Genomic DNA, 72,089 nt, shown 5'->3' with positions numbered 1-72,089 from the left:
AGAGCTAGCTACAGCGGACTAGGCTGGCACACAATGGAAAGACTGATGTGAATTTTATAAGACGTGAGTATGCTGCTTCCCTGCAGACACCCTATCCACATCCCTCCAGAACCTCAACAACTTTTCCCCCATTTGCTTCACCTGGTCCTACTGAACCCAACAAGCCACCTTCGTCAATGTTGACCTCTATCTCAAAGATGGCTACTTCAGTACCTCAGTCCATATCAAACCTACTAATCACCAGTAATACCTCCACTTCAAAAGCTGCCACCCGTTCCATACTAAGAAGTCCATTCCATACAGCCTAGCCACCAGTTGCTGTCGCATCTGCAATGACGAGCAGTCCCTCTCGATATCTACCGAGGGTCTCACTGAGGCCTTCACTGACCATAATTCTCCTCCCAACCTTGTGCAAAATCAGATCTCCCGTCTTTCCAGTCTCCCACCACCTCCCAAAGTCCCACCGTCCAGCCAGAGAGAAGCATTTCCCTTGTAACTCAAAGTCACACTGGGACTGGAGCAGTTGAATTACATTCTCTGCCAGGGTTTCAGTTACCTCTTGTAATGCACTGAAATGAGAAATGTCCTGCCCACTATCTTTCCCACCCCTCCCACAGTGGTATTCCGCTGTTCACTGAACCTACACATTCTTCCATGACCCCTGCTCCCAATCCCTTATCTCACGGCTCATGCCCCTGTAATAGACCTAGATGCAAGACCTGTCCCATACATCCTCCCACCAGTACCTACTCCAGTCCGCTCACTAACATCGCCTATCCCATCAAAGGCAGGGCTACCTGTGAAAGAAGTCACGTGGTCTACAAGCTAAGCTCCAACCACTGTGCTGCACTCTATGTGGGCATGAGAACTAACAAGCTGTCTGTCCACATGAATGGCCACCAAAAATTGTGGCCAAGAAACAAGTATACCACTTTGTTGCTGAACACACTGCGAAACATGATATCCTTCATTTCAACGATTACTTTACAGCCTATGCTATATGGATGCTTCCCATTGACACCAGCTTTTCAGAATTGGGCAGGTGGGAAATTCCCTTCAATACATCCTACATTTCCATAACCCTCCTGGCCTCAACTTTCATTAGTCACTGTCCACACCCATCCAGCCTGTTCCCTGTTCCCTTCCAGCACTCACTACACAGCCGTCATTCAACCACCACACCCAGTCTTTTTATTTCTCTCCTTTTTCGCTTATTCTTGCCCCCTCCCCCTCCGTCCCTACCTCTCCCCTATCCCCTGTCTAACATGCAGCACTTCACTGTCCACCACCCCCACCACACTATACCTCCCCCTTGCGACCCCAGCCTCCTCCTTACCCCCACCCAGTCACCACTCCCATCAGGCACTGGTGCTGCTGCTCGCAGTGTGGTTTCAGTTGCCTGAGACTGCAGTCTTGTGTGTGAGTTGCATTTGCGTGAGTGTGTGTCTGTGTACATATGTGTGTCTATTGTTGATGAAGGCCTTAATGGCCAAAAGCTATAACTGTGAGAATCTTTTTGTTGTGCCTGTTTGCGACTCAGCATCTCTGCTACATGGTGAGTAGCAACTTTCCTTGTCATAATATTGTTACATTCCATCTTGGAATATCCATTGTTTGATTGTTCTCAAATTCCAGTAGAAAGAGTTGATGAAGAGCACTGACGCTGGCTGATTCCCATTTGGTTATTTTGAATTTTTTTTCTTCAAAATATGGGTTATGAGATGACTATCCAGATATTGAAATAGCTTTGAGGATATTTATAATAATTTCAGTACAGTTTCAGCAAAGTAAAGATGATAAAGAAGTACTTAAGGTCACAAATTCAGCTATCTTGTTGTCAGAAAACAACACAGTGGCTAAATTTGGCTTCACTCAACGCAAGGAAATGGAAAATGAAATTATAATAAGAACACAATTTTTGGGAAGGAATGTGTTCTTAACACTCAATTAGAGCCCTATTTCTTTTATTTTCTCAGTAATGACGCACACTGTTAATAATTTAACACAAGCAAATGAAATCTGTCCTTTATCATATATCATGATTAAATTAATGTACAGTAATTGGAACAAATAATAAGACATTTAGTTCTTTTAGTAAATTTGGGGCAAATAATAAGACATTTAGTTCTTTTAGTAAATTTGTACAATTAGTGATTTGTTTACAATAATGATACAGATAATTATTTGTGATAAAGATACATGTAATTTTTTGTGTGCAAATATTTTTCACATATATAAACCATTAAATAATTTCTTTTCAATAACATTTGATTTATATTTAACCTAACTTTCAAACTGCAAAATTTCCATTGTAGAAAGGCAGTTTTTCTGGGGGGAGAGCAGCTTCGGCAATTCTGCCAGGGGCACAGAATCAACTCAATATGGCTCTGGCTATGGGTCCAAGCCAGTGGGCCCCAAACATTGTGTAGACAAGTGTAGACAAGTGGACAGGAGGGCAAGGAAGGGAGACATCAGGGTTTGATGGGGTGTAGAGAAAGGGGGATATGCATGAGCTAGTCCATCCAGTGGGCCTGCCAGAGCTGGCCCTAAGCTATGCTGTGTTGAGGGGCAAGGTGGAGACAGTGAAACAGCTTGGTCATGTCACTTTGTCTGCAGTTTTAGGAGCCAGCGGTGCGGAGAGAGTACGGGCCATCTGACGCTGAACCCTCAGCGTTGGGTGATGAAAGGATGTTGATAACTGTGGAAGCAAATGCTGAGAGGAGGGATGAAAGATTGGTCATAGCAGGGCCTGTCCACCTTCTGGCAGCTCAGAGTAACATTGTGTCTCTGCAACGGAATAGTGGTAACTGGGTATGATTATTACCTATGTTCTCTGTCACTCGTACTACACCAAAATCATGTCATACACGAATTGTTTGATGCAATACTGAAAAAATACATGGAATAAAATTATATCACAAAATATATGGTGAGGCTTGGCCCCTAAGAATGAGCCACCCCTGATTCAGTTTATTCTTGTACCAGTGGTGAGCAGAACCTTGAACTCCATATTGTTCAAGTTTTTTTAAAAACAATGTTTGGTTTGCCATACTGAATACTTCTGATTGATCCACAAATATGACTCCTACTGGCTGCTTGTAATCTACTAGACTTGATTATTTGTCAAAAAACTCATAGTTTTTTGACAGTGGATTTGTTTTTACAAAATCCGGATCGAGAAGATGAGGAAGTTCTACAGTCTACCTACAGCAGCATATTCAAATACCTTGAAGAATGCACATAAAATTGTAATTGTAATTTTCTGAATCTACTTTCTAACTTAATTTTAACAATGGTACAATGTTTCCTATCTTTAAAAAGTTAGCATATGCCTCTTATTCAGATGATGCATTTTTATAACTGAGTGAGACTTACTGATACAAACAATGTGAATACTTTTGTAGGAAAAAAAACAGAGTTATGTCTTGTCCGGCAGACATAACTTTTTTTCTTACAATATTTTCTATAGATGCTGTTTATCTGTCATGGTAGCTTTGAATTTTCTTAATTACATTGATGTTTTTCAAATAAAGTGGTTATCTACATCCGTAGATTCAGAGTTATATTTACAGTATATTACAAATTACCATACAGCTTTACAATGAACATTGCACATTGCTACTTGCCATGTTGCTAATAATTTGTAAAGGAGGGCTAATGAGTCTTTTTGTTTTTTATTCCCCATTTCTTGCTTTATGTTAGATGGGAGTTTGCTGAATATTTTCTTACAAGAGTAGGTGTATGGTATATTGGTATATGGGATGCAAATTGTTTCTGTACAAGAACAACATAGACAGCAGTTCAGCTGTGATTATTTCAGTATTATCTTCCTTGTGCCAGTTTTAAATGCAACACAGTAAATCAGTCATCAGTTTCATACCATATAATTTTGGTCTGTCTAACTCCTGGTCCTTGTATGTTTCTTGGAGGCAGGCCATGATACAACTACTGCTCTAGCAGAGCTCTGATAAGAGACACAGCTTTGTTTTTATTATACTTTGCATATTAATTACAGTCAGTACCAGCAACCTTCCAATATTGTTAAAACTGATTCTACGAACCACCATCATGATTTCTGATTCTGTTAGTGATTAAAGAAAAAACCATTAGTTACCAGTACTTAGATAATAAAAGCTCTTGCTGGACAGCTGTTACCTCTCTTTTGTTGCTACAGCAAACTCAAAAGCTTCTTTCTTGTATCCAGTTTGAAATCCATGTTGATTACTAACAAGGGAAACTTCCCATCACATCTCCCTCAAATTTAGTGATAAGGTGGCTCAGTTGACAGCCCATCAAAAACTGAACACAAATCAAGCATGGAAACAAGAAGAAGATGTACTGAATTGGTGCAAAACGAAAAAAAAAGCAAAATAGAAACAATGAACTGTCGAAGAACAAGAAGTGCTATATGGAGCAGCCTGAAACAGCAGTGTCATCACGGCCAAGTGGTCACAATATTAGACTGCTGTGTAGGTGACTCTGATTCAATCCTCCCTCATGCTGTTTATTATTATTGTTAATTTTTCGCTGTTCGTTGTATTCAAATTTGTGTCTGTGTAGTGGTGTAATGTCCGTTTGCAACAGCAAGGTGTGAGGAAAGGACCTTTAATGATAGTTGATTCTGCTCAACTACTCTATCATCAGCTGAAAGGAAGTGGTTTAACCGCAAACGTTTGATGGCAAAGTGACAAGTCAACCAAACCCCCCATTGCAAAAAAAACGTCTGGTTTGTCATACACAGCATTAGTGACAGTATATGTGTCATATGGTAGGTATCTCTTACTGACTCACCTGTTTTTGTATGTCTAGTAAGTGAGTGGGATATGCCACTTTGTCTGATTTAGGTGTTCATACGAATAAGAATGTGTTTAAATGTGATTTGAGACTTTCTCGGCGTATTCCATTCGTGAAATCTTCTCGGGTGATCAGCCGAGTAAAGGCGTCGTCTTCTCGCAACGTTTCGAAGGGTTTCGTACCCATCATCTTCGCTTGAAGATGATGGGTACGAAACCCTTCGAAACGTTGCGAGAAGACGACGCCTTTACTCGGCTGATCACCCGAGAAGGTTTCACGAAAAGAATGTGTTTGCTTCCAACGAAATGTTGGAAATGTTGAAAACATAATAGATGCATCAAAAAGTTTTGCATCACCGCAATTCCAAGAGTTCTGGAACCTGTACATAAAACTGGAATAGAGATCAACATAAACATCATTCCCTCCCTTTTTATTGCTCATGTAAACCACACACTGCATGTTGTACCACCATACCACCATAGATCAAGATCTTCAGAGGTGGTTGTCTAGGTTACTGTACATACAGGTACCTCTAATACCCAGTAGCACATCCTCTTGCATTGATGCACACCTGTATTCGTCATGGCATAAATCCACAAGTTCATCAAGGCACTGTTGGTCCAGATTGTCCCACTCCTCAATGGCACTTCAGCATAGATCCCTCAGAGTGGTTTGTGGGTCACATCGTCCATAAACAGCCTTTTACAATCCATCCCAGGCATGTTCGATAGGGTTCGTGTCTGGAAAACATGCTGACCACTCTAGTTGAGTGATGTCATTATCCTGAAGGAAGTCATTCACAAGATGTGCACGATGGGGGCACGAAATGTCATCCATGAAGAGGAATGCCTCACCAATATGCTGCCGATATGGTTGCACTATCGGTCAGAGGGTGGAATTCACGTTTTGTACAGCCGTTACGGCACCTTCCATGACCATCAGCGGCAGGGTCTGAATCAGAGGCTGAGATGGTTCTGCGACCGTGTGGGCTGCAGATTCCTCGACTTGCGCCATAGGGTGGTGGGGTTTCGGGTTCCGCTGGATAGATCAGGAGTCCACTACACGCAACAAGCGGCTACACGGATAGCAGGGGTTGTGTGGCGTCGGCTGGGCGGTTTTTTAGGTTAGATGGCCTTGGGCAAGTACAGAAAGGGCAACAGCCTCAACGGGTGCGGGGCAAAGTCAGGACATGCGGGGACCAAGCAGCAATCGGTATTGTAATTGTAAACTGTCGAAGCTGCGTTGGTAAAGTACCGGAACTTCAAGCACTGATAGAAAGCACCGAAGCCGAAATCGTTATAGGTACAGAAAGCTGGTTGAAGCCAGAGATAAATTTTGCCGAAATTTTTACAAAGGTACAGACGGTGTTTAGAAAGGATAGATTGCATGCAACCGGTGGTGGAGTGTTCGTCGCTGTTAGTAGTAGTTTATCCTGTAGTGAAATAGAAGTGGATAGTTCCTGTGAATTATTATGGGTGGAGGTTACACTCAACAACTGAGCTAGGTTAATAATTAGCTCCTTTTACCGACCTCCCGACTCAGCAGCATTAGTGGCAGAACAACTGAGAGAAAATTTGGAATACATTTCACATAAATTTTCTCAGCATGTTATAGTCTTAGGTGGAGATTTCAATTTACCAGATATAGACTGGGACACTCAGATGTTTAGGACGGGTGGTAGGGACAGACCATCGAGTGACATTATACTGAGTGCACTATCCGAAAATTACCTCGAGCAATTAAACAGAGAACCGACTCGTGGAGATAACATCTTGGACCTACTGATAACAAACAGACCCGAACTTTTCGACTCTGTATGTACAGAACAGGGAATCAGTGATCATAAGGCCGTTGCAGCATCCCTGAATATGGAAGTTAGTAGGAATATAAAAAAAGGGAGGAAGGTTTCTCTGTTTAGCAAGAGTAATAGAAGGCAGATTTCAGACTACCTAACAGATCAAAACGAAAATTTCTGTTCCGACACTGACAATATTGAGTGTTTATGGAAAAAGTTCAAGGCAATCGTAAAATGCGTTTTAGACAGGTACGTGCCGAGTAAAACTGTGAGGGACGGGAAAACCCACCGTGTTACAACAACAAAGTTAGGAAACTACTGCGAAAGCAAGGAGAGCTTCACTCTAAGTTTAAACGCAGCCAAAACCTCTCAGACAAACAGAAGCTAAACGATGTCAAAGTTAGCGTAAGGAGGGCTATGCGTGAAGCGTTCAGTGAATTCGAAAGTAAAATTCTATGTACCGACTTGACAGAAAATCCTAGGAAGTTCTGGTCTTACGTTAAATCAGTAAGTGGCTCGAAACAGCATATCCAGACACTCCGGGATGATGATGGCATTGAAACAGAGGATGACACGTGTAAAGCTGAAATACTAAACACCTTTTTCCAAAGCTGTTTCACAGAGGAAGACCGCACTGCAGTTCCTTCTCTAAATCCTCGCACAAACGAAAAAATGGCTGACATCGAATTAAGTGTCCAAGGAATAGAAAAGCAACTGGAATCACTCAACAGAGGAAAGTCCACTGGACCTGACGGGATACCAATTCGATTCTACACAGAGTACGCGAAAGAACTTGCCCCCCTTCTAACAGCCGTTTACCGCAAGTCTCTAGAGGAACGGAAGGTTCCAAATGATTGGAAAAAAGCACAGGTAGTCCCAGTCTTCAAGAAGGGTCGTCGAGCAGATGCGCAAAACTATAGACCTATATCTCTGACGTCGATCTGTTGTAGAATTTTAGAACATGTTTTTTGCTCGAGTATCATGTCGTTTTTGGAAACCCAGAATCTACTATGTAGGAATCAACATGGATTCCGGAAACAGCGATCGTGTGAGACCCAACTCGCTTTATTTGTTGATGAGACCCAGAAAATATTAGATACAGGCTCCCAGGTAGATGCTATTTTTCTTGACTTCTGGAAGGCTTTCGATACAGTTCCGCACTGTCGCCTGATAAACAAAGTAAGAGCCTATGGAATATCAGACCAGCTGTGTGGCTGGATTGAAGAGCTTTTAGCAAACAGAACACAGCATGTTGTTATCAATGGAGAGACGTCTACAGACGTTAAAGCAACCTCTGGCGTGCCACAGGGGAGTGTTATGGGACCATTGCTTTTCACAATATATGTAAATGACCTAGTAGATAGTGTCGGAAGTCCCATGCGGCTTTTCGCGGATGATGCTGCAGTATACAGAGAAGTTGCAGCATTAGAAAATTGTAACGAAATGCAGGAAGATCTGCAGCGGATAGGCACTTGGTGCAGGGAGTGGCAACTGACCCTTAACATAGACAAATGTAATGTATTGCGAATACATAGAAAGAAGGATCCTTTATTGTATGATTATATGATAGCGGAACAATTACTGGTAGTAGTTACTTCTGAAAAATATCTGGGAGTATGCGTACAGATCGATTTGAAGTGGAATGATCACATAAAATTAATTCATGGTAAGGTGGGTGCCAGGTTGAGGTTCGTTGGGAGAGTCCTTAGAAAATGTAGTCTATCAACAAAGGAGGTGGCTTACAAAACACTCGTTCAAAACACTCGTTCGACCTATACTTGAGTATTGCTCATCAGTGTGGGATCTGCACCAGATCGGGTTGACGGAGGAGCTAGAGAAGATCCAAAGAAGAGCGGCGCGTTTCGTCACAGGGTTATTTGGTAACCGTGATAGCGTTACGGAGATGTTTAACAAACTCAAGTGGCAGACTCTGCAAGAGAGGCGCTCTGCATCGCGGTGTAGCTTGCTCGCCAGGTTTCGAGAGGGTGCGTTTCTGGATGAGGTATCGAATATATTACTTCCCCCTACTTATACCTCCCGAGGAGATCACGAACGTAAAATTAGAGAGATTAGAGCGCGCACGGAGGTTTTCAGACAGTCGTTCTTCCTGCGAACCATACGCGACTGGAACAGGAAAGGGAGGTAAGGACAGTGGCACGTAAAGTGCCCTCCGCCACACACCGTTGGGTGGCTTGCGGAGTATAAATGTAGATGTAGATGTAGACATATGTCAGCCCCACATAATGCCACCCCAATACAGCACGGAACCTCCACCTTGCTGCACTTGCCGACGATTGTCTGGTTGAAGGCATTTGCAACACTCATTAGTGAAGGGAACATGATGGCAATCCCGAACAGTCCATTCGGTATGTTGTTGGGCCCATCTATACCGTGCTGCAGGGCGTTGTGGACGTCAGCCGTGAAGCTGTGCAGCGTGCAGCCTACTGTGCACAGTTTGAGTTACAGCATGACGTCCTGTGGCTGGACAAAAAGCATTATTCAATATGGTGGTGTTGCTGTCAGTTTTTCTCCGAGGCATAATCTGTACATAGCGTTCATCCACTGCAGTAGTAGCCCTTGGGTGGCCTGAGCGAGGCATGTCATCGAAGTTCCTGTCTCTCTGTATCTCCTCAATGTCTGAACAACATTGCTTTCGTTCACTCCGAGACACCTGGACACTTCCCTTGTGGAGACCCCTTCCGGGCACCAAGTAACAATGCGGATCTGATCAACCTGTGGTGTTGACTGTGTAGGCATGGTTGAACTACAGACAACATAAGCTGTGTACTTCCTTCCTGGTGGAATGACTGAAACTGATGGGCTGTCAGACCCCCTCCATCTAATAGGCGCTGCTCCTGCATGGTTGTTTACATCTTCGGACGGTTTTAGTGACATCACTCAATAGCCAAAGGGACTGTGTCTGTGATACAATATCCACAGTCAACGTCTACCTTCAGGAGTTCTAAGAACTGGGGTGATGCAAAACTTTTTTTTTATGTGTGTAGTTTGTCACATAAGCTGAAACAAATGAACATAGCAGTTTCACAACCACACAGTTTCTCTGTGCTCTGTCAAAACATATGTTTTTGAAGTTTTGTTCCATTTTGGAAGTTCTGACTCTTGAATTCCTTTGTTGTAACATACTTTATACCCATCAATTTTTTTGTTTTCATTTCTGTGAGATGTCTATGTGGTGTTTCACCTGTTCTCACTATTCCTCAAACTTACTTGTGACAGCAACATATTCTAACCACATGACTTATCTATAACCAGTGTATAGGATGACAACTACCAAGACCACAGAAAGTGAACAAACATTTCAAATAACCAGATGAACTGTTCATAATGTTGTGGAAAAAAAAGTAAAGGGCCATGAGGGAATTTTGAACATGGCTCGCCTGTTTGGCAGTTGTTTCCAACACCATGACCACTTGCCTGTGACATCATTGCTACTTGACGCTGTTCTTTATTGCACTTCTTGTTCTTGGGCTATTCACTGTCTATATTTTAATTTTTTTTTCTTAGTTCAGTACACCTTCTTCCCATCTCCATATTTAATCTGTGTTCAGTTTTTGATGGGTTATTCACTAAGCCATCTTACCGCAAAATCTTGTTGGGGGGGGGGGGGGGGGGGGGAAGAAGGCACAGGGGGAGTTTCCCTTGTAAGCAGTGGTTTGTGGTCATTTTATTTGACAACTTGCTGTTTCATTGACTTCTCAAGTACTTTACAAGAAGGCTGAGAGGAGTGATGAGGGTCGGGAGTTTTCAACTACATCCCTATCACTGCTTTTAAATAATGATCTCATCTTATGAATTTTTAAGCTGGATTTTGGATTTTGCTAATTTTGGCACTCTATCTATTTTTTAAAATTTTTTGTCCATGTAAGTTTCTTTTTCAGTGGTTTTTAGGAATCTCTGTCCACTAAAACTGATCGGTACTCAACTCCTTGCAGGCTGAATTGTAATGCGAAAGAAACAAACTATATACAATTTGAGAAGACAAATAAAAACGAAGATCTCCATCTGGTACTGGGCAGAAATGAGTTAGAAAGGGTACAATGTACAAAACTTGTAGGATGCACATTGACCAAGGCTTAAACTGGAAAACCACATAACTTATCTCTTCAAGAGACTCAGTTCTGCAAGTTTTGCTCTGATAATTATTTCTAAAGGTTGCCCCTCAGATGCTGCTAGAATGACTTATTTTGATTACTTCCAGTGCCCTGTAGCTTTCTGGGGTGAAATTAAGACAGGGAAATGAAATTTTTACGGTACAGGAAAGATCTATTTGAATCTTGTCATGCAACTTAGCTAGGGCCTACTACAAGCCCCTATTTAAATAGTTGTGTTTGCTTACTCTTTTAGATTAGATTAGATTTACTTTCATTCCAATTGATCCGTAGTGAGGAGGTCCTCCAGGATGTGGAACATGTCAGAAAAACAACAATACATGACAAATATTTAAACTAAAACAAATAAGCTAATGTACCATTCCACAGGTCCCAAGTGGAATGATCGTCATTTTTTAATGAACGCTAAGAGTCATTTTACAAATACTATTGCACTGAATTTAAAATAAAAAAGTTTTATATTTATTTATAAGGTAAGAAACATGTAATACAACTACTGTAATACTTATTTACAATGAACACATTACTGCACTGAAATGGTGCAGAAGTTAGATTATACTTACACACACACACACACACACACACACACACACACACACACACACACACACAAATTTTCAGTGAACACATTACTGCACTGAAATTGTGCAGAAGTTATGTTGTACTTATATACAAATCAGTTGGTTTTCCTCAGAAATTCATCAATGGAGTAGAAGGAGTTGGCCACCAATAAATCCTTTAGGCTTCTCTTAAACTGAATTTCATTGATTGTTAAGCTTTTTATGGCTGCTGGCAAGTTATTGAAAATGTGTGTTCCTGAATAATGCACACCTTTTTGTACAAGACTAAGTGACTTTAAATCCTTGTGAAGATTATTCTTATTTCTAGTATTGATTCCATGAATTGAGCTGTTGGTTTGAAAAAGTGATATATTTTTAATGACAAATTTCATTAAGGAATAAATATATTGGGAAGCTGTAGTTAGTATCCCTAGTTCCCTAAACAGGCTTCTGCAGGATGTTCTTGAGTTCACACCACATATAATTCTTACTGCACGTTTTTGTGCCCGGAAAACTTTAGCTTGGCTTGATGAATTACCCCAGAAAATAATCCCATATGACATTATGGAATGAAAGTAAGCATAGTATGCCAGCTTTTTCATTTTTATATCCCCTATGTCTGACAAAATTCGCATTGCAAACAGAGATTTGTTAAGACGCTTCAGCAGTTCTGTGGTGTGCTCCTCCCAGTTGAATTTATTATCAAGCTGTAATCCCAAGAATTTAACACCGTCCACTTCTTCTATCTTCTTGTCATCATATGTTAGACATATACTCTTGGGACACCCCTTACAAGTTCTGAACTGCATGTAGTGTGTTTTTTCAAAGTTTAGTGACAAAGAATTGGCTAGGAACCAGTGATTAATGTCTACAAATATTTTATTGGCTGATCTTTCTAAGACTACACTTGATTTGCTATTTATTGCAATGTTTGTATCATCAGCAAACAAAACAAACTTGGCATCTGGTAATGTTACTGATGAAAGGTCATTGATATACACAAGAAAAAGTAAGGGCCCCAAAATGGAACCTTGTGGGACCCCACATGTAATTAGTTCCCAGTTGGATGATGCCTGATAGCTTGATACATGTCTCTTTCCTAATAACACCCTTTGTTTCCTGCCAGAGATATAAGATTTGAACCATTTTGCAGTATTTCCTGTTACACTATAATATTCTAGTTTACTTAAAAGGATATTGTGATTTACACAGTCAAATGCCTTTGACAGATCACAAAATATACCAGTTGCCTGCAATTTTTTGTCTAATGAATTAAGTACATTTTCACTGTAATTGTAGATAGCCTTCTCAATATCAGAACCTTTTAGAAATCCAAACTGTGACTTTGACAGTATGTTATTTGAGATAAGATGGTTATAAAGACGACTGTACATTACTTTTTCGAAAATTTTTGAGAATGCTGGCAACAGTGAAATTGGACGGAAATTTGATGCTATTTCTTTATCTCCCTTCTTAAACAGTGGCTTAACTTCAGCATATTTCAGCCATTCGGGAAATATTCCACTGATAAACGACTGGTTACACAGATAGCTTAATATGTTACTTAGCTCAGAATCACATTCTTTAATTAACTTTGTTGATATTTCATCATACCCACTAGATGTTTTTGATTTTAAAGATTTTATGATGGACATTATTTCTGTTGGGGTAGTGAGGGTCAAATTCATATTATGGAAGTTACTTGAAATGTCTGGTCTAAGGTAATCCATAGCAGCATCTACCGAACCTGACAACCCCATCTTTTCAGTAACAGTTATAAAATGTTTGTTAAAAAGTTCTGCAACACTATACAAATCTGTCACCAATGCATCATTTACTCTTAATGCTATTTGTTCCTCTTCATGTCTGGTTCTACCGGTCTCCTCCTTCACTATATCCCATATTGTCTTTATTTTGTTATCTGATATGACTATCTTTTCCTTGTAATATATTTGCTTTGACATCCGTATTACAGTCTTTAATATTTTGCAGCCTCCTTGTACATGTACAACCTTGTGTTGATGACAAGAGCTAGACTTGGTGACCTGCAAACCTACTCCGATTATCACAGTTATAACATTCACAACTGTGAGTCCATTCATACAGAACAAGTTAGAACAACTCGTATTCAAAGACATCTGAGCCACTTTGATGTCATTCTTTATAAAGAGATTGGAGATGGTAACACTTTTTAGAACAGAGTTAAAATCATTTCTTGTTGAGAAATGTTTCTACAGTTTGAATGAATATATTAAGTTATGGGATTATTAGGCCCTCTTTTTTTGGTGTGTTCTTTTGATTCTGAATCGTCAACAGTTTATGTTCCACAGGGACTGCAGCATAGAATAAATCAGCAAGTAGCATATTTATATGGAGTGTCCAGTCTCTCCGCTGTATTATATTAATTTTTATTTCCTCCATTTCACTACACATCTGTTTTGGCTAAATAGCCATTATTGAGTTACATATATATTGTCCAGATGGATTGATATATGTGTAACACAGTTGTCAACTGTATTTTAACTGTTTTTCTATATTTGCTGAATTAAGGCAGTAAGTAATTTGTTATGGCAGCAATTTGACAGTTCTGCAGCTACAGTGTCATATGTTTATGAAATACCAGTACCGTTATACAGATGATATATCTGACCTATAGATAACAGTGCTTAAACTACAAAAAGATATGACTCGTAGCTGCATAACTGTCAAATAACTGTCAAAACAAATTAATTACACCCTTAATTCAACTAACATATAATGACAGTTAGAATACAGTTGCCAGTGAGGTTATGTGTACATAGACAATATTCAATATTAAGTATTGAATATTGGCGATTTAGCCAAAACAGATCGGTAGTGAAGAGGAAGAAAGAAAAATTAATATCACATGGCAGTGAGTGTGGACACTCCTTACAAAAATCTTTTTAATCTGTTAACTGATGTGTTATCTATGCTGTGTTTGTCTTTGCAAAGAATGTTTCTGCTTTTGGTTGTTTGTTTCAAATGCAGTGAAGTACACCTCTGCTGAGAAAGGGTATGATGTTACCCTAATTGTTATATATATTATACTTTTGAGCACTGCTACTTTGTTAATTATTTTACATGTATATATTATTTCTTTAATGTTTCTGACACATCTGATACTGTTGTGCGAAATAGTTTTTGGACCAATGAATACGTAAATAAGTTTCTGAAGGTACGTATTTTCGTTCCGTCATTACAACTACCGGTACAAGAAAATGTGTGTTTTTCTCACCAGACGTGTTTCTCTTTATTCAAGAATCAAGAATTTTGTTCACCATAGATCATCATGATATTTGCCTCATCATACAGGATGTACTAGTACATACAGAGTAATAAAATAAACAAGTGTCGGTACATTATAGAATACATTTCAAGCATGGCAGTGTATCAGATTACACCAGGATAGCTTCTAAAAGTTAATGCAATAAGCTATTCTATAATCTAATATAATATAATATACTATTGTATTGTTATTGAGGTAAAGCATCAACACTGGGCTGTAATGAAAAATATTTATGTATAACTTCATTTTCTTTTAAGATCGAAAAACAGCTCTTTAACAATTTGTTGGTTTTTCGATCTTAAAAACAAATCAAACTGTACATATCCTTGACTACATACCACTGATGACGTTTTGCCACAATGAAGCGAAACGTCCCTGGTGAAAAAAAAACGCATTTTCCTGTAGATGTAACGAGAGAATTAAAATATCTTCACGAACTATAAAGCACTTACGGACAATTTGGCCACACAAATAAAGAAAATAAATACGTATATATATCGTAAACAAAATATTGGACATAAAATGTTTTTACCTGTTCGTTTTACAACATGCAAGTACAGGGTGAGTCAGGAGGAAAGGTACATCCTTTGGGGAATGATGGTATTAGTGATTCTGAACAAAAAGCTTCAAACAGATATTCCCTATTTCTGATGTTTTTTGAGACAGAACAATTTAATGTCACTTTTGTAACTTTTTCTTGAATAACTGGAAAACTGCACCTTCCAGCGAAAACGTATCGCAGTACAAAATTAAACTACATCAAATTACGTAAAAAAAAGTTTTCTCTAGGACTAATACTTTGCTCGAAGAGAGCGTGATAATTTTGAAAATCTCACGCGACATGCAAGGGCTGCAGCTTAGGTAGTTCTTGTAGGCCAATTTGAGATAGTTCCACTACTTGTAATAGACCTCAAGTCTCGACTTATCTGTTCTATTGTGGTACGATGTAAGCAATGACAATGTTTGAATTACACTGGAAATAAATAATAATGTACATTAAATATATTCTATCTCGGAAACCATTCGGTATAAGACATACGTCTTTTTGTACAGAATCACTATCACCCCTCAAAGCACGTCCCTTTCCTCCTGACTCATCCTGTCTATGTTATTTAAATTTTTTATAATAAATTGGATACATATCTGCATCTGATAACGTCCTTCCTAATTTGTTTGACTTTATTGTTAGGGCTCTTGCACACAATGTTCACTACGATATTTTGCGAAGCGCTTCCTTAATGTTCGTTGTGGTAGGTTCTTGTAGCGATAGTAGTAATCGATATTGTTCAAAAATTATCTTTGAAAATGAGAAAGTCCTGTATTACGAGATCTTTGATGCAATCATTGATGAAAGTGGAGAGTGGGAGAGCAGGGCGAAGGTTACGTTTGGCAGTAGACGTCGATCAGTCTGACCGGGTGTTTGTGTGTGTGCAGTGAAGGTGAGAAGTTAATAATTGCGAGTGTAACATCAGAAATCAACAGTCGTCAGCTATGAAGATCTGGACATCGGAACACACATTCAAGTAAGTTGAAATGTTGGTGTGGAGTAGAAACAGGTGGTAAGAGTTATGTGTACTGAGTCTTGTATTTTTAATTCCAGTCATCCGTGGGAAACTGTAGCCCAGGCAGCATGGAGGAAATATCCAAATCCAATGAACCCAGCCGTTATTGGTACAGATGTGATTGAAAGGAAAGTGGTTGATGGGATACTGCACACACATCGGCTGGTTAGCTCCAAATGGGGGTTTCCTAAGTGGGCTCAATCGGTAAGCAATGTTCTTAAGCAGACTTTCCGTGCCTATCTGTTGCCTTTGAATAGCAGCTCGGTTACTGAATAGCGTTCTTAACGTATTACAAATGTCATTCAAAGTTACACAAACATAGTATATTTGATAGCAAACGCTGACTCTTTGGTTATACGGAGTTGCAATAAAGTGAAATTCTGGGAGAAATACTATATATGCAGCCCAAAACATGCTGTTTGTAAACAATAACAGCTACCATATGGTGATATGTAGAAACTAACATCCCCATAATCTTGCAGTGATTTGTGGCTCGGTGTAATTGATTCACATGATCGGTTTTTTGAAATACTGATTTTTAAAATAAAGTCGTAATATGTGTTAAACATGGTGCTACATGTGTTAAAAGATTCTCACAGAAAAACAGCATGTAAATTATATTTTTGGTGTGATGCATCTGCAGTCATAATTGGATCGTAGTTGTGATTAGATTAGATGTGTATTTCATAAAAAGAATTAAATGGGAGAAGTTGTCCACTGGGAAGTACTCTCTCCCATCCATTTCATGGCAGGCTGTAGATTATAGCTGTAGATGTAGCATTATGTACAGCATTGAGCAGCAAGAAGTAAATTTATTGCTTGTGATGGACTTCATTGATAACTGGTGCAGAATGTGAGTTGAGCCTCAAGAGAGAGTGAGTCATCAAAATTATCAAAAGCTTAAGTGATTGTTCAAAGTTGTAACCCAAGACATTTTATAAGAAATAGTTGGGACTCTGTGTTTCAGTTGAGAATTACTGAGACTTTATTTCGCCGGCCGCGGTGGTCTCGCGGTTCTAGGCGCGCAGTCCGGAACCGTGCGACTGCTACGGTCGCAGGTTCGAATCCTGCCTCGGGCATGGATGTTTGTGATGTCCTTAGGTTAGTTCGGTTTAAGTAGTTCTAAGTTCTAGGGGACTAATGACCACAGCAGTTGAGTCCCATAGTGCTCAGAGCCAGATCCAGAGAGACTTTATTTCCCAAGGTCAGTCATGATCATAAATGAGCAAAGAGTGTACTTTTATTTTTTAATAGTTTAAAGTACGACTGTTCTCTTTGGTAAAAATTCGTGCTATGGTTCATGTATTGTCGTTTTTGAGGTGGTTGCTTTTTCGCTGCTATATAGGTTCGACATGGAAATAAACATGATTTTCATCTGTATTATAATATTCATCTAATACTGCAAACAGGAGCTAACCTATTGTTTTGTACTACACATGAAGGCTTCTTCCTGATTCATTCACTGATGGAAAAATTCAAGAAAGATTTGTTTCTAATAAACTAATTGTTAGTGTAACTTCATATTCAGTTGCTGTGGAAGCAGCATGTAATGAGCTACAACTATTCAGAAATGTTACGTGTAAATAATGATACTGCAGGATGTTTAGTCTTGAGATTACTAGCTCAGCTTTTTCCTCATTTGTGCAACACTTCCACCTGTCAAATACAATTGGCATTTAATGATGTTGCCTTTTGTATATTCTAGATATCCCAGCTTTAGGAATAGTATAGACTGTAAACAGAAATGTATTCTTTCAAATACTTGGATTAAAATTCCTTCATGATGGACGATGAGTGGGAAAGTTCTTTGGCAAGTGCTGCATGCTGGTTGTGTTGGTTGTTTTGTTATTGTACATGCAGTGCCTTGTGTTGTGTGCCTGGCTACATGCTGGCAAGACTGCCCTTTGCCACTGCATTCTGTCACAAAGTAATTTTAATCAGACTGTAAGCATACTGCTGCTTATCCATAGCTGCTCCATTTCATATTTTGAAGAAATTGTATGGTACTTTACATTTTTCAGTGTTCAGTACGAGTTATCAGTATGTAGATGTGATTCAAGATTTATGAAAGTCTGAATGTTAGCCCAATTTTGGGTGGATATGTCATTCCACGTTTCTAAGATTGACTAACTTGAATTCAAATGATTCATTCATGCTCTAGCATAACTGTCATAATGCTTCTCTGACGAGTACATAAAATACAAGCATACTGTGGTTGATTGTAAAAGAAAATTTAGGTAGGTTCGTGGCCCAGTAGTTCTCCATTCTAACAAGTAATTTATTTCTAATGGCTTAGGTGTTAAATATTTATTACAATGTCTTCATTATTATCCCATGAAACCATGTGGTTTTATTGTAAGTATTATCACTACTTTTGGGGAAAGTCATTTTGCTTCATCAGTACATTAAAGATGTTGAAAATTTAAAGTGTAAACATATTTCTATATTGCAACAAAATTGACAGAAGTCTGTGAAACACCATCAGGTGTGGATAACAATTTGTCATTATTGTAAATATCCCATACTAATTGAAAAATTGAAAACTATCTGGAATTGCAGGCATGAATTTGTTGTTGAAAGATTTGGTCGTGGGTAAGCCAGTTGTAGAGAGCTACTGCTAATTGCTTGTTGTATAAGTAGAAAAATCTCTTGCCATTTGACAGGGTTTGTTATTAGTATGCTTTTGCTCTGCCAGTATAGTTGTAACATGTTGACACTGAAAGCTGGATATAATGTGTGTTGTGAATAAGTGATTTTTAGCTTTGTACTAGCTTTGCCATATATGATTATTTTATCTGAACAAGTAGGCCTAGTAGTGTGGCTACACACTTCAAAAAATCAATTAACTAGTTGCCTCATAGACTTGACTTGAAATGGTTAACAAAACTTGAATTCAAGCGCTCTCTCTCTCTCTCTCTCTGTGTGTGTGTGTGTGTGTGTGTGTGTGTGTGTGTGTGTGTGTGTGTGTCTGTTTTTGTACCTTTGGAATTTTGGACAAAACAAGTTGTATGCATCGTAATAGCGTAGTATGTAGTTCTTCCTGCTTTTCCACTGGTGGTTCAGTAACAAAGGTTCTGCAGATTGGCATCTCATTTATATAGTCATGAAATTACCGAGTAGTCCCTGTGACATTTCTCATAGTTTATATGTAATGTATGTACATAATTTGCACCAAAATATGTACTGAGAGATTGGTCTGTTATGCATCATAGTTTCTCTGAATTTACCATGTCATTTATTTTAATGAAGAAGGTTCAAATACGGACACCACTGGGCAAAACTAGAGATTAATCTCTTGCAATCTTTACTTAATATTCACGTTTGTTTTCTTTGCCAGATCACTCCCAAATGTCATCCTTCGCTTAACCTAGATCTTGGTCTGTTGCTGATCAGTGTGTTACCACAATCAAGATTTCAAGGGAGGGGAAGCACTGTCCCAGTCTTGCCATGCAGAAAGCTTTTGATAATTTAAAATTGGCTAGGCATTGTATGATTATTAGTGTTTACAGCATTACATTGTAATTGTTTGCATTTACAGTACCATTAAGTGAAAACTCCATGTAATCAGTCTTCAAGGTTTTTAACAAGTTGTCATTAGTTCCTGTATACCACCAGCCAACAAATCTTCAAGTAACAAATAGCTCTGGCATTTTATGAAATCTGCATTGTGTTGCATGCAATTTGTATGTAATTACTTGGTATTACCAAACAAACTCTTCCTGGCCAGTATAATTTTATCCATCTCTTCTGTGATACTTGATCAAATCTTCTAATGCTCTGTGAAACTCTTAATACTGGAGCCCATATGCCTTCCATGTCAAAACCTATATCTTGTATTAAATCACCAGACAAGTTTTAGCACTCAAACTTTCAGCACTCTTTCCTATGTTTTATAGCAGAATGTTGAGTTATTTTTAGTTTCATTGAAGGTCATTTTGACTTTTCTATATGCTAAATCAGTGCTTCAGAGGAATGTTTGTTTTGATTCCTGTGCATTTTTCTGCAGCCTTTTCTGTGTTTTTCTTTATTTCATTCCTAAGTGACAAATTGCTGTATTACTTTCTTTTCCTGGACCTTTTTGTAATTCATTGCAGGTAATTTCTTTTGTTACCTAAGATTTCTTTGCATTTATCCTTCTCGAACCTATATTTTTCCAGCTTCTGTGATTGTTTTTTGTAGATGGTCATTCCTCGACTGAATTGCCTATTGTGGTACTCATTATTGCAATATTGTAAGCTCTACAGACTTTAAACACCCCCCCCCCTCCTCCACCACACACACACACACACACACACACACACACACACACACACACACTTAAGTTCTGTTTGGGGATATGACTTATCTAGATCTGGCAGGAGTGCAGGGACTCAAATTGAACCAATTGACTCATTTGTGTCTTATGCAGCATGGGCTCTGTAATGTCTAGGAAGAAGATATAATGATGAAAACTAATATTTTTCTACGTTGTAGGCAAATACTGACCCAATTGTGTAATGTTTCAGTTTTCATATTTGAATATTATTTAAAACTTTCGTAATCCTTAGTGTCACCAATCTTCCTACCAGCTAAGCATCCTTGCTTGTTTTGCAGTTAGCAATAAAGAAGAGGCAGGAACGAATTCGTTCATGGGTAAAATTGGATAACAACACTTGTTTGCTGTGGTGTAAAGTATTGTTGTACTTGCCATAACAATGTTAGGCTTTTGCTGACCAATGCCATAATCTGCGCCCGTAAATCAACATTATACCTGTGGTATTATTGAACGTTAGCATTCGTTGAGAATGCTGACGAATCAGTACACACTTTTCACCAGGAATGGTGCTGGCTTTAGAATTTATGATTCCTGAATTTTCGAAATTCAAAACGTATTAACGGATAAATGACAAATACAGTCGCCGAAGACACGTTCGCACGGCTGTATTGCATTGTGTGGTCGACATGAACTCGGTAAATGCTCAAGCGGGTGCGCTAATAGAGTTCTTACACAGCTTACACTGGTCCAAAGTCCATGCACTGGTCACGTGCAGCTATTCCGTAACAGACGTACAGCGTGAGACTCCCGTGGGTCTTACGCAACATTGGCTCCGAAAAGCATCGGCTGTTTGGCTTTCTTCCAAGGCTTAATGAAGGAATGCTTACAGCACGTGTTGGACGTTGTCAAACTGCTGAAGACTTTACCCTTTCACCTTACGGTATTCTTTGCGTATGTGCTGTTTAAAATAAACTTCGATCCTCTTTTGGCAAGTTGGAATATTTTTCCTGTGTAAGTGCAAAGACACAAGGGGTGTAGGTCATTGCCCTCAGAGGACAGAAAACAAAAACTGCTCCGCCGATAGAGGTTAACACAGTTCAAATGCGCTATGTACTGAAGTAGATTATTCTAAGGCCTCCCCTATATCGCGTCGACATTTTTTACACAATCGTAATGTGACCTTCGTATCCACAATGAACTTTGAGTGTGAAGAGACATACGTTTATCAGATGGCGAAATTGAACATGCCTCTGCCTCAACCACATGAGCTGCTCAAACGAAGAGGGTGGGCTGCCTCTAAGGCTTGTTCGTTGAAACCTTGTGCTTAAACCAGCCTCTAAGTCGTGAGTTCTTCTGTTAGCCGTTATGCTGGAAAAAAGTTAAATCAGATTGATGATCACTAGGGAAAAGATTGAAAGAATACCCGGCAGGTGTGTGCTTTACCTGGGTGTAGCAAGTTGTGTAGATGCGTTATTGAATAATCGCATACATGAGCACCCGCAGAATATTTCAAGGAAAGTGTCTAAAATTGCTATTGTTGATAGGAATTGACCAGATTCGAGAAGTTTGATGCCAAAAGAACTAAATTTGAGGTGATAAAAAAACTCAAAACATCCCAGTGGACTGGTTATCCATTCAATATATGAATGAAAACGCCTGTAATGTTGCAGGGGTGGGAGGTGGGGAGATGGTGCAGATCTGTCTATCGACCCCCTCCAGTGAAGCGGGTGGCAAATTTCGGTCCGTTTACAGTTTATTAGGGAAATGAAAAGTATAGTACGAAGACATACATACAAAATTTCAAGAACCTGTGTTAAGTAATCTGGATGTGCTTTCTATTTATCACCCTCACAGACACTTAAGCAGTCGTTTCATAAAGGGAAATAAAAATATCACAAATTCTTTTCTTGTGGTGATTAAATATGCAACACCCATTTGACTCGAATTTGTTCTGAATTTCTGGCGACAGAATTTTTGAGACTGTGTTACTGATAGCTGTTGATGGAGCTTCCCAAAATCGAGTGACTGATTACACTACTAAAACTTGACATCACCAGTTCTGCAAGCCAGTCGGAGGAAAAAATCAGAATGATTTCAACGATAGCAAGTGAGCAGCAACACTAAACATGAACTTCAATGTCCAAATGGAGAAATTTGAGATAAAGGAAAGAACAATTTTAAGGAAAGTCATAGGACCAAAACTCAAAGATAAGACTGTCTACATAAAAAATGAAACTCTAAAAGAAAATCGAAAAACTTTCAGATGCAGTTTCTCAGAATGAACTCTTAACAGATTAACCAAACAATCCTTTGACTTTTTCCGCAACCGCAAAACAAAACCCAACGGATTGAAAAATACTAGATATCAGAAAATTACCAATTCATCGAACAGCAAAACTAATTACCAAAGATCAAAATATAAGGTTCCAAGACAAATGTGCACAAAAACCCAAATACATGATCTCGGAGGAAGAGAGGAAAAGATTAGGAAGAATGAAGAAATTATGTCCAACGTACCCCAAAGAGGGTGACACGAAGAAGATAGCACGTTAATCGACCGAAATATAAGTAAAATTATCAGCTCTGAATGAGTAGCGGTTATTTCAATTTCTGGACCTATTCATGTATAACATTAATTTAGAAATTCATAAATTACTTCCCGAGTTATTGAATTTTATATTCTCTACACACTCCAGCTGCTTGTGCATGAAGTATCTGGGAATAGATTATGCATCCTTTCAATAGTCAGTTAATCAAAATCACGACTCAAGATGGAGCGAGACCTTTCTGTTCAAAGACTTTTAATTGAAGCTACTAAGCTATACTATTTATAGCCGTGCCTCATGACTTTTTCGTAATAGGTAGAGCCTAAATGGCAATCTTCTTCATTGGTGCTAGTTAGATACTAGAATATGCCGTGTCAAAGATGTCACGTTTTTGAAAAAGATCTCAATCTTTTTGTTTATGAGCTTCAGATGACTTTCAGTGTATTTTATGTGCAGTGAGCGGCTCACAATGCTTGCGAACGACGAAGCGGGCAGCGGGAAGTAGTCGTCCCCCCTTCCCGCTCTCCTCCGTCCGAAGCTGCCCATTGAATGTTACTGACAGTCTGAAAAATATTACCTTACCCTTAGACATAATTCACTTAAGGCCTGTCTGTATTTTTATTTACAGCTCCAGTGCCGAAAGGGAAAGTTCTTGTGAAACGTGGATGCAGACATAACATTCACGTTAAAGCAAGAAACTATCTAGAAAGCCCTGGTATTGGTGGCTATGTTATAACTGAATAAAACATGCTGTAACCTCAAAACACATGTCAATAGTTGCAGAGTACCAGTACTATACTAGTACAGCAGTTACTGGTACCATGTACATAGAGAATTTGGTCGCCTTTATTTGGCAAGTGTCACTGCACTCAAGACGTGAGACGATTTATCATAACGTACGTCGGCAAACCTCTTAAAGGGGCAGTTACAATATTGTCAGGTAGTTGTATTCGTGAAAATGTTTTTAGAACAGCGCGTACTGTTCTTTCTAGATCGCGTAACTCGACTGTCATGACCTTCATTTTTGGCACGGAACTACGTCTTGTAGCCATGGTATGCGGGTTCTCAGCTTCAGGGTCGAAACCGTGCATTTTCTCAACAGGTAACTTACCCGCACAGATAGCGGCACTTTGAAGAACAGTTAATTTACACATACGTAAATTAGAGAAGAAAAATTTTTAAATGTTGTTTGACAAATTGCAGTTTGATTCCGTTTATTTCAAGGGAGTAATAACCGAATAAATAAATGATCATCCGTTAACAAATTGATGACAAAGACAGTGGCCTTGACTGCTACATGCTCTCTACAGTGGTCTCGGTTGAATCGTAATGCTCCGCCTGACTTGAGCTCAGTCATCACTAACTCTTGCGATCGGTGACACGAGAACGCATTCAGCTAAGGAGAATGGAATAAATTAACTACCTGATGGAATGATGAATGGGTGTCATTGCGAAGCTGATTTCAATTATATGGATTTTCCGGTAATGAAGGTACATAAATATAAGTCGTAGAAGGCAGGGCTTTGTATAATATAGCTTGGTAGCGTTACCTAAAAGTCGTTAAAAATTGTATTAGTGCGTAAGGTCGTAGCGTTTTCCGTAAGATCAATAAACACAACAGATACACATAAGAGCGCAGTCAATAATTCGGGGTTTTAACGCTTTATAATAATTACTACATTAAACTTAGTTATAAATGTCAAATGAAAGAGCAACTCAGTTTTACCAAGAACCTTATAAATGTTCAGTGTGAGCACCACTTGTCATACGGCACAAAAGTCTATAGCAGAGTTCTTCCCAAATGTTAAGTGTGTCTTCAGTGATTGTAGCAACAGCTGCTTCAATCCAGTTTCTTAATTCAGGGAGGTCTGCTGGTAGCGGAGGCTGTATTGACTCAATCACCACCCAGCCCAAACCACCTAAGGAGGGAGCCTTGAAATTCGAAGGTGTGGATCTTATGTGGTAGACCTCGTTTAGGGAGGGATTTATCGAAATTCCAAACCTAAGGGTGTGAAATAGGGATGAAGTTTTATGAAAAATGTCGGTGTTAATGGAATTTTGAAGCCACACCTACGAAAATCGGTATTTGGTTTCTCAGTCAGAAATAAGTGTTTGAGAGTTCTTGGGAAATTAACCCTATTGGGGGGGGGGGGTGCTGAAATAGTGGGTGGGTGAAAGCTCTTTAAAAAAAATTTGGTAACTACTAAAGTATTTTTAAAGCTACATCTATTAACAATGGTATTTAACTTCTCGGTTGCAAATAAAAAAATACTTGTTTCAGACTTTTTGGAAATTAGACCGCTATGGGGAGAAACGGGGGGGGGGGGGGGGGGATGAAAGTGTCTAATGGAAATAGTTCATTCTGCAAGCATTTTTGGAGCTGAATCTGCAAAAATGTCATATTTGGCTCCTTTGTTAGAAATAAAACGTGCGCATTTCTTTGTTGTTGGAAAATCAACCCATAAGGGGTGAAGCTGTTTTTGGTGGTAGTCTTTTGTCTTGGTTAATTTTTCCTGTTCCTCATGTGATTGGAAGTATGGTCAGACTGATTCACTGACTCATCATTGCCCATACAAAACGACTAAGGATAGGAACTTGAAGTTCGGAGAGAGTGTGGATCTTATACTGTAGACATAGTTTATGAAGGGATTGCCCGAAATTACACTCCTGGAAGGGGAGGGTAAATATGGGATGAAAGGCTTTCTGAAAGTATGTCGCTGCTAAGGGAACTTTGAAGCTAGAACTACGAAAACTGGTATTTGTTTTCTCAGTCAGAAAGTAAAAAGTTTAGCATTTTTTAAAATTCAACCTCTAAGGGGGTAAAATAGTGGGTGAAAGATTTTTGAAAATAATTACTGAATAACTATTTAGCCTGTAATCTTACGTGGCCCAGATAGGTGACCTTGTAATTGTCACATACACACAGAATCGCGGAAGGTAGAAGTAGCGGTAAGTGAAAGATCGAACCTCGAACCCTGGGACTCAATTTGTCACTGAATCACGAAGTAACAATTACCAGAAAGCTCAAAAGGCACTGCCTCTTTCGAATGAACGATAGGTGGCATCTACTTGGCCTGTGGTTGTTAGGCTAATGACTTAATTCTTACTGCAGTCTGACGTATAAATTTGCCGTCAACACCATTTGCCTGTAAACGACGATCTGCGTACATACGCTGTCCCGTAGCGCTAGAGTTCTTGACGCTTGTGTTGCCACGTTACCCGTACATTGGCAGATGCAAGTGGCAGTGGCTGCATTGCACTTCGGCCCCGGCGGAGTGGGACGTAACCGGGGGCGCTCGGCCGTTCATTTCATTGTCACACCGAAGGTGACGCCATACTTGAGCCATGGGCGGCGTCTGGTAGCTTTCCGCGCGGTAGGCCAGCTGCTCTCGTCATCGGTTCGCTAGTCGACGCTGACCTTCGGTCAGAATGTCTTGCGCGAAAACGATACTGGGGGGCGGGGGGGGGGGCAGTTTCGCCATGGAAACCGAGGATCAGTTCATTGCACAACTCGCTGTTGAACTGTTTTCCGCCAGCTCCTTCACCTCAAGACCTGTGATATGGCGAAAGTAAGTACAGCACGTTGATTGTATGTGATCAAAAAATAACCCAGAAATGAAACTTCCTGGCAGATTAAAACTGTGTGCCCGACCGAGACTCGAACTCTGGACATTTGCCTTTGCGGGCAAGTGCTCAACCACTTGCCCGCGAAAGGCAAAGGTCCCGAGTTCCAATCTCGGTCGGGCACACAGTTTAATCTGCCAGGAAGTTTCATATCAGTGCACACTCCGCTGCAGAGTGAAAATCTCATTCTGGAAACCCAGAAAGGATTTAAAGTTGGTGCTGCCTCAAACTGTGCTCTGTGGATTCCAGGATTAATGAAATAGGCACACATAGCAGACATTTGGAGAAAACGTATTTCTCAGAATTAATACTGAAAGCTTAGTCCTCTCATTATACTGGAGAGCTGCTTTAGTTTCTACTTAAATTGTGTTATTTAGAGTACCTATGTACTTCAGTGCACGTGGATATGTGTCGAAGTAAAATCATTACTTGCCATGTCAGTGGGCCTACATCATATTTTAAGTCATTACAGCCTTATTTCACTAACAGTGCCATGTTGCAGTGACAATTTATGTGAGTGGAAGGAACATAATATGATCATCCATATTTATGTAATCATTGAGTATATAAAATTTTGTGGACACTACTGTTGTAAGCTGGAAATTGTCCTGTAACACTTAACTGCTACAGCAGATATTGAAGCAAAAGTGTAATTTACTTAAGAATGAATTTCTATTATTTACGGCAGTGACCAAAGAACCTCCTGGTCCTTACACTGCCATTTGCCAGTGATCTTCACATCTGCTGCTGATCATGGAAAAACCAAATAGGACAGTCTAGATCATAAAATAACAAAATATCCCTAATTAAAAATGACTTTCATACACATGGAAAACATGAGATTAAAATATCACAAGGCATGCCCATTTTAAAACATGACTTAATATAAGAGCCCATAGTGGCATCGTAAAAAAATACACAGGAAATTAGCTTAGGATTGTCGCACACATTTGAAACATAGTGTAAACTAAGCCATAGTGCAGTTAGAGCCATTCTGTGAACAGCACTAATCTTCATGAAAAGCTAAGGTACAGTAGTACAAAATATTTTTCTCTTGTAAGCTTGTTAGATGTCACTACTGTAAGCCTACTCGTGTTCATCAATTACATGGTTGTACAAAATGCAATAAAATGAAAAATACAGTGGGTAAAATCCACAGTGGGGCATGTAAGGTAACATACACTAAAATGAGCTTACAGCACTAAAAATAACATAAGAATGACAAATTTACTAGGGAAACCAAATAGGTGAAACAAGACAGAAATAAGTAATCAGCACCCTCTGTTGGAGTAGCCACCAGACTGCAGCATAGGTGAGAAGTGGATGGAGGAGCTTAACTACTAGAAGGCTTTTTGTATCCCATGACACATCATACCAAGAAAAGGGTAATACAACATTGTAATAGTATATAAGATTATATAGTCAATGAAATACATTGCATAAAGAGAGAAGGGACAATAAAAAATGAGTAATACAACCAATGTATGAAAATGAAGCAGATATGCAGTGTGCTTCATATTAGTTAATGACAAGGCAAGAAATACATATGTGAGGTGGCCAGTGATTAACATATTATTGCCAAACAAAGCAGAGTAGGTGTGGGTACAAAATTGCTTTGTCCATTGAGCACTCTTGCTTGCTCCTGTTTTTTTGCTATACAGATTTAAAGTTCTTCTAACAAATAGAGAACATGGCCCTTTTCTATCGTATGGAGAATACACATTCTGTTCTCAGTGCTCCCTATAGTATAGCAGGTTTCTGCTAATGCAATTCCAAGGCAATTTTATTACTTGGCTGTAAATGCTCCTTAAGCCGTACATCAAGAGTGGCAGATTTGGCTGATAGAATACTTGTTACAATCAATTACCAATACCCCAGAGCAATAAAATTTATGTGCATTTCTCAACTTCATTATAATAGAAGTTGTTGGATTATTAACTTGAAAATAATGTCTGACCTTAGATGTTCTGGAACATTTTTCGATTTGCTGGGAATTTTCCTGTGAAATTTCTTCAGAATGTTTTCATTCTTCGGAATGTTTTCATTCTTCGTTTAGTGCTGTTTTTCTGTAGGTGTGTGCATTCACCTGCTATTTATTTTCTATAATCTATAGTACAGGTATGTAAAATAATTATCAGAAAAACCATTGGCTGTTCAATTTACGTTGAAATACAGTTCTTTATGTATTTCACTGTTGGTCAAAGGTAAACAAGAGCCTGAATGATTGAGGTGAATGAAAATGCTCTTTTTATACCATGGTAGATGGTGTGAGCTTGCATCAGTGATACCAGTTCATGTAGGTTTTTTAAAAATCGAAAATTTGCTGTCAACTTTCTTAATAGTAAGATCTAAACAGTCCCTTCTGCATATGAAAAATGCAAGAAAGCTAGCTTTGCTGTTGATGAACTAATTGTTAGTGTAACTTCATATTTAGTTACTGTGGAAGCAGCATGTAATGGGCTGAAAATTGAGTCGCTCATTTCCAAAACGTCCTTCATCCAGTTTTTGTGGAAATTGAGTTATTGTTACTACAGCATTCATCAAATTTTTTACATCATATTAAACTATGGTTTTTGTTCAAAACATCCCTTAAAACATTACAATTTAATAATAAAACCCTGGAATATCCCATTTTAGTTTCATTGGACATCCATTATCCAATCCAACATGGCCGACTCATCTACTGTTACATTTTCTGACAAAATGAGCTATATCCTTTGCCTATTTCTAAGCGGTGTCATTTTTTTCAAAAGTGACTCTTACACACAGTGCCATCCCAAGGCCATATTTTTTTTGTTCTAACAGTTTCAATAGTGTCATTTATCATGACCTTACTGTAAAGGTTTCTGACATACAGGGACCTTTGTGTCTGTGTATTTGGTATATGTATGTCCTTGATTGCAAGCTCAAAACTGCTTTTAATCCTCTAGTAGGTAACATACTGAAATTCTTATCTGTTGTATGCATATAAGTGTTAGTAAGGCTGTGCTTACTACTGAGCTTCCTATAGTTGTTGCAGTTGCATTAATAAACTTTTTTTAGAAGAGATGGCACTGGTTGTTGGCACTTCATAATATGTTAAAGCCTTACTTGGAATGTGTTGACATTATTGTTATATACATTGTCTTTGGATTGTCTGGAGTTATGCTTGAACATAGTTTAAATGAGGAATTGTGCAGCAGTTAAATGTGATACTGATGTGTAACCTTAGCACTTGAAAAAAGGTGTAAATCTTTTACACATTTTTAAATAGTCCACATTGAACAAATTTATTAGTGTCCATGGAACTGTTCCAACCCAGGTCACTTAAACAGATCCAAATAACATTTTTGTTAAACTACCAGCTTCAGTTTCCTAGTTAAATTTACCATGTTGAGGTTGAAGTGTCAAAGCAATTTGAAAGTGGGTGTGTCCTGTTTTTGACATCAGCAAATTTAAGTATACAACATAATTAGCTTCTTTTTGTCTAAAATCTGTGAGGTTGTCTGACGCCATGTTTGTATTGGTAAGTGTTCGTAATAAGTGCCTTATCTCTATGCTCACGAGTTGTTTAAAATTATAAAGAAAACTACTTCTGCCCTTGGTGATCTATCAGACTTTCTTGGTATGATTGAATAATGATATGCTTCTGGATGTTCTACAAAGCTGTTTTTTCCATGTGCAAAACAAACAGCTTGGCAGAACTGAAAGCATACCATTATTGGTGCCCTTACATCATCGCATAAAGTGTGTTCCACTTTAAAATGTAAAGATGCTGTTAAGGAAATCAGAGTGCAAGTCATTGTTTTAAACAAGTCTGAGCACAGCTCTAGTGATTAGTGCCTCAACCAGCCAGAACTAATGCTTCTATTCTCGATTTTTGAGTGTTTAAGTGCATATGTTGTGATAGGTGTTAACACAACAAAATTCTGCAGGAAAGCAAAACACTTCCATATTTTTCAAGATGGAAGATTTGAGAACTTCTCTCATTCTCATATCTGCACAACAAATTGCTGTCACTTCATTGTTTCAATTTATTATGCACTGCCATATCACCATTCTCTGGATGAACTCAATAAAGAACTTTCTGTATGTTACCAAAGTTTGTTTTTATTACAGATATTTGGGAATCCAAATGTGTGTTACGCCAGTGAATATTCTCAAGTTAATCCAAGTGCAAGACATATGACACTGAAATCAAGAAATGTAAGTATATTTGCATTCTGTTTTTAAGAGGGAAACAGTCAAATATTTTTCAATATGTTTAAGCAACAATGTTGTTTGAGTGGTTGTGTGTTTAAGAGCAGTAGAAGGATGTACACAGCAGTGCTTATCCACTGCTACTTCACAACAGAAAGAAAGAGTGATGTAGCTAGAAAATAGGAACTGCTAATTTGTCAAGCAAAACATCTCTTGTAAGACCTATGGACAACTATTTAGAGTATATTTCATATGTTGGTTGGATGAAAAATTATACAAATTGCCAACACACTTAAACTCTACACAGTAACTTTAAAGCAACAACTTTTTCCTCTTCACTTACAGAAAGTGTTAGTCTCTAGTCTGAACAATCACTCATTGTGATGCTGTAGAGGTTTCAAAATTAGTCTGTGAAGTTTAATGCAAACTTAGTTTAAAAAATACTAATGCATTAAATTCCTCTCTAGTGTCAATAAATGTGGCCCAAGAGTATCCATAACTATCTGTATGCTCATTAGGTAAAAGTGTGTTAGTTATATGATTAAAAGAGACAAGCTGTATGTGCTCTTTCTAACCATTGATCTTCTGTAAAGGATCATTTGGGTCAACACAGATATTGTGTGTCAACATGGATATTGGATTTTTGTATATATGTGAAATACTAATTGGAATATACTTGCTTTGTATCTTCGGTGAATATATGTTTTGTACATTACACTTCACATTTATATATACAAAACAAAACATTATGGCCTTACTGTGACAAAAATTTGTGTGTTATAGATAATAAAAGATTACAGAAAATATGTACATAAAGTGAAGCTCTGAAGTCTTGTTGGTGGGCAGTTTTCTGTATGTAGCTGATATATATGGCACTGGTTGAATACAAAATGCGAACAGGATATTCATTATTTCTGGCTATCAGCCTTCACTGCATTTTGATTTACTGCTTTTGGCTCTCTCTATTCCCTTCAGAAAGATGTTGTCTAACATGCACATTTATCATGAAATTAAGTGATGCCATTCAACACAATGTATTGGAAACATTTGTAACACTCTGTGTGTTGTCCCAGTGTATGGTGTTGGAAAATGTCTATTGGATATATATTTTTTTTAATCTGCCTTTTGAATGTCATGATAACACCTGTTGCCCTTTACTGTCAGGGTGCTGATTAGTTGCAACTGTTTCCTTGTGTAGCTTACAGAATTTGCCACTAGATGGTGTTGGTGTGCAGATTAATGCTCACTGCTTCAGTCTTTGTATAGGTTGATGGCTGTTGGGATATGAGCGTCGTATCGTGAAATATTGGTGATAGATTATTCTGCTACTGCTTTGTTTGTTGGCATGCTTTGCGATATTCTTGTTTGCATTCTGTATTTGCATTCTGTGTTCTAGTTTTTGTACAGTACTGTTACTTAATGTTCTTTGTATTATTTCAAATTAATGTTTACAGTTTATTTTTTTCACATCCCTATTTTTTTTTTTTTTTTCAAGAAGACATCCTGTACTGGCCCAAAGTAGGTCACTTAATGGCAATAAAATTTGTGAACTTTTGGAATGTGCTAGTGATCCAGTGTTTTAACAAAAGAAGCAGTGTTTCAGAAAGTGGTAGTGATGCTCTTTGTGATATTGTTAATGAAAGTGAAGACAAAGTGGAAGATACGCAGTATACTAAAGTAATATGCTAAAGTAATTGCATCTAAAACTATACAGCCATTACCACATTCATTTCATGAGCTGCTTGAACCAAAGTATATAATGCCAGTAGGATCTTCAGTGATTATTTCAATTTATTTTTCAATGCAACATTCTGCAGCTTATTCTAACTGAAACTAATGGCTCAGCTAGGCAGTTTACGGACATAACTAAATATGCTGCTACTTTTTCCAGCCCTTATAAAAATCGAAGAATGAGTCAATAAGAGCTAAGTAGTTTTTATAGCTTGTGTATTAAATATGGGACTCAAACAGAAGGCTTACAATGCTCCCATAATGGAGCGCAAAATAATCTTCGGCATTTCCGTGGTTTGGTAAAATGCTTTCTGCTCGCCATTTTAAGCATATAATGAAGTTCTTTCATCTTGTTGGTAGTGAGAAGTCTAGCAACTCGCCATCCTAATTGACCTGTGTATCAGATACGTCATTCATTGATCATGCCAATAATATATTTATTCATCATTACACACATCAAGAACAGCTTATGATTGATGAAATTCTATTGGGTACTAAATATCATACTGCAGTATTAAGAGTATTTGCCAAACACCACCACTGATGAAAAATTAAATGAAGGATGATTTGTGACTCCCTAACTTACTATTGTCTTTGGTTTGGTACTTAGAGGTGCCAAAAGTGAAGAAGATAAGAATGAGATTGCAAGATGTGGCTTAGGTTACTGTGTTGTTCAGAAGTTGTTGTGTTGAGGCAATTATTTGAAAAAGGGTTATTGTAACTGTGTTGACAACTTCTTTTTCAGCACCACTTGTAGAAATCCTTTACAATAGATACATACATTACTAGCACTGTAAGAAAAACAGAAAATATTGATCAGACCAATTTAAAAAGAAATACAGAAAATCTGGGAAAACATGTCAGTTCTGATACTAGCATGTGCATACCGAGAGAGGAAAAAATCACAGTGGACCCTGTTCTTTCTGTTAAGTAAAGTTAGTGCTGGTGACATTGAATTCAGAAATGAAATTTGGTAAAAAGCAAGAAACACCAGTACAGCCAGTACATCATGTATAGAATACACACATGACATTGTGGTTTTTTTAAGAGGTGGAGCCCCTCCATGCCCACACCGGCATGATGGCCAACTCAAACGGTCTACTGCCATCTCTGCATAAGGGTTAGTTATCACTAAAGTGAGGTGTCGCAGGATGTGGGTACTGCGATGTTTGTGTACTTCTGGTTAAGGTTAAACATTAATACGTGCTCATCTGGAGATAGATTGGGTTGAAAGTCCAATGAAGGGTGGTGGTTTGAATGACAGAGGAAAAAAAGTGCCAACGCAAGAGCCAAGGGGAAAAAACATCTGTGATGCAAGTCTGTATACCTATTAGGATGAGAGGAGAATCTGTGTTAGTGAAGAAATTAGCATTCGTCATAATGCCAAGAATGGTGCTGACCTCTTACACATTATATAAAGGAAGGAAACTTGTTGGCACATATCTATGTGCTGTAATGGCAATTGAAGCCCTGTCGGCTGAATGGTTACAGAAGAAATTGAAAATTATGGTCTGAATACTTCTCCAGTTGTGAGGACTTCAGAGAAGAAAGTAAAGATGCTGTGTGTGTACTAGTGAAAGAAGAAAAAGTAAACGAACTGTATGCACTAGATGTAACATAGGGTTGCATGGTAAATGTTTTCGTAAACACTAATTTTAAGTGACACGGTATACATGGGAATACTGTAATGTTCTCTTCAAATAAATACTCATCATCTTTATAAATAAAATAAATTTCGTTTTCCTTATGTCTTTTTACTCAAAAAGAGTGTGTGTGTGTGTGTGTGTGTGTGTGTGTGTGTGTGTGTGTGTGTGTGTGAAAAGCACTTTTCATTCGGTCTCATAATCAAATTAATGTGAAAAAGGGTGATTTATGTAAGCCATAATACAGTACATACATTTGTGGGTGGTACACAGTGTGTTTGGTAGGAAGGACAGGGCAATAGAAGATTTAAACATTGTTTTGTGAATGTTCTCCCTATTTTAACAGAATTCAGTTAAATTAAATTTATTAAACATCTGTAGAAGAAAAAAAACACCTCCAGTTGCACTGACTGCTAAGAAGCAGAATAACTTTAATTGTAAAGCTGTATCACATTGACCAATAGCAAATGAAGTAAAGGTAATAATAAAAGCTGTAGCAATACAATAAAAGCAAGTATGCTCCGTGAAAACGGCACAATATGGAAAAAAATATTCACTGCTAGATACCAGAGGTGTGCAAGACATGCAGAAGAAATAACTAGACAAAATTGGTGTCAAATATTCTGTCCTGAATGGCAAAAATACTCAGAAACTTCATGAATGAAGAGATCTTAAATCCTTTCGTCATTGGCCACTTCAAAACCGACAGTGAATACAAGGAGTAAGATTAATAACCATGCAGTTGGGCGAGCCACACTTGCATAAACACATTTAAGTAAATAAATCTAGTACTTATTCAGTTGGGCAATTGGCCAGTTAACACTTCAACAATTTTGATGAGCTAGAAGTAAAAAAAAAAAAAAAAATAGTAGGCACGCAGTGCTTAAGGTACAAATAAATACATCAACATTGTACAACCACGTTTTGGCAAGGGGTAGTGGGCTTCGAAAGGTTAAGTGGTGTAGGCTGTTTTGTTGGGTGTGGATTTGGCTCTGCTTTCGGACACTGTGCTTGCTCTAGCAACTAGGCAGATTTCACCCAAGTCCCACCAAAAGAAAAATGGTAGCCTCGCTGCAAGGTTCCAGCTTGGCTGCTTTGCCCTGAGTGAACTGTTTCACCTTACCGGTCTCGCTGTCACTGCCCTTGTGGTTCTGATCTGTGTGAACCATGTCTTCCTACGGCAAAGTTGTTGTTAGAGACCATGGTGCGACCTATCGATTGGGCAGTGATTCAGTGGCTAAGTAGTATTGTCTCACATTTTTAAAGTGAATACAGCATGATATATGGCAATTTAAATACAGAGGGGTCCAAAAAAAAATCTATGGACTGTTTAAAAGTCCATAACAGGCAAACTAATTGACAGAGTTGTCTCTTCTTTGGTGAAAGTGTAGCTTAAAGTGCAGCTTAAAGATATCACTGTAGGTGTTCGAAATGGTCACCATTAACATCCACACACAAACGATACCGCTGAACTGCAGCACGAACTACTGACTGCAATGTATTCACTTGAATATTTGTACATGAATGTGCAATGTATTCTCGAAGTTCATCCATTGTGTGTGGCTTTTTTCGATAAACAACGTCCTTTAGTGTTCCCCACAGGTAAAAGTCCAGAGCAGTTAGGTCTGTGGAACGTGGTGGATACTCCACAGCACCTCTACGGCCTATCCATCTTCATGGTAGTTTTTTGTAGAGATACGCCCTAACACGATTTTGGTAGTGGGCTGGGGCACCATCTTGTTGAAAGTAAACTCTTCCGTCTCCATACAAGTCTTGGATGGCAGGTAAAATGGATGTCTGAAGCTTTCGAAGGTACACCTCACCGGTAACTGTGCCTTCAAAGAAGAATGGCCCAATCAAGCCGCGGTAAGACAACACACACCACACATTTACTCCTGGCAAATTCACGGCTTTGTCTATGTGGACGTTCGAATTTTCAGCGGCCCAGTAGATGCAATTGTGGCGATTTACTGTACCATTGACTTTGAACTGTGCCTCATCAGAGCATACAATCATCTCTGTAAACTCTTCATCGTTGCGCACCATATTAGTAAACCACTCGCAGTACTCCATTCTATGATCTGGGTTGTCCTCATTCATTATATGTAGCAATCGTGGGATGTAGCACTTCCACTTCGCTGTCTTCAAAATTTGCCGAACACTTGAGCGACTCGCTCCAGTTTCACGGGCACAATGCCTCACAGACTTCTGTGGTGAGCAAGTGAATTGTTGTAACACATAACGGGAATTAGCTGGATTTGTTACTGTTACAGGTCGTGCAGATAATTGTTTGTGTACATCTCTAACACTGCCTTCTGCTTCAAATTTGTCTCGAATGCGACGAATTGTTAAATGTGTTGGTGGCTCTGTTTGATACTCATTTCGCCATTGCCGTTGAACCTCATTAATGTTTTCATACTTAAAATACCACTTCAAAACTGACTTCATTTCATCGAATGTAAGCCTTGCGCCAGCCATGTTTACTCGAGTAACTAGGTGCAACTAAGAACAAAACACTGGCGACTGTCATCTGACAAAACAAAACAACGCAATACAATGCCTGTGTGGCGATTGCCGGAACTACAAACTATTACACTACCAATGGTTGAGACAACTGTCAATTAGTTTGCCAGTTATGGACTTTTAAACAGTGAATACATTTTTTGGACCCCTCTGTAGAACACTGCCTAACAGCATGAATACACACATTTTTAACATACCTCCCCATAATGGTGAATTAAACAATTTTCTGCCATTAATCTGTCTGCCAGGCTCGCACCTGGTTCTTGGCTGATCACGCCCTCCCTGCTGTCCTGGATTTTCTTGTGATACCTTTTTGGGTACTTTGGCATCACTTATCTGTACCACATGTACAACCCACCTTAGTCTGGATGATTTCATTAGTGTTCTGATAGGTCAGTCTTACAACACAATTGTCTTTTTCCTCCATATTCCATTTTGACAAATTAGGCCAATGATTCCTCAAAGCTGCTTTCTTTCAAATGTGTCCATTTCAGGGTCTGTTGCTGTTAGAATCTGTTTTGGAACCATGTGTCAGCACTGCTGTAATAAGTGTTTTGTATGTGAGTAACTTGGTGGTGCCAGTGAGGAGCCTTGATAAGTCTCATTAGAGCAAAATAGACTTTGGCTACCATTAATCTGTTGGATTTCATAGGAATTGTCTAGTAGGTGACTGTTGAATCCACATACTTAAGCTCCTAAACTCCCTCAAAGGTATATTTTCCCGCTGTTATTGAGGCTGGCATGTTCTCCTTGGGTGCCTTTCCTGCAGCCATGTATTTTTTCTACCAGTTGGCATTTAATCCTACATTCATGCTAGTCTCTTCAAGGGTGTTAAATGTCTCCCTTGCCTTTAAAGTTCCTGGCACTGTCATCGACTTAAGTTCCTGACACTCATTATGGAAGATCACCCCCCACTACCTTCTCCAGGGCAGCATTATAAATGAGGCAGATGAGTGCGTCTCTTTGCCATACCCCATTTTCAGTGTCTAATGTGTCGGACTCATTCTCCCCATTCTTATACTACTTTGTGACTCACCTTACCAGTTTTTTATGGATTCCCAGTACAGTCAGCTCATGACATAATTATTCTACCTCAGCTATCATATGCCGCTTTAGTCGACAAAAAGGTGATGCATGTGAATCTCAAATTGTCATCTTATCTGGGATTTACCTTGGAGCATAGATCTGATTGTGAGAATGAACTTCATTATGTGTTCAAAATACAGCTTGATGATACCAAATGAATTGCAATTAATATGCTTAAGAATATTGAATGACTGAATTTGTAGTCAGGTGAATGTTTGTCAGCTTTATTGCTTGTCTCTTCTTTACTGTGAGTTTGATCTAAAGTTAAGTATTTACAGTGTTTATGTTGAAATTCTCCTTCACAAAATCATTTTTCATAAAAGTTAAAATGAATTCCAATTTGGATATTTTTGCAGCTCACATTCTGCCGTCATATAGCTGTGGATGAGACTGTGATGTATGTACCACATCCACAAGATCCAAATAAAACATTACTGAAACATGAAGCTGTTGTCACTGTGCAAGGAGTTCCACTTAATTCCTATGTGGAAGATGTTTTAACGAGCAGAATCTCCCTTAATGCTGGGAAGGTAAGTGTCTTTTACAATAATGTTATGACAAAAGTGTCAAGGTGTAGTATCTTCGACTAGTAAGCAAAATGTCCTGACTGCTGTGTTTGAATTTTGCCACAGGTGTGTGTGTGTGTGTGTGTGTGTGTGTGTGTGTGTGTGTGTGTGAGAGAGATATTCAGGCATGTGTTTGTACAATATATGTGGCATACACATATGTGGGTAAAGATTTTGGGACAAGGATAATTGAAAACAAAAATCATCAGTGATGGCAGCTGAAGACTTCAGGTACAGTCGCCTCAATCAACCAGTGGCTTTGTCAGAGATGGCAGAAGAGCAGACAGTTCCAAAGCAACTGTTTTATTATAGTCAGTCCAACTGATTTCCATTAGGTTTCTAGCCTTCTCACTTTTGCTATTATTGATTTCCTGGCTAGAAGGCATTCTTTACTCTGTAACTGTCATTGTCTGTAAATGGCAAACATGGGTCTCACGTCAGTGGGGATTCTCTCACCACAGGTGAGCCCTGGGAGGCCCCTTTTGTGCTTAAGGTATCTCACAGCTCTGACAACAGTATTGCTTTCAATGCCTTGATTCGTCACACCTTCCGTAACATGATCAAGTTTCTGGCAGGTGCCATTAACTGCCAATGAACAACTGTCTTCACAAAGAAACTGATAACCTTGTTGTTCAATCCCTTATCGCCCAAGTAACCAACCACCCATATTACCCTTTGGGTGGAAAATCGCCCCTAAGAGTTGAAGAATCAGCAGAGATCAATAGCATGAGGATGCAAAAGGCAAAGGAAACTGCCGTGTTTTGAGATATGTGCTATTTACCCATAGAATAATTGACCTGTAACTGGAAAAGATCTGGATGATATCTCCATTGCCAAAAGATTCTGGATTAGTCCCCAATTCAGAGCCCTGTGATCGTGCAACCAGGGAGGTGGTAACCATGAGAAAAAGGTAGAGTAACCAACAAAATGTAACATTCCAAGAGTTAAAATATGGAATGTCAGAAAACTGAATGTGGCAAGGAAGCTAGGAAATCAGAAAAGGGAAATGCAAAGGCTCAGTTTTGGCCTTGTGGAGATCAGTGAAGCAAAATGAGAAAAGTTTCTAGCCACACAAATATAGAGTAATATCAATAGCACCAGAAAATCATATAACAGGAGTAGAATTTATGGACAGCAAGGCAGGATGGGTAGTGTTTCCGTGAACAGTTCACTGATGGGGTGTCTTCATCAGAATTGACCGGAAACTTAACACTCACAACAATAGTTCAAATATACATGCCAATGTCACAAGCAGAAGATGAAGGGTTAGAGAGAGTATACAAGGATGTTGAAAGGATAATTCAGATCTGAAGGATAATGATGATCTAATAAGCACAGGTAATTGGAATGCAGTTATATGGGACAGAATAGAATAGACTTATAGGAGAATATGGGCCCAGTAGTAGGAATGAGATAAGGACAAAGTGTGAATACAGTATTCAAAAATCATCAGTGGTGATGGTATAATTGGTAAAATCCTAGAGAAACAGGAAGTGAAAGCTGGATTACATTGTGTTCTGACTGATTCTCAAATCAGCTGTGCAATTGTAAGGTGTACTCTGGGCAGATATAGGCATGTGGATCACAGTTAAATAACAATGAACAGTAGACTAGAGTTTAAGAAGACTCACTGTGGAAAGAAGTGTTTGATGTCCTCAATGACTGTATATGCAATAATGAATAGCACAGTAGTCATATCAGTTGAAGAGGAATGGACATTCTAAAAATGGCAATCAGAAGTTGGACAGATAAAAATTAGTACAAAAGTCTTCAGTAAAAGACAGGAATATAGCAGTATGTCACCTAGAATGAAATAAGTAGGAAGTAGAGGAAAGTAAAGGTGAAATAGATGCAGGATAAATGTGAGAAACCGAAAAATAGTTGTCAGAAAGACTAATTCTATATGTGGGAAAGTCAGAACAACCTTTGGTGAAATTTAAAGCAAGGTCTTAACATTTAAGAGTGCAATGTCAATAGCAGTTTTATGGGAAGAGTACACTGGAGGTCTCTGTGGGAGTGGACTTGCCTGATGATGTGATAGTAGAAGTAGAAGAAGAAATGGGAGTTGATGGGGAAAATGTAGGGGGTTCCAGTATTAGTCAGTGAAAGACCGTTTTTGAATCCTTAAAATTGGGTAGGGCAGAGGGGATAGATAATATTCAGTTGGAATCCATAAAATCATTGAGGAAGTGACTACCAAACATCTGTTCATGTTGGTGTGTAGAATCAGACTGGAGACGTAGTGTCCGACTTTCGGAAAAATGTCATCCACACAATTTTGAAGATAGCACAGGCAGATAAGTGTGAGAACTTTCCTATAATCAGCTTAAGGTCTCATATAATCAGCTTAAGGTCTCATACATCAAAGTTGCTGACAGGAATAATATACGGAATTATGGAAAAGTGGAGATGCTATATAACAGTTTGGTTTCTGAAAAGGTAGAGGCTGTTCTGATGTTATGGTTGATATGAAAGCAAGATTTATGAAAAACAGAGACCTGCATTGGATTTGCCAACCTAGATAGTGTTAAAGTGGTTGAAGTTTTTAGGAATTCTGAAAGAAATAAGAGTAAATTATGTAGAAAACCCAAGATGGGAAAGTAAGAAAGAAAGAAAGAAAAACTAAGAATTAAATTCAGATTAAAAAGGGTGTCAGACAAGGATGCAGTCCTTTGCCCAAACTGTCCATTCTAAAAACTGAAGAAGCAATGGTGGAAATAGTTACAGGAATGGGATTAAAATTCAGGGTGGAAGGATATCAGTGATATGATTAATTGATAACATTGCTATCCTCAGTGAAAGTGAGGAATTTGGATATGTTCAATGGAATGAAGTCTGAGTACAGAATATTGATTGAGAGTAAACCAAAGGAGGACCAAAATAATGAGTGAGTGGCAAAATGAGATTAATAATAAAGTTAACATCTACATTGGTGGCCACAAAATAAATGATGCGAAGGAATTCTGTAACTTCGAAGTAAAATAACATGATGGATAAATCGAAGGGGATCTGAAAAGCAGACTAATATACATTCAACACTCCTGGCCAAAAGAGGTGTACTAGTATCTAATAAAGGCCATAATGTGAAGATCAAATTTATGAGAAAGTTTGTGTGCAGCACAGCATTGTATGGTAGATTCATGAGCTGTGGAAGCACTGGAAAAGAAAATTGCAGCATTTGAAATGTCATTGAAGATTGTTGACAATTAAATGGACTGAGCCTAGTATGAAATGGTTATCCTGGAGCCTGAGTGTAATTAAACTCATTAAGGATGATGTTGGCTCTTAAGGAAGCCATTTTTCAAAATAGTGTGTAACGATACCAGTAAATTCAGGATGTGGATTGCAAATAAGAATAAAAATCTTGAAGATTATCTTCAGGGGATGTCAGGTCAGCAGCCATGCAAATGGGGTTATTAACAAAATAGTTGGGATCTAGGTGACTTGGTCACTGTTAAGATGGCACCAGTACAGTGAAGATAGTATAATGAATATAGAAAGTAGACAGTACTCCTCTGGCAGTTCCATTAACAGTAGTCGAAACAAGGCCCCCGGAGTACACAACATTCCATTGGAACTACTGACGGCCTTGGGAGAGCCAGTCCTGACAAAACTCTACCATCTGGTGAGCAAGATGTATGAAACAGGCGAAATACCCTCAGACTTCAAGAAGAATATAATAATTCCAATCCCAAAGAAAGCAGGTGTTGACAGATATGAAAATTACCGAACTATCAATTTAATAAGGCTATTTACAATTTGTACAGAAACCAGATGGCAGTTAAGAGTCGAGGGACATGAAAGGGAAGCAGTGGTTGGGAAGGGAGTAAGACAGGGTTGTAGCCTCTGCCCGATGTTGTTCAATCTGTATATTGAGCAAGCAGTAAAGGAAACAAAAGAAAAATTCGGAGTAGGTATTAAAATTCATGGCGAAGAAATAAAAACTTTGAGGTTCGCCGATGACATTGTAATTCTGTCAGACACAGCAAAGGACTTGGAAGAGCAGTTGAATGGAATGGACAGTGTCTTGAAAGGAGGATATAAGATAAACATCAACAAAAGCAAAACAAGGATAATGGAATGTAGTCTAATTAAGTTGGGTGATGCTGAGGGAATTAGATTAGGAAATGAGGCACTTAAAGTAGTAAAGGAGTTTTGCTATTTGGGGAGCAAAATAACTGATGATGGTCGAAGAAGAGAGGATATAAAATGTAGGCTGGCAATGGCAAGGAAAGCGTTTCTGAAGAAGAGAAATTTAACATCCAGTATTGATTTAAGTGTCAGGAAGTCGTTTCTGAAAGTATTTGTATGGAGTGTAGCCATGTATGGAAGTGAAACATGGACGATAAATAGTTTGGACAAGAAGAGAATAGAAGCTTTCGAAATGTGGTGCTACAGAAGAATGCTGAAGATTAGATGGGTAGATCACATAACTAATGAGGAAGTATTGAATAGGATTGGGAGAAGAGAAGTTTGTGGCACAACTTGACCAGAAGAAGGGATCGGTTGGTAGGACATGTTCTGAGGCATCAAGGGATCACCAATTTAGTATTGGAGGGCAGCGTGGAGGGTAAAAATCATAGAGGGAGACCAAGAGATGAATACACTAAGCAGATTCAGAAGGATGTAGGTTGCAGTAGGTACTGGGAGATGAAAAAGCTTGCACAGGATAGAGTAGCATGGAGAACTGCATCAAACCAGTCTCAGGACTGAAGACCACAACAACAACAACAGTCGGGAATAACTCTGTAAGAAGTAAGTTGTATTAATAAAACATTGGTCAAAACTCTGATTGTTGCCAGCATCATATTTAAAGTACCAGGGAAGCAGGTTGCTAGCCTTACTTATCCCGAGTCCCATTGGGTTTTACCCCTAACGGTTGAGGGACTAACCGGTGGATTTGGTAGTCTTTGCCGTATGAGCACAAAGGTGACCATGACTCAGAATATGTGACATGCCCAGCCTTATTCAAAAGTAACTAGTATCCCGACTGTTGGGACCAATTACTTGGCCACTCATACGGAACCAGATCTGTCATTGACTATATAATAACAGATCAGGAATTCAGGAAGGCTGTGAGGGACACACGTGTATTCAGGGGATTCTTTGATGACACTGATCATTATTTAATGTGCAGTGAAATTGGGATTGTGAGGCTGAAAGTGCAGGAGGTCAGGTCCATATGTAGGAGGAGAAGAGTGGAGAAACTTCAGGATAAGGAAATCAGGCACAAGTACATAACAGTGATCTCAGAAAGGTACCAGTTAGTTGAATGTAGTCAATTACAGCCATTGGAAAAGGAACGGACAAGGTACAGGGACACAGTACTAGAAGTGGCTGAAGAATGTCTTGGAACAGTAGCGTGTAAAAGTAGGATGATGCAAACAGCTTGGTGGAATGACACAGTCAAGGCAGCCTGTAAAAGGAAAAAGAAGGCGTATCAAAAATGGCTACATACTAGAACTCGGGTAGACAGAGAAAGTTATGTTGAAGAAAGAAACAAAGCCAAACAGATAATTGCAGCATCCAAGAAGAAATCGTGAAGACTTTGGAAACAGGTTGGAGACTATGGGTCAAGCTGCTGGAAAACCATTCTGGAGTGTAATTAGCAGTCTTCAAAAGGGAGGTAAAAAGGAAATGACAAGTATTACGAACAGGTCAGGAAAACTGCTGGTGAATCCTGTGGATGCCTTAGGCAGATGGAATATTTTGAAGAGTTGCTCAATGTAGGTGAAAATACGATCAGTAATGTTTCAGATTTAGAGGTTGAATGGGATAAGAATGATGAGGGAAGTAGGATCACATTTGAGAAAGTGGAGAAAATGGTCAATAGATTGCAGTGCAATAAAGCAGCTGGGGTGGATGAAATTAAGTCGGAACTCATCAAATACAGTGGAATGTCAGGTCTTAAATGGCCACACAGGATAATTGAAATGGCCTGGGAGTCGGGACAGGTTCCATCAGACTGAACAAAAGCAGTAATCATACCAATCTTTAAATATGGAAACAGAAAAGATTGTAACAACTACAGAGGTATCTCTTTAATCAGCGTTGTGGGTAAAATCTTCTCAGGTATTGTTGAAAGGAAAGTGCGAGTATTAGTTGAGGACCAATTGGGTGAAAATCAGTGTGGGTTTAGGCCTCTTAGAGGTTGTCAGGACCAGATCTTTAGCTTAACGGCAAATAATGGAGAAGTGTTAAGAGTGGAACAGGGAATTGTGTCTATGCTTTATAGATCTAGAAGAGGCATATGACTGGGTTCCTAGGAGGAAGTTATTGTTTGTTCTACGAGGTTATGGAATAGGAGGCAAACTTTTGCAATCAATTCAAGGTCTTTACATGGATAGTCAGGCAGCATTTAGAGTTGATGGTAAATTGAGTTCATGGTTCAGAGTAGTGTCAGGAGTAAGACAAGGCTGCAACCTGTCTCCACTGTTGTTCATATTATTTATGGATCATGTGTTGAAAACAATAGACTCGCTGGGTGAGATTAAGATATGTGAACACAAAATAAGCAGTCTTGCATATGCGGATGACTTAGTTGTGATGGCAGATTCGATTGAAAGTTTGCAAAGTAATATTTCAGAGCTAGATCAGAAATGTAAGGACTATGGTATGAAGATTAGCATCTCCAAAACGAAAGTAATGTCAGTGGGAAAGAAATATAAACGGATTGAGCGCCAAATAGGAGGAACAAAGTTAGAACAGGTGGATGGTTTCAAGTACTTAAGATGGATATTCTCACAGGATGGCAACATAGTGAAAGAACTGGAAGTGAGGTGTAGCAAAGCTAATGCAGTGAGTGCTCAGCTACGATCTACTCTCTTCTGCAAGAAGGAAGTCAGTACCAAGACTGAGTTGTCTGTGCACCGTTCAATCTTTTGACCAACTTTGTTGTATGGGAGCGAAAGCTGGGTGGATTCAGGTTGCCTTATCAACAAGGTTGAGGTTACGGATATAAAAGTAGCTAGGATGATTGCAGGTACCAGTAGATGGCAACAATGGCAGGAGGGTGTCCACAATGAGGAAATCAAAGAAAAACTGGGAATGAACTCTATAGATGTAGCAGTCAGGGCGAACAGGCTTAGATGGTGGGGTCAGTTACAGGCATGGGAGAAGCAAGGTTACCCAAGAGACTCATGGGTTCAGTAGTAGAGGGTAGAAGGAGTCGGGGCAGACCAAGGAGAAGGTACCTGGATTTGGTTAAGAATGATTTTGAAGTAATAGGTTTAACATCAGAAGAGGCACCAATGTTAGCACTGAATAGGGGATCATGGAGGAATTTTATAAGGGGGCTATGCTCCAGACTGAACACTGAAAGGCATAATCAGTCTTAAACGATGACGATGACGATGACGACGACGACGACGACGACAGTTAAATGCAAGAGATTGAAAAACATATAAATTTTGGTCTGCAAGTTTTTCCTTATGCAACCAACTAATGGAGTTCGGAGTGGGGATCCCGTTGTCATTGAAATATTAACTTTGTACTGCAGTTACTACTGTCTCACAGAAATAACTCTAGTACCACAAATAATTTGAAACTTGGTGCCTACTAGTTATAAACAGACTTACAAATTAAGCAGAGATTATTGTATAGGAGTCAGTGTTGTACATAAAGCAATACATACCTAATACATAAGAATATCAGGTGTTCAGCAATAATGGAAGTTCATGGATGGAACAACACATAAAGACAACCACCAACTTGTGGTGCACACGCACACCAATGATACTGCAGTTGTAGTGAGTGGTCACCTTTCCCTTATTTTACAGAATGTAAAGTGTTTATATTGTTGTTCAGTGTCACAACTTAAGTGGAAGACTTGGTCTTGAATTGTAAATGTATTGCTCTGTTAGTTTAAAAGGAGAGAAAAATTTTAAAAGCTGGTTTTAGAAGTAGAATCCACTTATTAATGTCCATAGTATCTTCAATGCTATTAGGACTCTTCTTGATGGGAAAAGCCAAGTGGCTTTCCTATCCATGAAGTACACTGAAGCACCAAAGAAACTGGTATAGGCATGTGTATTCAAATACAGAAATATTGAAATAGGCACAATACGATTCTGCGGTCGGCAACACCTATATAAGATAAAAAGGGTCTGGTGCAGTTGTTAGATTCGTTCCTGCTGCTACAATGACAGGTTGTCCAGATTGAAGTGAGTTTGAACATGGTGTTATGAGTGATGGGACGTAGCGTCTGAGGTAGCGATTAAGTGGGTATTTTCCCACAAGACCATTTCACGAGTGGACTGTCAATATCAGGAATCCAATAAAACATCAAATCTTAAACATTGCTGCAGCCAGAAAAAGTTCCTGCAAGAAAGGGACCAATGTCGACTGAAGACAATTGTTCAGTGTGACGGAAGTGCAACTCTTCCACAAATTTCTGCAGATTTCCATGCTTGGCCGTCAGTGTCCGCATGTGAACCATTCAATGAAACATCAGTATGGGCTTTCGGATACAAAGGCCCACTCATGTACCCTTGATGACTGCACAAACACAAAGCTTTACACCTCACCTGGGTCCATCAAAACAGACATTGGACTGTTGATGACTGGAAACATGTTGCCTCGTCGGACATGTACAGGTGTAGTGGCAACCTACTGAATCCATGAACCCTGCATGTCAGCTGGGGACTGTTCAATCTTATGGAATGTGTGCATTTGGTTTGATGTGGGATGGGACCCCTGATACGTCAAGATAAAACTGACAGGAGACACATATGTAAGCATCCTGTCTGACCACGTGCAGCTATTTATGTCCATTGAGCATTGTGATGGACTTGGGAAATTCTAACAGGACAATGTGACACCCCACACATCCAGAATTGCTACATAGTGGTTCCAGACACACTCTTCTGAGTTTAGACACGCTTGCTGGCCACCAAACTCTCCAGACAGGAACATCATTGAGCATATTTGGGATGCCTTGTAATGTGCTGTTCAGAAGAGACCTCCAACCCCTTGTACTCATATGGATTTATGGGCAGCCCTGCAGGATTCATAGTATCAGTTCCCTCCAGCACTGCTTCAGACATTAGTAGAGTCCACGCCACGTTGTGTTGTAAAAGTTCTGCGCACTCATGACAGCCCTACACGATATTAGGCGTGTGTACCAGTTTCTCTGGCTCTTCAGTGTAGTAACTCATTGCTTGTTTCCTAATTTAATTTATTTTTATAGGCATTTCCCAAAAGTCAAAAATAGTAGTCCCCCACCACCTTCTGTCCGTCTGTCTGTCCGTCCCTTGTTTCTAGTGCACCCCTTGGTCCAGCATTTCCAATTTAGTTAATACCTGCTTTGTCTTTTGTATTTAGTGTAGTACTAACTGTACAGGACTTTGTAGACATAAATATTTTCATTTGATGTCCCACAAAGCTGTGGTTTGTAACAGCTTACATAGGTTAGAAACTGACAATCTGATGTGTGCCGAGTCATATTTTGGACAGACTTGTAGATGGTTGCCCATGAATAAAAACGTAAATGCACCCAGCATAGTGTGTAGATTTATGTTTTTTGTTTGTTGGAGAGAACTCCTGGCAATTACAAAATTAACAATATTGTTGTTTTTAATGTTGGTGTTAATTTTCACTTATCTGAGGATTTTCTTTTTTTAGGGGAGACAAGCAATTGAATGGGTTATTGGTAAAATTGATGCAGAAGTAAAGGAAATAGCTTCAAATGCTGTGAAGAGCACAGATGACTTGCTGGCACAGACTAAAAAGTCATTTGATGAAATTACAAGCTCTGCACGAAAATCTATGGATGATATTTCATCTGTTGCTAAGAAATCACTAGATGATCTACACAACTTAACAAGTGCACCTAATCGAACAAATCAAAATTTACCAAAGTTGTAGCATTGATATTAAAATTTAGTTCATTTAACAACTTTGTGTAGTGATCTTTTGTAATTCAAATCAGATGATGCAAGTCTGTTAGCTATATTGTAAAGTGTAGTAATTTTTATTAAACCGTGTAAAATTGTCGGACCCTCCAAAGTATTTTTAGGATATTGTCTTTCATGTGTAACTTAATGAATGAATTGTGGTAAATAGATGTTTCTTGTAGTGAGAGATTTGTGTGAATATTATTGTTGCTTGATTAATTTGTGTTTTAACTTATGCTGACAGACTGATTTAACTGGCTGGTCCAGTTTTTTTTTATAAGTTAGTTGTAGTCTGATAAAGAGAAATGACATTATCAAAAGAATTACTCTTAAAATTCGTGGACCTATATTTTGCCATAGTTTATTTACAACGGATTATTAACAACCATTACACACAGTTAATCATTGATTGTGTAATGGAGTGGAGTAATATGTTGCACTGATCACTGTGTGATCTGACTGCATACTAAGCTTATTGTGATGTCTTGCATTCACTCAAAATTTTTACGAACAGTGGTATTGCACCTTCCTGTCTGCTGTTAAGTTTAAATAGTGAGCAACGTTTCTGTGCAGAGAGATGATACAGCAGAGGTATGCTCTGTTCATTGCAGGAATTTACTGGTGTTAAGTTGCTATTACAGCTGACATGCACAGAAAAGTAAATATGCACTGCAGTTAAAATGTAAAATTTTCTTACAGCACACGTTTTGTGTGTTTGCTTGTTGCATCATTAAGAAATATGGTGTACTTGGTGCAGTAGAGACATCATAACAGGCCTTTATGAAGGGAAAAAGTGTACTTTTACACTTTTGATAGTCTTAAATATTGCTATGGTTCTTTGTAAGTTAAAGTATTCATGTATTGTGATAAATATCAGCAATGAAGCATTATGAGATGTGATTACTTACCTTGTTGCTGTATTTTCTTCACATTAATTGGCTGAATGTTCTCATGTGTGCAAATCTAAGAAATTAGTCTGGTTATAGTTCATTGTAATACTCACTAAAAAGCAACTAGAGTGCAGGGTCCCTAATCACAAAAAATCTACAAATTGTAATTGAGATATAATGGAATAATGATTGTGGTAATTCGTAATTATAGTTTCACAGAACTATTTTGAGGGTAAAAGAAAGTTTATAAGTGATTCATAGAAAAGTGTTCACTTTGTGAACACCAGTCCGGCCTTTCATTGTTCTAATGTGAAAGGTAATTTGTTTTTGGTTTGAGTAATTTTCTTGTGGTTATGTTGCTTATAAGTGTTTTATCAGTTGAGGTTAATAAATGAATGTCCAAATTATAATTTCATCTATGTTGTAGGCCTTACTGCCATCGACTGTTGAGTACTTTCTGAAAAAGCATTTGTCAAATTCTAATCAGCTTTTATCAGTTTGTATGAAATGTTTTAGTGTATATTATGAATCTTCCAGATGTTTGTGAGTTATTGTTTGTTGCCTTTATGATTAGAAACAGCAGCAGGTAACATTTCTTTTTAAGCAATTGTTTCCATGCTATGTGAAAATCTTACTTAGCATTGTGTGTGTGTGTGTGTGTGTGTGTGTGTGTGTGTGTGTGTGTGTGTGTGTGTGTGTGTGTGCGCGGTCCGTTCGTACGACTAAAATAATTGTGGTGTAAAGAGCTTTGTGTGTTGTAGACTGAAATGTTTGCCAGAAACAGTGTGAGGATTATTTTATGTTTGTATTTGGTAATGTGTGCTTTCAGTTTCTTTTTACCTTTACGTCAGTCTCGCCTACCCACAACTTGCCTCTAAGATATAGTCAGTAGCACCACCATTCATAGTAGATGAAATATTTGGAAACTGTGGTATTTTTTAAAAGTACAGGTCAGTCAGTATTATTGTTGCATATATTTGTACTGATTGTCGCTGTGATTTTGTGTATTGTGCATGGTTTTGTAGGTGTTAACCATTCCACAGCCATCACGGCACATATGATCATCTGACTTATAAGTTTTGTTGTTCAAGAAAACAGCATTAAAAGTAGGTAATAAAAGTACTAAGGTGATTTAATATGCTTTTCGTAATTCTGATTATGGCAACTTTTCTACAGAAATTACAGCCCTGTAGTTGTGCTGTATACACTTTAGGTGCTTCTGACTGAACAAAAGTACATTATTGGATCAGTTTTACTCATAATTTGCACCTTTCTTAGTAGGTACCTCAGTATTCAGTTAATAAGTGTATGTAATATTTCAGCTAATGGACATCAAAAAATTAAGCTACTGAAATGCCTTTAATGAAATTTAAAGTAATCTACATAGTCTTAAGTTTTTATTTTGACAAGCTGTTTAATGAGCACATTTGGTAAAACAGCAGCCAAAGACATGTTGCAATCAAATTGAAAATTTGTGGGGTATATTTTGAAGAAATACGTAGTGATCAGTTTTCAGATGAACTGCTTTCACAGGTTCTTAAATATTTGTTTCAGATCTTATGAGAAAGTTGAATTTAATAACATGAGTGCAAAACTGAATGCCCTTGATTTAAAAGAATATCATTAGATGTATGCAAAAATTCTGAAGTGTGTTGTGTTTTAAGAATGTCCTTAAACTGCAGAGGAATGCAGAGAGGAGTGTAATAGTGTAAGACATTTTATGCCCTATCTTCTGCATTTAAAGCTTTCTAGTGTTCAGCAATTATGTATTTTGTAGCATTTAGAATTGACAGCTGTGTGTTCTTTTACAATTTCACTTCAGTCTGATAGTAACTGATGACATTGTTATGGAATATATTTGTGATGAATTTGTTACATATCTTTCATGCCAACATATTTTTGTAAATAAATACTACATACCTAAAACTGTTTGTTTTCCACCATATTATTGCACCTGGTACTGAGGGCAATTTGGTCTGCTTATCATGAGTCAATGTGTAATCCTGTTGATGGTATGTGCACAATTGAAAGCATTGGCAGTGTGATGCATTTTCCTTATTCGCAGATGTACTTTTTTGCTGTAATGTCACCATGTTTCCAATAAAGGCCAATTGCAGCAATATCGTGGTTAAGTAGTACAATGCCAAATATTTGTTCCAAGCAGTGTGATTGGAATCTACAGGAAACTGTAGTGATGCAAACATATGGATGCGAACTAAAAGAACTGTGGTGAAATACCTTTAGATATTTCAGTCTGTGAGTTGTGAAATTTTTCTAAATGTAGGCACTATGTAAAAGAGAGAGTATTAACATAGGCTGTAAGATGCAAGGTGTTATATATGTATCCATTTGAAAAAAATACTGAAATTCTGGGATTTTATAAAGTTTTTGGCACCATTTGTTGTTAGGGCCTTGTTTATCCACTGTAATAAAAGGGAAATCAGAAATGTCATCACTTTGCATGTGTTCAAAGTGTAATCACTTCAGCTTGGTTTAATGAATATTCTCCTTTTATCTTGGTTTGGTATTTCAGAATATTCCATAGATGTCAGTGGGTTGACTAAGGTCCCTTAAGAACTCAGCATCGTGTCTTGTAATTCTTTTTGAACATACACTGAACGTAAGAGATCCCATAATCCATAGACTTATTTTGAATTTTCAGATTTTAAAGTCATTGTAGAGAATCTTTGATGTCATTGTTCACACATTTACATCTTTTTCCTGAAGTTCTTCAAGTAGGGATAAGAAATTTCAGTTCGTGTCTTGAACTTGTGAATACATTTCTTGTCAAGTATGCCTTGTTACTTTTAGGAATGTAAGCACGCTTATGATCTCAATAGTTTGACACTCTGAGAAAATCGGAGTGCAACAGGCTTGGACTCTAGTGGAGAGTGCTAAGAATGTTATGTGTGCTAACAGGGTGAACAGCAATCTTGTGATGTGGTAGTTTTGCAATGCTAGACAAGAGGAAAATCCATTTTCTCTCATTTCAGGTGCATCATGTCTTTTGTATAGGAAAGAGTTGTAATGTACATGTTACAGTGCATAATGTGGCTACAAACAAGAAATAATGGGCATGAGAATATTGTGGATGTCCCAGTAAACAATGTAATGTTGTCTTTGTTTCAGGTACATTAGTTTCAGAAGCTCAAATACAGGGGTCTTGATTCGTTACTTGAACTGTGAAATATTTAGACAGTTGGGCATAAAATTGTACCTCTTTCCCTTTGTAAGTTACTAGTACAGGTACAGCTAATAACACTTATTTTCTAAGGTTCAAGGTTTTTATATGTGGGTTGGGGTGAAGCATTTTTATCCCCATAAGTGTGGTATATGCATTAGACTGGTCTTCTTTGTACTTGTATAATACAACATCCTTAGTTCTCTGTTCCATCTGTCCATGCATTGCCTGACAAGAGTGAAGTGCCCAGAAGACATAGTTAGATGTCAATGTAATTTTGTACATCGACGCACCATTGGGAGGTATGTAAATGACCAGAGTTAAAATACTCTGTAACAGAACAGCCACCTGGTAAGGTCTGAGGAATGAAAATGTCAGATATTTAATGATCACATTAAAGGACATGGAGATGCTGCATACCTCTGTGAAACAGCATTGTCAGCACGAGACTTTGTATGAAAGGATCCTCATTGTGGGTGTCTGACAGACTAATTGTGCGATATCCAGAATTATAGGACAGTCAGCTGCCACAGTGGTGCAATTTTGGACTGAATTGGAATGCAAGACTAATATACTCGTCAAAGTTCTGGCAGACTACATCAGAGCACAAGAAGAGAGGATCACTGTATGAAATATTTGGAAACCTAGCATATTCTAATCTCTTCAATTCTGCACATGCAGTCTGAGAACAAGTAATGGACTTCCTGGAACACTGTCTTCCTGCGTCATTGGTCAGACTAGCAGCAGCCAGACTAGGGAATTACCATCCCGTGCTTAGCCTGCTGGTAACACAACACAAATGAGTGCACTTGGAGTGGTGCCATGACCAGAAAGCATGGACTGCTGATGAAAGGCATCATAATATGTTGAGCGACGAATTGCAGTGCTCTGTCATGGATGACATTTGGCGAGTATAGTTGACATGGGGAGAGGTCCCATTCTCTTAATGTTTCGGAGGAACACAGTGGCGTTACTAATAGTTTCACAGTGAGAGTAGCCATCAGATAGGCTGCAGCTCAGGGCTGGTGGAGAGAGCCAAGTCTGACAGACATCCTGCTTCTTGTTACCCCCATGCACCAATATTGTGGTGCTGGTTTTCAACAGGACGATGCTCATCCAAACATGGTGAGTCTCCATGAATTTCTCTGTGTGATTAGGTACTTAAGTGGTAAGCAAGATCCCCAGATCTATCCCCTAAAGAACATGAGGGAACCAGCTAGGATGTAAACATTCCAGTGCCAGTATCCAGAAATCAAGGGCCAATTAAAACAGTTGAGACAGTTTCTCAGAAGATACAATGACTTTGACATTCAGATCAATGCAAGCATCCAGGTCAGAGATAGAGCAGTGTCATACCAATAACTGGGCTTGTGTTGCCAAGCTCTTTGAAAATTTGACTTACTTCAGTGGTTACAAAATCACAACATATCACATCAAACTGTGAAGATTCATCTCCTCACATTGTGTGTGTTTCATTTTGTCAGGCAGTGTACAGACCCGAAGTATAAGGAACATGGGTAACAGTTGCTCATAATATAAACATTGATGGTTGAAAACATTATGACCAGATACTTACTAGCATGTTGTCCACCTTTGGAATGCAATACAGCAGTTACTTTCTATGGCATAGATTTCAGAAGCCCTTGGTTGGTTTCTGGAGGTATGTGGAATCTGATGTCTATGCACAGGTCATGCAGTTACCATAAATTATAGGCCACTAGTTCGTTGGTGAGGGGCTGGTCAGTTTGTTTCCCAGATACATTCCACTGGTTTCAGATTATACAAACTTGGGGGCAAAAACAATGTGAATTCACAATTGTGTTCGTAAAACTATTATAGTATGATGGTGACCTTATGGCATACAGTTGTTGTCCTGTGACAGAAGACAGCAACAATGATGGTATTAACCCAGATAGTTCTGAATTATTTGTTTTTCAAAATTGATTTATATCTTATCTACAGTGATTCACAAGGTTGTAAGGAAGAAAGTAAAAACAATTTTGAGTATTTATTTTTATTTAGTATTTCAAAAAAGGTGCGTCCTTCCAGAAGGACGTCAGGACAATAAGGGAACATGTTTTTAAAGTATGACACTGCACAATTAACTTGTTTTGGTTTTTATACTTTCAAATAAACATAAATAAATTTGAATTATGGGCTAAAACAGCTAATAAATACAAAAAACAAAGAAAGTAACGTATACACATATTTTTTGCACTAGTATGATAAAACAAAAAGCAACAAACATGAAGTGGTTCGTCACATTTTACACACATAGTAGTAGTTTTTTTTGTGTCAACTTCAACATTTCAGCTGCTTCTTTTTTGTTATCTCATCTGTTGGTAATTCAGCAACCTAATGTTCTCTTCCATCAAATCTAGAATCTAGTTTTGCCCTCTTACTAGGACGTCCTCTGCTGGTAGTGACTCTTCTGTTACTTTCAAGAATTGCAGTGACAATTAGACGATGAAATGTCAGATGATCTATGGGTTCTTCGTTGTGAGTGTAAAGATCCCAGGCATTTTGCTCGGCAATGACTATAAAATGTGCAATGATCGGGAAATACCACTTTTTCCCTCTTACAGAGCATCTATATAGGGATACATTTTGGTCAGCTCGATCTATGCCTCCCATATGAGTATTTTAGGAGTGTAATAAGTTAGGTTGAGGCACGCTAATCCTTTCCTTTTGTTCTCTGGAAAATCTTGCTACAGAGCGTAGTGGTTGCACTCTGTCAAAGTTGGTGGCTACAGTAACAACATTGTTCTCATTCCAACGTACAATGGAAATTCTGGATGCTGAGTCAGAACAAACTTCATATGATCCTTTATTTTCTTTTATCATTTTATCTACAGATGATAGAGTACAATTCTTAGCTATTTCCTTTTATTGTTCCTGTTGCTTCCACGCCCCTCTCTTTTAGGTCATGTAGTAGTTCAACGCTGCTAAAGAGGTTATCAAAGTATATTCGATATGGAACATGTGGAGGTAACTGGTCAACATTAGTCATTACCACACTGTACCCCATCCATTTCATTTAATAATCCTTACTACACGTGCCAGTGTTAGGTATTTCCTCATCTTTTGATTCTAACATGTCCAAAAGTTCCATCAGTGTACATTATTTTTTGTGAATATAAAATGACAACATATTACCCTAACTTCCTTCTGGAAGAACGGTTGAAAACATTATTGAATTACAACTAACGAAAACTTTCAATCGTAATATGAACCCGTAAATAATATAGGTTAATTCTTGAAGATATATGACAAGTTTCAGAATTATGGGTGCAATATGAAAGAAAATATACATACACTTTGATGACAAGGTCGGTCAGTTCGTCCATGGTAAAATAGGCCCTATTTTCAAGACAGTTTCTCAATCACTATGAATGACAGCATCAAACTGACTGTCGCAGCGTGCAACTGACTCGACCTACTTCATATAACAATGCGTCAGTCCGTTGCAACAGTGCATTATTCGCAAAAATAAAAAATTTCAACAGTGACGCCGTCCTTCCAGAAGGACGTCAGGGTTATCTGGGTTATGATGGGCAGTAGCATTGTTAATAGTTCACAGCTACCATTATTCCATTGTTATCATAGCTCCCTGGGGAATCTGGGTGAATGTCCCCTGTAGTGTATTATTGCTCTTGTGCATGAAGAAGAGCATGTTTCTAGCAACCATTTGCCTGGATGATGGCATATGTGGACATGAAAATAACAAGAATCGTGATTCATACTACCAGGTGGTGTTTCCATTCATACAGAGTCCAATATTGACTGTGCCCACTGCAGTCATAACTGGTGTTGTTGGGTTTACATGGGAAAACAAGTGTCCATCTGCAGAGCCCCACATTCAACAGTGTGTGCTGAATGGTTTACTGCAAAACACTTGAGCCCTAACCAGTATAGTGCTGTGTTGTAAGACTGGAACAACTCATTGCCCATCCTGCTTTAGAATGTGTTGTCTTAAAGTATAAGTAAGTCTGAAAGCTTTGACATGTGTGTAAAGATCACAAATAATGCTATCCATCACTTGAAGTTTCTGTATTCATTTCATTTTCTAGTCAGATGGAGAGCAACAGCAGTCAATAAAGCTAGTTTGTATTGCCTTTCTTCATCCAACAGGACTTCCAAAGGCTTGTTATCTCATTCAGAAATATTTGTCTGTTCTTAAAGGAAAGAAGGTGGACAGAATATTAAAATTTAACCATCTTACTGCTGTATGGTAGGAGAAACCATGTGGCAAAGAATCTCTCCTAGGAAAGACTTCAATTGATTGAATGAAATTGTCAGACAAAATTAGTTTTCATCATGTAGGACATCCACCAACTTAGCACAAAGTGCTTTATGATGAACAACAGTATATTGTTAAGGGATTGGTAACATAACTGACTTACATTTTGAGTTTGGTCTTCAAATGAAACCTGCATAATTCCTACACATACAGGTGGAGGACAAAAATGTGGAAACACCCAAAAAAAAAAAGTTGCCACACCTGATACAGTGAAGGAAAACTACTGGCACTTGGAATAGTTTCCAGTCATCTTGGAAGTGATCAATGCAGATCTTGTGTAATTTTCAAGGGAAATTCTTCCATTCTTCCTGTAAAATAGTAGGAAGTGTAAGTAATGATCACAGAGCTGGGTAGTGATCATGCATCCTTCTCTCCAAAATAGAACACAGACTAAATAATATTTAGATCCAATGGCTTTGGTGGCAAGGGAAATGTGACAATCCTTATGCTAACTAAACCAGTCTTAGACAATGCAAGCTTTATGTATTGGGAAGCAGCATCACCATTGGAGAACAAAAATTGGAACATGGTATGGAACTGAGCAGCCAAAACTGTCACTTGATTCTTGGCAGTGATGAGTCCCTGAACAATCATGGAGCCGAAGGAATAGCATGATATGGCTGCCCAAATCATCGAGCCCCCACCATATTTCATTCTTGCGACATAAATTTGGGCAGAAGTTAGAAACTGTGTGACGAGACTTGTCTGACAAAATGACTTTCTCACTTTGCTCCATACTCTAGGTTTTATGGCTTCGGAAACATGTTTTCATGTTATGGTTGGTGTTTTGAAATTCCAGGTCACACTTGAATTGCCAGCTTATTGAGCTCAAATCGTGTTGTGGTGGTGCTGACATGATGATTTTCAGATTTCCCTGTATGTGGTATAAATCATTGATACAGTGCCTCCTGAAACACCAAAAGCTTTGGCTATCTTGTTTATGCAAGCACCCACAATATGAGCAAAAATTTGCCACTGTTCTAATTCACTTATCTTCTGGTAAACCTTCCGGGATGTAAGGTCGTGGTCCATGAAACTCTTCAGCTCCTAACGTTTCGTCCAGAGCTGCGCTGGACATCTTCAGAGGGGTGTTTCTCCTCCGGTGAGTCTTGCCGACTGACGGGTCGGACGTCTGAGAGCGACTTATGTATCGTAGAAAGTGGGCGTGACCAGAGTTACACGTGATATGCAGAGATAACCTTTGTCAGAGATAAAACTTAACTATCGATTGTAATCTCGTCACGGATAAAACTGTCTAGCAATTCTGTAGTGCTACTGTCCAAATATCACTAAGTTTCATGGTCTCTTCTTTCCGATTAAAATTATCCCTATGTTTATATATTTCAATTGCTTCTCTACAAAGCCGTGGGTAATAGTTTGTCGTCGTAGATAAAATTTTTGTTTCGGAAAACTTCACTTGATGATTTCCTGGCTGAAAAGCGTGTTCTGCTACAGCCGATTTATCTGTTTTTCCTAATCGGCTAAGACTTCTGTGTTCTTTTAACTGTGTATTTACGCATCTTTTTGTTGTTCCAACATAAACTTTACCACATGTACATGGAATTTTATATACGCCACTGGCTGATAGAGGAGCGCGTTTATCTTTTACAGACCGAAGAACATGTCAAATTTTCTTCGTTGGTCTAAAAACAGGTCTAATATCATGTTTACTTAAAATCTTTCCAATCTGATCCGTTACTTCCTTTATAAAAGGGTGAGAGACTGTATTCTTCCATCGTTTTTCGGACTTGTCCTTAAGCTTTTTGTTGTTTGGGTGCAGAATTCTGCTTACTTCTTTCTTTGAGTAGCCATTTTTCTCAAAAGCGTGCTTCAGATGTTTTAATTCGTCGTCTAGATACTCCGGCGTGCAAATCCGTCTGGCTCTGTCAACGAGACTTGTAATCACACCTCTTTTTTGTTTTGGATGGTGGTTAGAGTTTTTATGTAAGTATCTGTCTGTGTGCGTTATTTTTCTAAAAATCTGTTGTTTCAAGCTTCCATCCGTCTGTCTCATAACTAAATTCACTTAGTTCTGACATAATGCACTCGTAACACAGAATACTGTCCAGACAATGACTGGCAGGTGCCACATATTGAGTTCACTGCACAGATGCTATTCATATTCAAATACAACAGCACAACCTCTAGGCCTGGCTACTATTTCCATTTATGCTCACACTCACATTTCTTGCATTTATTTCCATATTTTTGTCCAACCCCTGTATATTTTCCCCCATCTGCACCCTGGAAGGAAATCAGATTTGCTAGTTTTTCAGAAGGTTGTGTTACTGTTACTACTAGAAAACAATGTGATCTGAGCAATATTGGAGATTTCTGTAGATTCATCCATAGCTATTGAGTACCAGTCAAACCTAAATGCCTTTCCTTGTAACTGTTCTAAAAGAGTAACTGCTTTCCATTGTTCAGTTTTGTCAGGAATCAGTTAAAGTATAATTAAAATGCACATCTTTATCAAACTGACCTCCATGTGTTTTTTCATGGTGGTGACGAGTATTTTATTTCTTAAGAGTAGCAATAACTTTATTACAGATATCATATGAGGTGTAGTAAAAAATAAATGGGGATTTTAGTTTTTCTTATAGTATCTTAATTTATTCTTCAACAACAACTTCGTCCCCTTCAAAGTAATCTCCCCCTCAGGTATAATATACTTGTGCCACTGCTTTTTCCAGTCTTGGAAGCTCTTTTGGAACTTACTTTTCGTTATGGTGTTTAGCTTCCTCTGCGATTATGTTTTTACCTCATAAATGGTACCAAGAGGACATCCGTTCATTGTTACCTTGAGCCTCGGGAATAGGAAGAAGTCACAGGAGGCCATGTCCAGCAAATTTGATGGCTGAGACACCATAAGTTTTCTTTTTTGCCAAAAAATCATGAATAGGCCTTGAGGTGCAAGTGGGAGCATTATCATGATGCAATTTCCTGTCGTGGTTTTTTTCCACAATTGTGGTAGATTTCTTCAGACTGCTTCATGCAAATGGCACATAACTTCCAGGTAATATTCCTCACTGACTGTATGACCACAAGGAAGGAACTCGTGATACTGTCCCATTGTAGTTGAAGAAAGCAATGAGAGGAACATTCACATGTTACTGAACTCTTCAAATTTTTTTTTTTATTTATTTATTTTTTTTTTTATTTATTTATTTATTTTTTTTTTTTTTTTTTCAGTCTTAAAGGTGTTTCCATTTGGAAGATTTGGGCCTTGGTTTTGCCATCACACTCGTATACCCACTTTTCATTATCTGTTAACAACCTTCTTTAGAAGTTCTGAATCATTTTCGACTTCATTCTACCAACTTTGCTGCCGCATGTTTCATACATAAAGGAGAAGGAAAAAAAAAAAAAAAAAAAGGCATGGCTTCAGCCAAAGGGTATGTCGACATCATCAGCGACCTCTCAGATGGTGATTCGGTGATTTTACAGAACCATTTCGTCTACTTCTTCCACGTAGTAGTCAGTAATCGATGTTCTAGGCTGGCCAGAGTGGCCATCATCTTTGTCATCTCGAGCCACTTTGACACTTTCACACCACTCGTAAACCGTGGTCTTACTCTTAGAAGATTCGCCAAAAGCCACAGTCAACATTTTAAATGTGGTGGTGCTCTTTATTCCATTTTCCAAGCAAAATTAAATGCAAATTCTTTGATCCATCTTTTTCGTAAATAAAAATTCATCAAACATTTGAAAAAACGTATGGTATAATCTTGTCGACTGTCAACAATAGACTGAATATTCAAACCAGCCGAAAGTTAGATGTATAAAGCCACAAAATAAAAAATTTCCCGTTACTTTTCGATCACACCTCGTATATTGGTTTGTTTTCTCTCTGGTTGATTTCTCTCTCTCTCTCTCTCTCTCTCTCTCTCTCTCTCTCTCTCACACACACACACACACACACACACACACACACACACACACACACACACACACACACACACAGAGAGAGAGTACTTAATGATCAATCTTGTGTTGAAAGTACGAGACTCACTATCCACTTTTCTCTTTTTAGTTTGAACTGACATTTCACAAGTAAACAAAATACATAAAACTTGAAATAACAATAGGGATAAATGAGCACGAAGAATCACATGCAATTTTAAAAAATTTTCATTCAAACGCAGGGTGGACTAAATTCCTTTGTGGGCCATATTGTAGAGAAGCCTTGTGTACATTATAAACAGCCACTCGAAAATGAAAGGCTGGTTTGTATTTCTTGCATCAGACAGGCTTGGCAGTAGGAATCGATATTCATGAGGTGTGAAATGCTTTGATGAGACTGTGATAGTGGTTGTGGGTTGTTTGGGATACAATTTTAATGCATAAGTGTGATATTTCTTAGAATGCTGGCAGTTTCAAATAGAATATTAAGAATTGTAATTGTCTACTATCCTCCTATATGTGCTGTCAAGTAATGATGCAGCATTAGAACTTTTTTTTAAAAAAAGGTACTAATTACAGTGTATTCATGTTTGTAAGCAATAGATACTTCAACAAAAATCTATGTGTACTTTATAGTTTGCAAAGGATGAATATTAAACTATCTTGTCATCTCCAAAACTGAATATGTTTTGTGACATTTTTGGGGTGAAAGTTTGTGAGCCATTGTTCTATGCTGATAGGCTTCAATGGTCTTATCCACAACCACTCACAAATACACCTGAACTCCTGCAAAGGGAACTGATGGGGCTGTCACATGACTTACTTGAAACATCCTTATAGGAAGAGCTCACATTGCACACATTTGGGACGAACTGCTTTGATATGCTTTGTAACTTCATCTATTGTTTTTCAGTGTTAGTCAAAATTAATAAGTATTACAGTAAAACTTTGATGTTCTTTTTTAAACAACTTTCGTATCACAGAAGCTGTCGAACTACCACTGTGTTGTTCATTTAAATTAAAACCTACAGAGTAAGTGTTGTAAGTGTGCAGCCACTTGGATACTGTAGTGAAACTTCATGACGGGTTAAAAAAGTGTGCCAGCCTGGTACCTGAACCCATACTTACCTTTCATTGGCAGTGTTCATACTGATTAAGATATTCACGTCCATCAGTAACCTTGCAAAGGTGGTGGTCCTGCAACTTCAGTAAATGTAGTTGTCAGTTATGTCAACAGATGTAGTAGTGAGTGTCAGTACCAGGTGCACACAGTGAAAGTTAGGACAAGAGATCTTATGACCTTGGTTTCCACAGCTAGATAGACAATACTGCCCAACAGTTGTCAGTTCAGTAACGATTTCTGACAGTAGCGGAGCACCTGTAGACAACAGAAGCCATCATCCAGCACTAGTACTGCTGCTCACAGTACACCAAAGGACAGGAAGAGTAGGGTGGTTGTTAGCAGCATCATCAGGCAGCTGGTATAACGTCCCTACACCCACTGAAAACAAGGGGCCAATGATGCCCAAATGAAAGAAGTAGTAAAAAAAAAAAAAAAAAACACACACCCCTCGGGAAAACTTAAAATAGAAACTATCTGAAACGATATATATTCTTTCCCTTACACATGCAATAATTCAGAACAGAGAATCACAGTACTACCTAGAAGAACAACTATTTAAATGGATGGAAAACAGCAATTAATAATTTTTATTGAATGGAGAAGCCATACTTAGTTTTTGTGAGTTATATAAGAAATAGCATTGGGAGAGCCAGTCCTGATAAAACTCTACCATCTGGTGAGCAAGATGTATGAGACAGGCAAAATACCCGCAGACTTCAAGAAGAATATAATAATTCCAATCCCAAAGAAAGCAGGTGTTGACAGATGTGAAAATTACTGTCCTATAAGTTTAATAAGTTATGGCTGTAAAATATTAATGCAAATTCTTTATTTCTCAATTTTAGACGAATGGAAAAACTGGTAGGTCTCAGGGAAGATCAGTTTGGATTCTGTAGAAATATTGGAACACGTGAGACAATACTGACCCTATGACTTATCTTAGAAAATAGATTAAGGAAAGGCAAACCTATGTTTCTAGCATTTCAAATTCTGAAGGTGGCAGGGGTAAAATACAGGGAGCAAAAGGCTATTTACAATTTGTACAGAAACCAGATGTCAGGAAACGGAAGCAGTGGTTGGTAAGGGGTGAGACAGGGTTGTAGCCTCTCCCCGATGTTATTCAGTCTGTATATTGAGCACGCAGTAAAGGAAACAAAAGAAAAATTAGGAGTAGGTATTAAAATCCATGGAGAAGAAATAAAAACTTTGAGGTTCGCTGATGACATTGTAATTCTGTCAGAGATAGGAAAGTCCTTGGAAGAGCAGTTGAACGGGATGGACAGTGTCTTGCAAGGATGATATAAGATGAACATCAAGAAAAGCAAAACGAGGATAATGGAATGTAGTCGAATTTAGTCAATTGACGCTGACGGAATTAGATTAGGAAATGAGACACTTAAAGTAGTAAAGGAGTTTTGCTATTTGGGGAGCAAAATAACTGATGATGGTCGAAAGAGAGAGGATATAAAATGTAGACTGGCAATGGCAAGGAAAGCGTTTCTGAAGAAGAGAAATTTGTTAACATCGAGTGTAGATTTAAGGGTCAGGAAGTCGTTTCTGAAAGTACTTGTATGGAGTGTAGCCATGTATGGAAGTGAAACATGGACTATAAACAGTTTAGACAAGAAGAGAATAGAAGCTTTCAAAATGTGGTGCTACAGAAGAATGCTGAAGATTAGATGGGTAGATCACATAACTAATGAGGAGGTATTGAATAGAATTGGGGAGAAGAGGAGTTTGTGGCACAACTTGACTAGAAGAAGGGATCAGTTGGTAGAACATGTTCTGAGGCATCAAGGGATCACCAATTTAGTATTTGAGAACAGTGTGGAGGATAAAATCATAGAGGGAGACCAAGAGATGAATACACTAAGCAGATTCAGAAGGATGTAGGTTGCAGTAGGTACTGGGAGATGAAGCTTGCACAGGATGGAGTAGCATGGAGAGCTGCATCAAACCAGTCTCAGGACTGAAGACCACAACAACAACATATCAGAAATGAAATGATCCATGTGCAACACATCCAGGTAAAGATAAACTACAATCTGCAAATTTTGCACAACTATATTCCTCAACAATGAAGTTTGGAACCAACAAACCAGACACAGAATAGAAATAGTTCTACCTTCATGTTTACATAGATCATCTTCGTAATGAATAACATGTACAATGAATATGAAAAGGCAGCAGATAGTGTGAAATAAGTTTATAATGGGTACTTATAGCTGCTCAGTGAGTAAGAACAATTGACGTACACACACGAGTAGAAATGTGTGTATTACAAATGATAAAACACTAGGCAAGAAAAATATTCAAAATGATGGCTCCAAAAGATACATGGGAAATGTAGGGTCAGTTGAGTCTGGAAATACATAACGAATTGAGTTGCTAGGTGCAAGATTGAGCCACCATTTGAAACATCCCTTACCTAAGAGTAACTGATGGCCCTTGATAGCTAGATGTCTAATGTCCATTGTCTGACTGTAATATTGTTTCATAAAAAAAAAATTAAATAATTGGTGCAACATTTAGTTATTTTGATTGGTTTTAACATTTATTCTCACTCATGCCAGTACAATGACCAGCTTGTCTACAAGATTTCATATAGGACATTAACACTGGTAAACACTATCACTAAACTGTTACATTGCTTTTCAGTGCACTTTCACTAAAGAGTTCTGAATATATAAAAACTGGTTTTTATTTAATAGTCTCTGGACACATTTGATGTTCAAATAACTGATGGCAATACACACATGTTCATGTTATTGAATGCTACCTGTGAGCTTTTACATTAAGAACTTGACACACTGGCAAACTTTGCCACTGAGATATGAACTGGATGATGGCTGGGGGCAGATTCAAAATAAGCTCATAAAATTTTACTAAACACAAAGTACTGTATGATATTGTATTGAATGCAACTTGAAGACTTAGAAATTGAGGTGTTAACTGGTTGATAGCGAGACACAGACTACTGACTTAGTGGCTATGGTGTGAGGGGGTTTACTGGGTGTTTAAATGATAGTAAATCTTGTAGTATCTTCCCTATGTTCCTTATTATTGGTATTCTTTTCAGTACACTTGAAATGATTATCCACTGGATTATAGTGTAGATTTATTACAAGGGCATGCAGAACATACTCCATATGTGGATAACAGGAAGTCCAGGTTGCAATACCAACAATTATAATCTCTGGTCACTTCTGCCAGACTGGCCATCTGATTACTCTTATATGACACAGGTTTAGAAAACTTCGCACTTCTGACATTTAAAAGAAAAAATTCTGTACCCTCATAAAGGCTGTCTCATATAAATGTGTAAGCACGTTACTGTTTCATAATAATTGTAACCTGAACATGCACATGTGTTACAACCACAAACGGATTTCCTTAAATGACCTATTTACTTAAACTTTCTTGTTAATTGTATTACCTTCTTAAAAGCTACAAGTTTCAGTTACATACGGTAAGTATATACATTTACTTTTCTATCATCATTTCTTTATTATTATTAATCATTAGTTTCATTTTTCTGTTCAAAAATCACAAAACAATATAGGTTTCAATAAAAGAGTTTGTTAACTGAATTAGTTTGGTTAATGTAGTAATATTTCTAGACAGTGAAATAATTTGTTGTAATACCATGTTATATATCCAACTAATTGATACTACGATGGTTTCATCATTAAACCTTAAAGAATACTTTTGTAACACACTTATATTATAGCAATCTTTTACGAATTACTGGTACTGTTAAAGTGCAGAAGTGCAGTGACAAATGTGTATGAAATGGCTGTGCACAGAATTGAAGTCGGAGGAGGCCCTGGTGTTAAGTTCGTATTTGAACTGAGTAAAAAAGTTTTTGGTTTAACACATACCAGGGGCCATATGTACACCCATCCTAACACATGTCTTACTGTAGCTGTGTTACATTGTATTAAGAAAGGTTCAAACAATGAATCAGAGCTGTCTCCCAGGCAAATTGCAAAAGATTTTAATTGGGCTGAAATCAATTCTCAGCTGATGGCACCATTTGTATGTGCAACATTCGGATTTTACATTCGAAAACATTCACCCTTAAATAACTCCAGATGGTAGTGGACTGATGATTCAGGTTTGGTCCATTGGTGTGTTGGACATCGAACTAAGGTAAGTTTTAACTGCTTGAAAAAAATCTTATTTAGTGTGAATTTAACAAACAAAAACCCCATTTTTCTTGTGTGTTCCAAACAAGTCGGGATTAATTCAAATTTTGTACAAAGGTAGACAAATACAAGCAATTAATCACCATCCCGTTGTTTTGTGAACTGCACATGCTGACACTGAAAGGCTGTAGATATTTTGAGGCTTCAGTTCTGAAATCTCGCGAATTTATCAAGCTAAAATTTCTGCTCCTTTGATGATGTATATGAATACGTAAACATGTAGAGTTGTAGCATTGTTTCTAGTATTGAGTTGTGTTATATGATGTTAGTATGTGAACTTATGTTTCACTTATGAAGTTAGATATTTGTCTGTGTTTGGTTTTGTCCACATTCTGTTTGAGGTATATGTTAAGCTACAGGTGGTGTTGGGGTGCAGCAGCCATTGTTGTGATTCAGAACAATTGCAGAGACACCGCATCACCAACTGCAGCTCCAAGGAACACACCAGATGGAAGATCCTTTGAACCATAACAAACAATGCTGAAGAAGAGAACATCGAGCTTGGATATACACTTGAAGCAGTCTCTTGTCTGAAGTCTCTGGATAGAGCTCTCTTATGATAGCATCGCAAGAGACATGATGTGACAAAGCAAGCTGGGATATTTTTACTTCCCCTCTTGTTTTGCTATCTGCCTCCTTAAAATTCATTTTTTTTACTTTTGAACTAATTACCATTAACATACGTGAATATAAACTGTAGTTTCATAAAAGAGAAAGGCTGGCCCTCAGTTTTAAGGAATATACCACCAGATCTAATTTTGTGCTTAGTTTTATGTGTGTAATTGATTTTCTAATTTATTTCGACTATTCCTAGTTAGTATCTTTCATTATATGGCGAAATCAGTAATGGTTTCATAACTTAAATTCTATTGTTGACATAGAAACAAATATAAATTCTGTACTAATTGTAAACATTTGGAGGAATGACTAATAGTATTCTTAAAGGATCTATTTGGCTTTATTCGAAAACATGTTAGCAAAGTCGGCTCTTAATTAATTCCAGAGTAATTAATAGTTGTGTCCAAAGTATTCTTTGCGTACTTATATTAGTTAAATTCAGGATTTAACCAAATAATTCAGCATAATTCTTGTAGTAGGAGAAACTGTTAAAAAGAACCAATTTTTCGATGTATTCAGTAGTTTAATGAGTTCAGTTTTAATTGTACTTTCAGTAAATTGAACTTCAAACAATGTGTAGTTTCGGCACTTATTATTATGAGGATATATAAGGGCCTGAATTTTGGACTCAAGACAGTCAGTCCATGGCCAAGTTTCAGACGAGAAACCTGTGTTGGATACAACAACAATGCTTCAACTTAACTGTGAAATAAGTGTTATACAATTAGGCCATGTGTTAAAACAATGGCAGAATCTGCTCCATACATATATTTCTATTCTTCAGGAACTGTGAACTTTGTGGTTAGGTTCTTACTGCTTGTAGATGTTCAATAGTAAACTATTGTAGCAGTATGTGGAGATTTGCCTGCAAACTATTAATGAGGCTTATCGAAAGTTAAACAATAGTGCACTGGCCATGTAACTGTGTTATTATGGGGAGGGGGGGGGGGGGGTTAACAGTGAAATTAACGTACTGTGAAACACAACTGTGCACCTGTCGGGTACATTATTTGCAGTAGGCAGTGTCGGAATTACATACACCATTTTTCAGCCAATGTAGCAATGCAGTACATTGACACCGAGGGCAATCAATGAAGATATAAAGAAGGCAAACTGTCACATTTTGTGCCCTGGGTGAGGAATATTGTACGTAGCTACAATAAACAAGGACTCGCTAACTCTGAACAGTGAAATCAACAGCGCTTTACAGTGCAGTGGTGCAACAGCCAATCAGCACATGAGTTTCATGACCGCAGTTGACAGCAGCCAATCAGCGAGCAGGTTCTATGGAACCAGCAATTGAATACAGGAGCAGCCAAGCAGCATGCAGGTGGACACAGCTGACCAAGATAAACAAGACACCTCACCAAGAGAATTACAATTTGCAGCAGACTAAAAATAGAGATGACAACTGCAGCAGCAATCAGCAGACAGAGTGATTAACAAACAAGGTAATTTCATAGCAAAAGCTGTTTTGTATTAAATGATACATAACAAGTTGCCTTAACAAACAAGACAGTGTGACTGAGGACAAAGCTGTAGAGGTTAACTTGTTAAATGAACAGAAAGACATAAGTGCGACTGGTTCTACAGATGATGGTAGTTATAAATAAGGCATGAATGTAACTTTGAAATATGGGGATGAATGTAACTTTGAAAGATGGGGACAAAAGTCCTATTGTAAAGAGCGAAAAGGACAAACACAGTACTGAAGTGGATGAGTTCATTAGGGTTGAGGAGGAGGAATCCAGTAGCGAAAGTCAGCAAGACTTTATGGCAGACAGAAATTTGGAAGCGATGTTAAGGCAAATTATTTGTAGTTTGAGTAATATGAGTACGAAAAAAGACATTAGTGGTATGGAAGAAGACATTAGTAGTATGAAAAATGACATTAGCAGGGTGGAAAAGAAAACTGATAGCATTAGAACAGATGTGGTTAACTTAAAGGATGAACCGAAGAAATAAATAAAAATGGAGATTAAGGTAGTCAGATCTAATCCTCTAGAATTAAATAAGAAGTTTAATGTGGTAGTTAAAGATTGTGCTAATAGTAATGAGAAATTAACACTGAGTCATAAATGTGTGGAAGAGCGAAAGAAGGTTTGTGATGACAGTAGTAGGTAGGTGAAGTTTTCCGAGAAACAATGTGCAGAAAATAGGGCTAAACTTGAGAACGAAATTGATCAGATTAAAAATTATTTAGAAACTGAGGTAGAAACCAAGTGTGCAGTAGTGGAAGAGGAAAAACTGGTAAAAGTAAATGAAAATGTAGATCCAAAATTGACTGAAATGGAGAAAAAGGTGGAAGACGTACAAAATCTAAAGCATAGAGAAAGTGACAGTGGTTCTGATGATCATCTTGGTAAGCAGGATAGCAGTTTTTCCTAGGAAAGTATTAATGAGGATGTGTTGTATGAAGAAGATCACATGATAAGTAAAAAGGAAGTGTGTCAACCTGTAGTAACAGCAAGTGTGGAACGTATACATGTTAAGTGTTTACTGGACAGTGGTAGTGATTTGAATAGCATTTCACAGGCATTTTTTGAATTCATTAAGAACACAGAGGGTATAGTAATGATGCATGTTTCTGGAATAAAAATTATTGGTGCTACTGGGAAGATATCAAAGAGGGTGAAACAAGAGATACTTTTGACTGAGGAACTTGCAGGACAGCTGTTGGAATGCAGTTTCTTGGTAAGTAAAAATCTCAGCATTGATGTAATATTTGGGAATAATTTCTTGAGCAATAAGCAAATAGGGGGTTTAACATTTTATGTTGGTTTCATTATGTGGTGATAATGCTTACCCCAGCTGTCTGTCTCAGTTTTCATGTTTCCTGAGGCAGTCAAACTCTTCTCCTATTCTATCTGTAGTTTATAAGTGAATCAGAATTATCCTTCTTCGACTTTCATGTGATTTTGTGCTATAGGATACTTTAGTATAGGAATATTTTAGAAAAGGTTTCTCCAGTGTTTCTAAGTGTGTATATAGATATAGTACGCTGTGTTAGTGATAGTGATTGTGATTTTTATTGGCCCATAAATTACCTTTTGTATAGATATATACTTGTAACACAGGACAGGTCATTAGGCTTACAATCTAGATAATATGAAATATAAAAGTATATAAAATAGCTTACACATTAAATATACATAGGAGCTTTCACAGTATATATATAATATTACATCATGCATAATGACTTATGATACAGTATATTCATAATATTACACAGTACAAAATGACTTATGATACATACAAAAAAAATAATAATTTTGTGATATATAATTAGCTTATATTATACATCAGTGCTTTCTAATTGTAGTTAATTTCTTTAACATTGATTTCTGTTGCTAGTTCTGTTTATGATGTGTGAGATTTATCAGCTTGAAACATGCAGCATGCCACGGCCACAGGATGGTGGGAGTGGTATTCTGCTATGGGAGAGATTCACCTGCACTTACATGGGACCTGTCGTAGTAATCTAAGACATGCTGACGGTTGTGAACCACCTGTAGCCCTTCATGGTTGATGTCTTCCCCGATGGCAATATCATCCTTCAGTAGTATAGTTGTCCATGTCTCGGAGCCAGAACCATGCTACAACGGTTTGAAGAGCATGCCATTGTCTCAGTGAGCAAATTTACCTGATGTAAATCCTATGGAACCCATCTGGGTCATTATTGGGCACCAAATCGTGAACACAGATCAGTGGCATGTAACGTACGCGAATTATGTGACCTGTGCGTAGACATCTAATGCCACATACCTCCACATACATACCAACAAACTGTTGGAACCCTGATATGCAGAATCAGTGATGTATTTTGTTCCAAAGGTGGACAAACAAGCTATTAAGCAGGTGGTCATAATGTTTTGGTTAATGAGTACATACTTCAAGATTAATATGACTGCAAAGAAATAAAATATAAGAGAATATTTAATAAGAAAATATCGGCAGTCATAACTTTGTGTTTGTGTTCCAGTGACAACATTTGCAACCCAAGTGCAACAACTGCAAAATGTTAAAACATCAAGAGACACTGCATATACATAAAGGAAAAAGATATAAACGAATTTTTGATATTTTCAGTTTACTTGAAACTTAAATCGAGAGGAAATTTTGCATAGCAACAAATAAACAAAACATTGCTAAGCAAATATACACAGAGACCGTCACAAAGTACAAACATTTTATGACGATTTATGGATAGAAGTTAAACATAAAAACAGAACTGGGACCATTATATTCTAACCAGAGTGGCTCAAACAAAAGTATGTGAGGAAATAACAAAGTGCTTTACAGAAGAGCTTATGCTACATTAGTAACACTACACACAAGCATAATGTAGATCATCACTACAACGCAACACAGCTTGAATTACAAATAACCTAGCACAAGCTGGTAACCAACTGCATTGAGGTGATGCTTCCAATACGCAATGACAAGAGCCACAACCGGTCATAGGTCTAGGGGCAGCAAATCTTGGTGCCGATCAGATGTGTAAGGCTGGTGTCTGGTCTGCAACTTGGAGTGCTTTATGGTGGCAGACAGCGAAAGCCTACAGTAGTCTTACGTGTATGTATATGTACTGTGTGCGTTTCTCTATGTTACTGCAGGTATCACTTGAAAAATGGAAAATATGTAGTTGCAATTTGTGTACGGCAAGGTATGGCAGTAATAAAAGCTTACAATGCTATATTGTTCAAGGTAGTGGCATGATAATCAAAATTTACGTAAAACTTAAAAATTCTTATAGCCATAATTTTTTTCTTTGTTTGAGGATAGTGAAAATTAGGTGAGAAACTAAGGAGTCCAGCTTTGTAGTTTACCTGCAAATCCTTACAATTGCTTACATTTTAAGATCATTTGTCTTGACTTTTAATCTAGAATGTTGTAAACCTTGCTATGCCAGAAAATTATGGAAAAAAAAAACACTTTAGCTTTGACGCTCTTCTAATTTCATACTAAATATTGGGCTTCTCATATGTGTAATTTATACCATATTTCATCAAAACCGAAACTAATAAAACAAAAAATTTGTTTATTTGAACAGTCATGTATAGAATCTCTTATTTGTTGTATTTGCAATCTAAACAGCTCATTTCTGAGGTGTTTACAAGTTTACAACTCGCATATAAGCAACATACTGTCACCTATTTTGTCTTGGTTCTCACCATACAAAATGTGCTTTGATAGTTTGCTTTACTTTCACATTTTCATTAGCAGTGACAATTTGCATTTGCTTTTTATTTATCAATAAATAATGTAATCAGTCAGCACAAGCAGTTTTTATTCTAAACTCACACCACTGTACCCCTACTGAAGTACTCTTAATAATCAATAATCCTGAATTACTGCTACACACTTTGCACCTTCCTTACAACTTCTTCATTCGAAAGTTCTTTGCCAAGAAAATTTCCTAGGACACAATCATGGTGCCATTAGAGCAACTATGATTACAAAAGTTAATAAAACAGTCAAGAAAGTTAGCAGAGTATTTCGGCTAGATAAAGCAGATAAGCAGTTAGTTGTTAGCATCTCATTCAGACATCACTTAGTTCCAGTAAGACGGATGCAGAGGAATTATGGGCAAAGTTTAACCAGACTGTAAATCGTGATCTGAAGGAAGTAGATAAAGGATGGAAAAGATCCACCACAGCTTAACGATGAAA

The 72,089-nt window shown here is 38.1% G+C and overlaps 1 protein-coding gene across 1 annotated transcript; it reads left to right on the top strand.

Annotated features, from left to right (window-relative positions):
* The first annotated feature begins 15,952 nt into the window (after window positions 1–15,952).
* LOC124615640 (protein slowmo) lies at window positions 15,953–51,536 on the top strand. The gene is made up of 5 exons (XM_047143650.1): window positions 15,953–16,109; window positions 16,187–16,352; window positions 30,672–30,758; window positions 38,092–38,265; window positions 47,923–51,536. Exons 1-5 carry the CDS (start codon window positions 16,078–16,080, stop codon window positions 48,163–48,165), a joined length of 702 nt encoding a protein of 233 aa, XP_046999606.1. The 5' UTR covers window positions 15,953–16,077; the 3' UTR covers window positions 48,166–51,536.
* Window positions 51,537–72,089: the final 20,553 nt, after the last annotated feature.

Source organism: Schistocerca americana, chromosome 5, assembly GCF_021461395.2.
Source record: "Schistocerca americana isolate TAMUIC-IGC-003095 chromosome 5, iqSchAmer2.1, whole genome shotgun sequence".
Taxonomy (NCBI): domain Eukaryota; kingdom Metazoa; phylum Arthropoda; class Insecta; order Orthoptera; family Acrididae; genus Schistocerca; species Schistocerca americana.
Note: the sequence above shows the minus strand (reverse complement) of the source record. Positions and strands in the feature narration are given on the sequence as shown.

Excerpts from the sequence above, each read along its gene's own strand:
- LOC124615640 (XM_047143650.1), top strand. The coding sequence starts at position 16,078 with ATGAAGATCTGGACATCGGAACACACATTCAA. Across the intron at positions 16,110-16,186 it reads ACATCGGAACACACATTCAA|TCATCCGTGGGAAACTGTAG; the intron begins GTAAGTTGAAAT and ends TTTTAATTCCAG. Across the intron at positions 16,353-30,671 it reads TTCCTAAGTGGGCTCAATCG|ATATTTGGGAATCCAAATGT; the intron begins GTAAGCAATGTT and ends TTTTTATTACAG.